General features: G+C 44.2%; 5 protein-coding genes and 1 non-coding gene across 8 annotated transcripts; 4 read left to right on the top strand and 2 right to left on the bottom strand.

The window, feature by feature from the left end:
- The first annotated feature begins 16801 nt into the window (after nt 1-16801).
- Nucleotides 16802-20957, top strand: LOC124686052. Its single transcript, XM_047220056.1, has 2 exons — nt 16802-17187; nt 20617-20957. The coding sequence occupies exons 1-2, from the start codon at nt 16933-16935 to the stop codon at nt 20851-20853; spliced, it is 492 nt and encodes a 163-aa protein (XP_047076012.1). The 5' UTR covers nt 16802-16932; the 3' UTR covers nt 20854-20957.
- A 3180-nt stretch (nt 20958-24137) lies between these two features.
- Nucleotides 24138-28626, top strand: LOC124691380 (transcription factor HBP-1a). Of its 2 annotated transcripts, none has more exons than XM_047224663.1 (13): nt 24138-24265; nt 25345-25410; nt 25529-25612; nt 25960-26043; nt 26155-26208; nt 26286-26316; nt 26397-26454; nt 26535-26586; nt 26785-26821; nt 26914-27131; nt 27562-27639; nt 27717-27842; nt 28269-28626. In XM_047224663.1, exons 1-13 carry the CDS (start codon nt 24212-24214, stop codon nt 28359-28361), a joined length of 1035 nt encoding a protein of 344 aa, XP_047080619.1. In that variant the 5' UTR covers nt 24138-24211; the 3' UTR covers nt 28362-28626. The 2 variants fall into 2 exon arrangements, with proteins under 2 accessions (XP_047080619.1, XP_047080620.1); XM_047224664.1 differs by having other exon boundaries at nt 24139-24265; nt 26986-27131.
- Nucleotides 28627-38544: 9918 nt separating this feature from the next.
- LOC124689294 (protein SENSITIVE TO UV 2-like) lies at nt 38545-45650 on the top strand. The gene is made up of 13 exons (XM_047222848.1): nt 38545-38664; nt 38908-39138; nt 39236-39280; nt 39506-39603; nt 39839-39999; nt 40150-40505; nt 41115-41183; nt 41906-41988; nt 42325-42597; nt 42688-42794; nt 43944-44098; nt 44513-44709; nt 45062-45650. The coding sequence occupies exons 1-13, from the start codon at nt 38545-38547 to the stop codon at nt 45396-45398; spliced, it is 2232 nt and encodes a 743-aa protein (XP_047078804.1). The 3' UTR covers nt 45399-45650.
- A 1678-nt stretch (nt 45651-47328) lies between these two features.
- Nucleotides 47329-51601, bottom strand: LOC124691379 (dnaJ homolog subfamily B member 1-like). Of its 2 annotated transcripts, none has more exons than XM_047224661.1 (4): nt 51569-51601; nt 51273-51442; nt 48972-49387; nt 47329-48102 (listed from the first exon to the last, which is right to left on the bottom strand). In XM_047224661.1, the coding sequence occupies exons 2-4, from the start codon at nt 51429-51431 to the stop codon at nt 47664-47666; spliced, it is 1014 nt and encodes a 337-aa protein (XP_047080617.1). In that variant the 5' UTR covers nt 51432-51442; nt 51569-51601; the 3' UTR covers nt 47329-47663. The 2 variants fall into 2 exon arrangements, with proteins under 2 accessions (XP_047080617.1, XP_047080618.1); XM_047224662.1 differs by having other exon boundaries at nt 51273-51437; nt 51569-51595.
- Nucleotides 51602-55337: 3736 nt separating this feature from the next.
- Nucleotides 55338-58798, top strand: LOC124686050 (ADP-ribosylation factor-like). Its single transcript, XM_047220055.1, has 7 exons — nt 55338-55615; nt 56438-56528; nt 56972-57087; nt 57444-57503; nt 57612-57677; nt 58027-58238; nt 58389-58798. Exons 1-6 carry the CDS (start codon nt 55559-55561, stop codon nt 58219-58221), a joined length of 585 nt encoding a protein of 194 aa, XP_047076011.1. The 5' UTR covers nt 55338-55558; the 3' UTR covers nt 58222-58238; nt 58389-58798.
- A 282-nt stretch (nt 58799-59080) lies between these two features.
- TRNAS-GCU lies at nt 59081-59162 on the bottom strand. The gene has a single exon. It is a non-coding gene; the product is annotated as a tRNA-Ser (tRNA).
- Between the last annotated feature and the right edge of the window lie 10717 nt (nt 59163-69879).

Below are 69879 nucleotides of genomic sequence, written 5' to 3'. Positions count from 1 at the left end.
CCCTCCCTCGTCGCCGCCGCCGGCGGGAGCCGCCGGGCAAAGCCCCGGGCGGTGCTGGCGGCGGCGGCCTCCCTCTCCCTCGCGCGCACAGAAGACCCGTCGGGGCGGGCTCGATCTGGCGGCGGTGGAAGGCGCCGGCTCCGGCCACGGCCGTCGCGGCTCCGGCCGCGGTTGGCCGCGCGGTGGTGGGACGTGGGGTGGCTCCTCCGCCCCTGTCCGCCGGTGCTGCTTGGCACGCTGCTGTGGGCGGCCAGATCTGGGCCGGTGATACGTCTCCGACGTATCGATAATTTCTTATGTTCCATGCCATATTATTGATGATACCTACATGTTTTATGCACACTCTATGTCATATTCGTGCATTTTCTGGAACTAACCTATTAACAAGATGCCGAAGTGCCAGTTCCTGTTTTCTGCTGTTTTTGGTTTCGTAAATCCTAGTAACGAAATATTCTCGGAATCGGACGAAATCAAGACCCGGGTTCCTATTTTCACCGGAAGCATCCGAACACCGGGAAGGACCGGAGGGGGCACCGGGCCCCCGGACCATAGGCCGGCGCGGCCCAGGCCCCGGCCGCGCCGCCATATGGTGTGGCCACCCCTTCGACCCTCCCGCGCCGCCTCTTCGCCTATATAAAGCCTCCGTCGCGAAAACCCCGATGCGAAGAACCACGATACGGAAAACCTTCCGGAGCCGCCGCCATCGCGAAGCCAAGATCCGGGGGACAGGAGTCTCTGTTCCGGCACCCTGCCGGAGCGGGGAAGTTCCCCCGGAAGGCTTCTCCATCGACACCGCTGCCATCTCCACCGCCATCTTCATCACCGCTGCTGCTCCCATGAGGAGGGAGTAGTTCTCCATCGAGGCTCGGGGCTGTACCGGTAGCTATGTGGTTCATCTCTCTCCTATGTGCTTCAATACAATAATCTCATGAGCTGCCTTACATGATTGAGATTCATATGATAATGCTTGTAATCTAGATGTCATTATGCTAGTCAAGTGAGTTTTACTTATGTGATCTCCGGAGACTCCTTGTCCCACGTGTGTAAAGGTGACAGTGTGTGCACCGTGTGGGTCTCTTAGGCTAGATTTCACAGAATACTTATTCACTGTTGAATGACACATTGAGGTGCTTATTTATATCTCTTTATGATTGCAATGTGTTTGTATCACAATTTATCTATGTGCTACTCTAGCAATGTTATTAAAGTAGTTTTATTCCTCCTGCACGTGTGCAAAGGTGACAGTGTGTGCACCGTGTTAGTACTTGGTTTATGCTATGATCATGATCTCTTGTAGATTGCGAAGTTAACTATTGCTATGATAATATTGATGTGATCTATTCCTCCTACATATGCATGAAGGTGACAGTGTGCATGCTATGCTAGTACTTGGTTTAGTCTTTTGATCTATCTTACACTAAAGGTTACTAAAATATGAGCATTATTGTGGAGCTTGTTAACTCCGGCATTGAGGGTTCGTGTAATCCTACGCAATGTGTTCATCATCCAACAAAAGTGTAGAGTATGCATTTATCTATTCTGTTATGTGATCAATGTTGAGAGTGTCCACTAGTGAAAGTCTAATCCCTAGGCCTTGTTCCTAAATACGCTATCGCTGCTTGTTTATCGTTTCTACTAGCGTTACTACTCGCTGCGTTACTACTGCTTGTTTACTCGTCCTGGGCAAAGCACTTGTTCAGGTGCCGTTGCTACTACTTATTCATACCACCTGTATTTCACTATCTCTTCGCCGAACTAGTGCACCTATTAGGTGTGTTGGGGACACAAGAGACTTCTTGCTTTGTGGTTGCAGGGTTGCATGAGAGGGATATCTTTGACCTCTTCCTCCCTGAGATCGATAAACCTTGGGTAATCCACTTAAGGGAAACTTGCTGTTGTTCTACAAACCTCTGCTCTTGGAGGCCCAACACTGTCTACAAGAATAGAAGCTCCCGTAGACATCAGCCGGCGGGCCTAGGTCTGGGCCGGGCGGGCCTAGCTGCTCCCACACAGGTGTCTTCCCCATCGGGACCTCCAGCGCGTTCCGGTGTGCTCGCACGGCGGTTGTCGATGGTGGTGTCGGCGCGGCTAGATCCGGTCTCCCGGGTTGGCCGGAGGCCGGATCTGGGCACAGTAGAGGTCCGGCCGGATCCTCTCGATGCGAGGGTGGCACGGGGTGCGCAGCTGTGTGCCCGAGTGCGCCACCTCCGCTGCCTCTCGGCTGGCTGTCTTTCGTCGGCTGTGGGCGGCGTTGCCGGTCGGCTGGGGCGGCGCCCTTGCTAGCTATCTAGGACGTGGTCCTTGGGCCGGCTCGATCCTGCGGCTACTCCGGCGGCTGCGGTCCGTTCTCCCTCCGACCAATTTGGTCGTGCTTGTGCGGGTGTGCTCGCGCGTTGGGGATGGTGCATCGTGGTGCCGCCAATCTAGGGTCTTGGACGTCTAGATCCGGGTTTGGCCGGATTCCGCCGGCCGGCACGTGTTTCCTGCGGATGAATCTAGCTGGGGCTAGCTCATAGCGCGACTTAGGTTGGTGGCGCGGTTGTGATCTCCGCCTTGTTCATTCTACGTCCTCGCGACGGCGTCCGGAATTTCTATCTAGGTTTGGACCTCGGCGATAGTTGCGCATGGCTCTGGCCTGCGCCGGTGACGGCGTCACCTGCGGGTGTCGTTCCCTTGTTGAAGGCATCCCGACGATGGCCCTCCTGATTGAAATGATGGATTTCGTCCCTCCGCCTCAGTCTGCCCCTTGGAGATCTCGCTTCGTGTAAGCTTCTCTAGCAGTGTCTTGTGGAGCACCGTGTGTCCTCTCGTTGGTGTCGCAGCCCTCTTGCAACGTCAGCTTGGCTACTTTTACACGGTTCGATGCAGTAGCTGACTTCCTTCCTAGCGCCTTGGGGGGCTCGGCTAGGTCGGCGTGCGGGTCGCAGGTCGTTGCCGGTGTGTCTATCCCAACGCCGGGGGATGATGTTGTATGTTTGGTCCGGACCTAGCCCGAGCTCCATGGGTGGTGGTTCTCGGGTGCCGGGTGAAAACTTTGCGGGTCTTCGTCTCTGCCGACGACGGTGACGCATTCTTGCGTCATTCACCTTCTTGGGGGCGTCGCCGCAAGACCCCCCTCCTTTGGTTCCTCAAGCTGCGCTAGATGGCCGGCCCGTCGTTGAGTTCCCCTTGTGTGCATTTCTTGGTGCGGTGGAGGTGCGTTGGCGTGGACACGGTCGCGATCGCTCCGGTGCAACAAACGACAAGGCTCCCTCTTCATGGATCAATGGGTGCTTCGGCTTCCCTCTCTGTGTTGTCCTTTGTTGTGATTTGTGGTGTGCGCTTGGTGCGTGTGTGTTGTAACTCTCGGTGTAACTCCTAGCCGGTTGATGGCTTTGTTAATTCAAAGCCGGGCTCATTTCGAGCCTTCCGTCTAATCATGCAGATTCTCGACGATTTTGCCCTAGTTGGGGTGGACATTGCTCGTCTAAATTATGGGATCATCTCCCTAATCCATAAAGTTAAAGGGGCAAACAATGTCAATCAGTTTAGGCCGATAGAACTCATTAATGTGATTTTGAAATATGTTAGAATGCATTACTCCTCTAGCGACATGATCGTCGACCATAGTCAAACCGCTGTTATTAGGGTAGGTTCTTACATGAAGGGGTCTTAGCACTCCACGAAATTTGCCATGAGCTTCAAGTTACAAACTTGGGGGCATACTACTCAAGTCCAACTTCGAGAAGGTGTATGGCAGGAGGAAATCCTGGGAAAGGGTTACTCGGTAGTGATCGTCCATCGTCTGATGCAGCTCGTGTTAAGGGGGCAAATAGTTGTGAATGTCAACGGTGACATCATACCATATTTTCGGAAAGCGAGGGGAGTGTGGCAAGGGTACCCGTTATCTCCCATCCTTTTTGATTTTATGGTTGAATCTTTGGCGGCTATTCTCATCAAAGCCAATGAGTCTAGACTCATGCACGGAGTTGTTTCCCACCTCATTCCCGGGGGAGTGACCCATCTGCAATATGTGGATGATACCGTGGTCCTAATTGAGCCATTGCCTATGGGGGATTGCAAACCTCAAGTTGATCCTTTTTGTGTTTCGAGAGCATGTCATGTCTGAAGATCAATTTCACTAAGAGTGAAGCAGTGCTGACTGGGTCACTCAGCTAAGAAAACTTAGGGGAGCTAATTGTTTGAGTTGCAAACTTGGAAGCCTACCTATGTCGTCTCTAGGCTTACTAATTAGTGAGAAAACAATGTTGATTGGAACTTCTTGACATACAAGGTAGGGCATAGGGTTGACTCCTGGCAGGGACTATTCTTGTGGCTGTCGGTAGACTGGCGCTGACTAACTCCTGTCTCTCGAGCCTTCCGATGTTTGATATGGTACTCTACCTGCTACACGACACTACACATGGGCGCTAAGCAAATCGTGACCCGGCTCCTTTTGGGAAGAGTGGGTGCCAAGAGGAAATACCATATGGTGGAATGAGCCACGATATGTAAGCCACGGGGAGTTTGTGGGCTGAGAATTCTTAATACAAAGTACATGAATATTTCTTGATCAAATGGGTTTGGAAACCACATCGAAACATTGAGAGTCTATGGCAAGGTTTTAAATAGCGCGCTATTTCATTTAGCGAGGACCTTCTCCAAACGCTATGCACGTTATAGCGCGCTATATCGCGTTTTGCAAAAAGACATGCAATTGTTAAGGATTTTAGCAATTAAAACCTTGTCCAACATCGTTCAAAGTAGATTCCCAGGACCAAATTAAAGACACCATATTTTAAGATATACTAATATTATGATTTAAGAGACAAGGAGGCAACAAGAGGTGAAAGCACTCAATCGAAAAGAAGAATGCATGGCTTCATCTACAAATTGGATTATAGCTTGTGCACTACCAATCTAGTCATCTACGGATCAATAGTTCAATACATCTACGCATCTACAAATCAGGATGAGGAGGAGATTCTAGTCATCTCTAACCTGGTGGATGATTTGCCTGCGGCGTCTCCGACATTCGAGCCGGAGGAAGTAGCCGACGGCACCCTGTGGGAGGAAGCAACGGACGCCGACGTCACGCTAGAAACTGCTAAACTGGGATTTAGGCTAGATTTTGCCGTATGAGGTATATGTGCTTAAGATATTTGGTGGGGAAATTGGACTTTTGGGCCGATAGGTTAGCCTGCAGTTTTGGATCTTTGTTTTTTGCAGCCAAAGGTTTTAGCGCCGCTATATGTTATGTGTTTTAGCGCGATTTAGCATGTTATTTCGTGTTTAGCGCTGTAGCGACCATTTTCTGTCAAATGTAGCATGGAGAGTCCAAATTCGCTATTGCGCGCTAAAACCGGCGAAATTGCGCGCTATTTAAAACCTTGGTCTATGGGCATGCCTTATTCGGTCCCAATATTTAGGAAATACTGACATGTTCTTCCAGGTAGTTCCGACACAGGGCTCTAAATTTTAGAATACCATATACAAAATTAAGTGGCAATTCAAAGTGGGGGAGTGCATCATGTCCACAATGGGAGAGTGACCTATTTTTTGCTTGACTGGTGGATAGGGTTGGACCCTCTCCGCGACAAGCTTGTTCGTCTACTGCGATAACCCTTTAATGACCGTTTCCTGGGTTCGAACAATGAGGGACAACGTATCCGGTTTAGACGTGCCTTTGGGTTGGCAGAGACGGTCGAATGGGACAATCTCTGTAGAATTTTTTTATCTACTCCATAGATGAAGACGTGGTCTCATGGGCCCTCGAAGTCTCGGGTGGCTACTCTACAAAATCTGTGTACCTTAGATTGTCACAAGAGGCGGCTGTCACACACTTTAAGGAAGTGTGGCGCACAAAGGTGCACCCTAAAATCAAAGTCTTTTTGTGGCACCTGATTAGGGGTAGACTTTCGTCGTGCGAACAGGCGGCCACACGGAACGCCCCCGGACGGAAGTTGTGCTCTCTAGAGATCTTGAGGATTGAAACCACATATATTTTCACTGTCACTTACGAAAATTCATATGGGAGTGTGGGAGCTCCTAAAGTGGAATTGGAACCCATTAGGGGGCTAGGGACTTTTTTATCACCGTCCTCGGGACCCCTTCGTAGAAGTGCTTGTTTCACATTTGCGGCACAAAGTTGGACGCTTTGGAGTACACATAATAAGATAACTATTGACAGGAAAGTTATCAGCATCCTAACTGACGGAATGTTCAAAATGTCTATCTATATGCAGAGCTGGAGGATACTAGTCAGATCGAGGGACAGGAAGTTGTTGGATGCGATGCTGGAAGAGGTTCAGAGTCTACATGGTAGGATAAGGGCTTAGGAGTGCACATATGCATTTTGACTACCTTGTGGGCATTTTCAGCGTTGTGCTTGGAACCTTGCAGTCTTGTATGGTTGTAGCGTGTGGAACTAGTTTTAGACCTGCTTGTACAAGATATTATCTTACCGTGTGTGAATTAATTTATATATAATTAAAACTGGACAATTGGCCTTACATATTTTTTTTAAAATTATATCTACAAGAGAATTTGTAGAAAACTTATATATGCATGTAGCAGTAGCTATGGTGAAAACGATATCATATCTATCTGGTTATTAAAAGCTTGATGGTTGAGTGTGGTTGGATGCAATATGCCACATTTCCAAGTTTCACCAACTTGCAATAGTTAACTTGGTCAAAGTTGTGGTATAGTTTGGTGAACACAAAATCTTCTCTTTCTAAATAGCTGACCCCATTTTCCTGTCCTCCTGTGAAGCCACGCCACTCCAATTAGCAATCCCTGCTCCTCCCCGCGAATCAATAAACATGGGAGCGTTGCCCCGCAATTTCTTCCGTTCCACAGAAACGGTTGTCGCCTCCGCTCCAACTTATTCCGCCGCCGCTGCCTCTCCGCCTTATCCCAGCGAGATCCGCTTCACCGCCAGCGCTCGCCTCCAGCACCGCCCGATCGATCTGCAGCACATCCCAACGTCTGCGTCGTCAACCGCCTCCTCTCCCGTCCCCGGATCCTCCAGCTCGACTTTGCCGCCCAGCTCCACCTCCGGCTTCATCCAGCAAGCAAGCGGGACGCCGCCGGCAGCTGGATCAGTTTCTGCGATGTCTTATTAATTATTGCATCCGCGGTATATCAATCCCTTTCCGCCATCAAAACAATCAACACCTCCTGGCCGGGTAAGGTATATCTTAGTATTTGTGGTCGCTGGGTTAAGTTTGTTCTCTATCCTTGCTCGATTGGTTTTCCCAGATTATTGGAGATTTTCTACAAACCCGTCCATGATGTTGTCGTTGGACGCACTCTCCCTTGATGACTACTCTGTACACGTCATTTGCTTCTTTTCTAGGGTCTACAGCGTGCAGCCAAACTCTTTGATGAAATGCGAACGAGGCCATGAGATTATGATAACTCGGTCAAATTTGGGCAGGTAAGTATAAAGTATATTTCGTTATTGCTTCTGGGATCCATCTTTTCTGGCTGTGGTTCTTCTCCCATTTATAAAATGAGGGAAATTTTTCTTCCTTTAGATCAAGAACGAAATCGTATTTTACCTTTAGTAGCCATGGTCATGGATATTTTTATGGGTCACACCGAAAACTTGCAGTATGTGCGCAAACATACAGAACCTATTGATTGCACTATGCTTCTATATATGGTCTAATTTATCAACTCCTTTTTTTCTCTTAAATGTAAAGTGTAGGGATGGAAGCTGAACCTAAGACGCGTCATGGCTATAAAGTACACCACAACTTGGATACCAATACCTATTGTGTATCCGCACCTGCTGCATGTTTGACTTCATCTACGAGCTCAATGAGGTTAGACTTTGAGCTGTGAACCTCTTCTTCGGTGGTATCTACTTCCTTTAACTGCCGAATGTCACTGGTATGTACTGTCTTCAGGTGAACCTGAAATGTTTAATGAACTGCAAGTGAAGTCCTAACTCTTGATGGTTCCATGCCACACTTTTGTTCAATACCATGCTTGATCAGGTTGAATATGCAACTCTTTAGGTGTTTTCATCAGTCATTGGTTCCAAAAAAAATTATCCATAGTTCTCTGCATTTTCCCATATGACCGGAGTTCATGTTTGGACCATATTTATGGATTTCTAAGAACACCACTCGAGGATATGCAGTATGGTGTATGGAGATAATTTAAACAACACAAAAACATGCAGTTATCGAACGATGATCGTTGTTCTCTGGAAAGGTTGTTGTTGTTGTGCTACAATTAATTCTTGCAAGTTGATGTTCATCAAATGTGAAGGTAACTGATAATTCTAATTTTATACATGATATCTTTGTAAATCATATATTCCGTTTCAGATATAAATAGCCAACGGTTGAGTATACATTGCAGATCACAAGGGTGATAACTGATTACTTGCTTAACCCATCAGCCAACATCTTAAAAAATGCATACAAAAGATGTCATGGCCCTGCCTATATAACGTTTTCTTTTCTCAAATCATGTTTTTTTCCATTCTATGCTATTTTATTCCGGGGGTTATCTTCTAACACTCTTTGATCTCTACTGGACCTAACACATAGTTTGTTATAGTACTCCTGTTCAGTTCAATGCGTACATCCAGGAAGCTTAAAATTATAAGAGTTTTTCATATACCAAAGATTGTATATGTGACCCGATCATTATACCCTTTCTATTGGTGGCATTTTTTTGTTCTATATGAAGGTTCAGACTACCCCCCTCTATCCTTTACAGTAACGTAGGTGATGTTAACATGATTTCAAATAAAGATCAAAGCATAGAGCTACCAAGCATGTTGCTACTTTTTTATTGTGTGGATCATGCTGCTACTTTTCAACATGTACAAATCGGGTGAACCTTCATATGGTTCCTATTTGTTATATAGATTATCTATAAAGAATTAAAGATGACCTTGAATGCTCAGAAATATCTGATGTCTGCCCATGACTCCTTTTTTCTATTTTCAGTTTCATGTGATTTGCATATTCGGCATTATTATTTGCAAATGGCAAAAAAATCCCGCTGCAACTACACCTGCAAGATTTTGGCTGCTGCTACCTCACGCGCTCCGGATTTCTTGGGATTTCTTTCAGGTTACTTGGGATTTCTTGCCTTCTCAGTCTGGTCGATGGGTGTTAATTTCCGTTGATTGGCTTCTCCATCTGCTGATAATCATCCACAATACATAGCGCCTTATTCGGTTGGTACGCATCCTCTAACCTCCTCTCAAATTTCCGTTGATTGCCTTAGCGCATGCACTTTCTATTTTCGCAATCATGTTATACTAATTTATTGGTTACATTCCGTCAAGAGCGCATGCACTTTTTTATTTTCGTAATAATGTTATACTAATTTATTGCTTACCTTCCGTGAAATGCATATGTTCGAACATATTATTGGCTACAGACCACAACAATAGTAGTTGTTTCTTTGCAATTTGCGTATGTCCGTTTGCAAAGATGGATAGCTTTCAGAATCCCCAACCTGGCCGGGGAATCAGATCTGGCATATATTTGTGCAAGACCTCCTAGATAGCTTCTACTATGTCGTCCCTTTAAATCCTTGGCCCTGATCTTCCTTAATATACATGAGGTAAGTGGATGCCTGAACTCATTTTTTCTCAATTACCGCTCCTAATTGGTGAATGATTGGTGCTGCTGCAACTTAAGTTGATTGATTTTGAACATAGATTATTGCTCCAACATGTCTTACTAATATTTGTTTCGATTTGATCTACAAAATTCTAATTCTCAATGTTTCATTAGATGTTGCCGAAAACTGAAGATGATGGATGTGCCCAAGTGGCAAGAGCTAGCACTAGATCAGATAAATCGCTCGGTCAGCATCTACCTACCCATCCGCTGTTTCTATTGTTGTAACTCACCAATATCTATACATTCAGGTTATTATTTTGGTATGGTTTATAGAGTTTTTTCCCCAGCCCCGTACCTTTATTACTCATGCTTCCCTCCCTGGCATATCTTCTAATGCAGGTTTGTGTTGTATTTGTGAGCAGAGAGGCGCACGATTGCACAACATGCGGGCATATATCTAGAGGAAGATCGAGGCGCACGCTTTTTGTCTGTGCTCTGCAATGGCAGTCTCTTTCTTTCAAAAACGTGAAAGTCATTTGAAATTTCGAAATCTAAAATTATAGAATATGTAACAGGTTCCCATGTAATTATCGTTATAAATTGTCTACCTTTGATTAATGTAGAATTGCTTCAGTCTAACTTTTTTTGTTTGCAAATTTGTTTTTTTTTACTGTCAGCCTTCATATCATAGTAGTTGTAAGGATACAGATAAACAATTAGCTTTGGACAAACTACTTTCCCGTGCCTTGAAATTTATATTATGTTAACTGCAATTGAATCGTACGTGTGTCTTTTCAAAATGGTTGAAACAAATTGACCAACCATTGTGTAAAATATTGCAGCCGATATAGTATTACAAACATTTTTAACATCCAATGTGGTACTATTCTTACTTGATGTGTATAAGTACCTTTCATTTGTAATGAGTTGTTTTATACTCCGCTTACAATTTTTGACATGTTCTCATCGATCATGAATTTATTGATATCATAAAATTGGTTTATTTTGAAGGTGTCGTAAATTAACTGTTTTAAAATATTTCTTATTTGTCTTTCAAATATTTTTAACCTTCAAATCCCGCCGCAACGCTCGGGGTATCATCTAGTAAAATTTATGAGTGGACCAAATAAATCGGCCCCAAACATGGAATTTGCATCAAATGCATTCATCCACCATGGTCATCATGTTTGTTACGAATTTACGATACCTTCGCCACCAAGTTTGGTTTCCAAGTTTGGCGATGCAAATAATAAACAAGTTATATGGCCTATTTGATTCACATGATTCCAAAGATGAAAATATTAGGAGAAGTATAAAAGTTAGATCTAGTGTTATGTTTGACTTACAAAAAAAAAATCAAAATTCACGAATATGCAATAGAACTTGTTTGGTTCACCATATGAGAAAATGGTGTCAACAAATTAGGCTTTGTCATAATAGTTATAGAGACATAAGAAAATTTATGTGAGGTTGGACCCAGTAAAAGAACTTCAAAATTACATGAAAAAAGTGTATATGAAAATTCTTGTGTTTTTTTTTGTAGTACACTCAAATAGGCTTGTATTATACGGCGAAACAATAATTCCCCTTGTTCCCTAGGTTCTCGTGTACAATCCAGAGCTGAAAATGATGTATGAGACAATGAGATTAATGGTGTTTTTGGTTGGTGCCTAACTTTTCCCTGCCAATTTTTGGCAGCATATGACATCTTGGGTTTTGTTAGAGTAATATGCTTGTTGTATTATCAGGGGGCCAAAAGCCACAATATATAGTACATGTACAGGTGCACATATGCAGAAAGCCCCCTAACATATGGGGAAACTACAATAGACAGATATATACATCTAACACCCCCCTCAAACTCATGGTGGATCGACAACACCGAGTTTGGAGAGTAAGAAATCATGCCGCACTCGAGTCCGTGCCTTCGTAAAGAAATCCGCCAACCGCAAATCTGAAGGCACATAATGAACCGCAACAACATCATCCCGTACCTGTGCACGTGTGTAAAAAGCATCAACACCGATATGCTTGGTCAGCTCATGCTTGACCGGATCACGTGCAATACCGATAGCACTCGTACTCGTCGTGAAAAAGTGGAGTGGGTGTCGTAACGAGACCCCAAAATCTGCAAGCAACCACCGTAACCAAGTCACCTCAGCAATCAACAAAGCCATAGCCCGCAACTCAGCCTCAACACTCGAACGGAAATCTGCGACCTGTTTCTTCGTCTTCCAAGCAACAAGCGAACCACCAAGAAACACACAAGAAGCGTAAAGCGAACGACGATCCGTAGGATCACTCGCCCATGTAGCATCCGAATAGCACCGGAGCTGGAGAGAGCCGGAACGGGGAAAGAAAAGGCGACGAGTGATCGTGCCGCGAAGATAACGAAGAACACGGAGAAGATGACTATAGTGAACAAGTGGTAGGAGCTGAGACAAACCGACTCGGAATATGAACAGGATAAGAAATATCAGGACGAGTGACAAGCAAGATAAACAAGACTCCCAACAAGATGGCGATAACGGGTGGGATCGGGAAGAGGATCACCATCGTAGGGACGAAGCTTAACATTAAGCTCCATAGGAGTATCAACCGTGCGCTCATCCCCAAGAGCAAGCACGAGCAAGAAGATCCCGAATGTACTTTTCTTGAGAGATAGAAAAACCATCGAAGTGGAGGAAACCTCAATGCCAAGAAAATAGCGAAGAGGACCAAGATCGAGTCATAAGAAACCGATCACGAAGACGAGCCTTGACAAAGGCAATATACTCGGGATCATCACCGGTAATGATCATATCATCAACATAGAGAAGAAGAAGAGTACGTCCACGAGGAGAAGTGTGAACGAAAAGTGCTGGATCATGAAGACTAGGAGAGAAACCAGCAGCAGTCACGACAGTAGGCGAAGCGCTCAAACCAGGCACGAGGGGCCCGTTTGAGACCATAGAGAGAACGTCGAAGACGACAAACCATCCCATCCGGAACAGAATACCCGGGAGGAGGCCGCATGTAAACCTCCTCACTCAACTCACCATTAAGAAAAGCATTCGAACATCAAGCCGGGAGACGGACCAGCGGCGAACGTAAGCAACAAGCAAGAAGGGTACGCACAAGTAGTCATATGAGCCACAGGGGCAAAAGTCTCATCATAGTCACGGCCGTGCTCCCGCTGAAAACCACGAGCCACAAGACGCGCTTTATAGCGCTCAAGAGATCCATCGGAGCGAGTCTTGATTTTATAGACCCACTTACACGTGATGGGACGAACACCGAAGGGGGAGAAACAAGATCCCAAGTGCCGGTGCGCTCAAGCGCAGCCGATCTCCTCGGCCATGGCAAGCTGCCATTCAGGATGACGCTCAGCATCCCGATAAGAAGTCGGCTCGGAAACAACAGAGAGACCATACCGACTAGGAGAGTAACGAATCGGGAGCACGACGCCGACGAACAGGCCGGGAAGGGGGAAGCTCATCTCGCGAAGACAAGTCATCGAAGAAGAGGAAGAAGGGACAACATCGAAGGAGCCGAAGCCGGAGAACGGGGAGTACTAGGTGGACTAGACGAACGAGAGGATGGCGCCGAAGGGGGCGCATCATAAGTAGGAGGGAGGGGAGGAGGGACAGCAGGGGGTGCATCCGGAAAAAGAAGAAAAGAGATATCATCCACCGGGTAAGTACCCGAGGTGGGGCGAGGATAGAAGGGACGCGTCTCATCAAATGTGACGTCACGAGAGATGCGCATCCGACGACCAACGGGGTCCCAACAGGCGATAGCCCTTATGCTCATCACCGTATCCGAGAAAAACACACTCAACGGACCGAGCGGTCAATTTGGTGCGTTCGCGAGGAGGCGAAGGACATAGCAGACGCAACCAAATGAACGGAGAGTCGAGTAGTCTGGAGAAACACCAGAGAGACGCTCGAGAGGAATGCCACCCTGTAGAGCAGCGGAAGGCTGAATGTTAATGAGGTGGGCCGACGTAGCGACAGCCTCAGCCCGTAAATGTGGCGGAAGAGAAGAGGCAATCATCGGAGCACGGGTGGTCTCAAGAAGATGACGATGCTTACGCTCGGCGACACCATTTTGAGCATGCGCGCCGGGACAAGAAAATCGAGCGAGGGTGCCCTCCTCGGCAAGGACACCACGAAGGTGCTCGAGAGATATACTCACCAGCAGAATCAGCACGGAACACGCGAATGGGTGAGGAATACCGAGTGCGGACCATGGCCGCAAAACGCCGATAAATAGAGAGCACCTCACTGCGAGAGTGCATGAAAAACACCCGGGTGTACCGTGAAAAATCATCAATGAATAAGATATAGTATCGATGGCCCCCTTTCGAAGCGAAGGGAGCCGGACCCCAAACATCCGAATGGACTAAATCGAACGGTCGCCGAGAGACAGACACACTAGTAGGATAGGGAAGCTGAATCTGTTTGCCTAACCTACAACCCCGACAAGTGTAATGACCCATCTCCGAGAGACGCACCCTAGAAGGCCACGATGAACCAAAGACGACAGAGCGAGAGTCACAAAGGTGACCAAGACGATGATGCCACTCGCTAAAAGAGCCGGTGACAGAGGCAACAACCGGAGGAGAACTGGCAGATGAAGTGGCAGCGGAAGGAACACAAAGCCAGTCTAACTCCCAAAGCCCCGGAGACTGACGGCTACGAGGGCCAGCTCCAACCAGGGCCTGTGTGCGACGATCCTGAACCGCACAAGACTCAGCGTCAAGAATGACGCGACAACCAGAATCGGTGAGTCGAGCTAGCGAGAGAAAAGGTTCATCCGAAGGCGAGGAACATGAGAAACATCGTGGACGAGAGAAAGAGGGAGTAGAAAGGGTGCCTCGTACTAGAAACAGGAATAGAGGTACCATCAGCCGTGACAACACGGACGGGGAGAAATAAGAGACCGAAGAGCGAGACGGAATAGAAGACTCGGAGGTCATATGAAAGGAAGCTCCGAATCCGGATACCACGGGGACGTACCTGATCGTGTAGAAAGTGGTGGTCGCGCAGTGCCGAAGAGCCGATCACGTAACCAGCAGCGCCCGGCGAGGAAGAGTCCGTAGTAGCGAGCGAGACCACGAAGACCCCCGAGAATGTCCCGATCGAGAGAGTGCAACCGCAGAAGATCTCGAAGAGCCAGCCTGGCGACGATCCTGGAACCGGCCGACGTAAGCCGGGATCCCGCGTCCGGCAGGTGGAGGAAGTGTGGACAACCTTGCCACAGTAGGTGCAATGAGGACGAGGGCGGAGACTCGAACCGCGAGGCTGGCCGACGTAAACCGGAATCCCAAGCATCAAGCACGCGGTGAAGCTGCGCTATCTCATGCGCGAGAGAGGCGCGACTGGAGAGGTCGACGTACAATCAGGTGCCGACGAGGAGCTATCACCCACACGCACAGAGGCCACCAAAGGGGGCGACGGAGAGCAACACGCCGATGAAGAAAGAATCGGCAAAGCGCGATCATAACCACGTGAAGGGGCCGCGAAAGTCGATGAAGAGCGGCAGGCCGACATAGACGAAGTCGGCGAAGCGCGGGCAGAGCCGCGTGAAGAGGCCGCGAAAGTCGATGTAGAGCGGCAGGCCGACATAGACGAAGTCGGCGAAGCGCGGACAGAGTCGCGTGAAGAGGCCGCAAAAGTCGATGTATAGCGGCAGGCCGACATAGACGAAGTCGGCGAAGCGCGGGCAGAGCCGCGTGAAGAGGCCGCAAAAGTCGATGTAGAGCGGCAGGCCGAGGGAGACAAAGTCGGCGAAGCACGGCCAGAGCCGCGGGAAGAGACCGCGAAAGTCGGTATAGAGCGGCGAGCCGACGTAGACGGAGTCGGTGAAGCGCGGGCGCAGCCGCGTGAAGAGGCCGCAAACGGCGACGAAGAATGGGTAGCCGTCATACACGGAGGCGGCGGACAAATACCAAGTACCGAAGGAGCTGGGCGAGGACGAGGACGATCAGCGGAAGAAGACATCGGGTAACAACAGCTTTTTTTTTTTTTTTGATTTTTTTTTGATTTTTTTTTTTTTTTTTTTTTTGGAACTAAGTCAACTGCAGACGGAACAAATCAGGCCAAAGAGCAGAGCAGGCGGGCGGCGCCTGGGCGGATCGAAGCACAGGGAGAGCAGAGCGGGCCAAAGAGCAGAGCGGGCGGGCAGGCTCCCAGCGAATTCCAAGTAGACCGAAGAGCAGAGCGTCCTGGCGGATCGAAGCACAGAAGAAGTCGGGCGGCTTGGGCGGATCGAAGCGCAGCTAAGTCGGGCGGGATCCCGGCGAAGTCCTGGCGCTGAAGGGCAAATCGGGAGAGATCGAGGAGATCGAGGCGAATCGGCGCAGAGGTGAATCGGCGCACCGAGCGGGGACGAGGCGGGCCGCGAATCGGGGCGAATCGGCGCACCGAGCAGAGGAGATCAACCAGATCAACCAGATCGGGCGAGCAGACCACGGAGGAGATCGGCCAGAGGACGGACGACGGACAAGCAACGTCGGGCCGGGACTAGAGAATCAATTTTGCTCTGATACCATGTTAGAGTAATATGCTTGTTGTATTATCAGGGGGCCAAAAGCCACAATATATAGTACATGTACAGGTGCACATATGCAGAAAGCCCCCTAACATATGGGGAAACTACAATAGACAGATATATACATCTAACAGGTTTTACTTTGGTTGGTTGCTCTAAAATTTTGGTTGTATGTGGATCTTGGCAACTTTTCTCACAATCTCTTTAAGAAACATACCAACTTTTTGGCCAAGGAATTTCTGCCAACGGTTTCCAAATTTTGGTAGGACCTACCATGCCATGAACCAAATGTACCCTAAATTTGAATACCATGAGATTTTGGTAGCCAATATTTGAAACTAGGTTCAAGGCCAGTACCGTCGAATGAGAAAGGAGGCGACGAGAAATTACAATGAAATAAAATACTCCCTCCGGTTCATATTAATTGACTCTAATATAGATGTATCTAGACACATTTTAGTTCTAGATACATCCATATTGAAGTCAATTAATATGAATCGGAGGGAGTATAGACATTGAAAAGTGAGATGTGGAAGCAGGCAAACCATTAAAGCATAATAGAACAAGAAGATGTTTTTTTTCATCTACTGTACAGAAGAAAAAGCAGTTTCTTGTGAACTTGTCGAACAAGAAGAGAAAAAGTTGCTTCCCCACGTGGTGAGCGAAGAGTCCCAAACTTGCGAGCAGCAAAAGGAGGCATATCCCCATCTTCCACCGACCCAAGCCCAGCCATTGACATTCTTGCCCGGCCGCCGTCGGATCAACCGCTCGCCCTCCCCTCCCCCGCCCCTTGCTCTCCTCCGAGGGGATCCCGCCCCCGATGGGGTTCTTCCGCCGGATCGCCGGCATCTTCGGCGGCTCCAGGGACGACGCCGACCATCCCGACGCCGGCGGCGGCTATAGCGGCGGCGGCGGCGACGTTCCGCACGAAAAGGTGGCCGCTGCGGCGGCGGCGGCGGCCGCCGCCGGCCACGCCACGAGGCGCGGTTTCAGCGTCCAGGTGCCCGTCCCCGTCGACCGGCCGGCGCCCGGGCCCGTGCTCGTGCCCTGCCATCCGGGGGACGGCGGCGTCCAGGTAATCCGATTGCTTCTCACCTCTATACACAGTCAGTGATGTGTGTGCTGCAGCTGTAGTGTCGCTTCTCCTTCTAGGTTCTTAGATTCACTAGCGAGTGAGATCTTGGGAGAAGCTCTCACTCCTAGTTCGCTTGTACTGTTTTACTTCCTGAAATGTCCTGATCCTGGTGTAATTGCTCACTGGATTGAGATGTATGGTTCGAGGAATGGAGATTTCAGCCCCACTGAGGGAGGATCTTGACCATCACAGTGTCACATACGCTGCGATTGGATGGTCGTGCCGTTAGTGAATCTAGTCGAACACTGAGTTAGTTTCGCACATTGATGCTGTTAGAGCAATAGAGGGAAGCTGCAACAGAGTAGGAAAGAATGCTCCACCTAGTGCATTGCTAGGTGGAGAATGGGAGTTACTACCATATATCGGTGAACTCTGTTCCTAACAGTTATGAAGGGTGGGATAGGAGCTCTCCTCAACAGTAAGCCATGTGTTAGAACTTATATGATTTTCATTTTGGACCATGTAGTGTGTTCGATAGATTATTCATGGGTTTTATCACCAAGATTTTATAAAGTAGGAACCATAGGATATTGTGCCCTTGATGGATGGGTGAGGAGGTCTATGGCCTCGTCACTGGAAAATAAATTAGTTGAGATGCGGATAGTTCATACTACCTCCGTTTCAATGAATAAGGCACACACACATTTCAAGATGAACTTTGTCCTAACAAATTGAGCAAAAAAATCTTAATTGTATTGTACGTAATTGATATCGTTGGATTCATATTGAAAAACACTTCATAATGATGCTAATTTTAAACCAAAAATATTTGTATATTTAGAGTAATTTTTAGTCAAAGAAAAAACACGCAAAACGAGGGTGCCTTATTCTCTGAAACGGAGGAAGTAACATACTAAGGCACCATCTATTTCTTTATAATGAAAATTCATTTGATTGACAAAGAATAGTTTGCACCATCTAATTCTCATTGTTATTTCTTCATTGTGTACCCACTCTCTTACATGTTTTAAGAACCTGAATCTTGATGTGCTGAGTACTGTCGAAATTCGTTGGATTCGTAGCCATTCAGAATTACCAGCTCCATGTGCTATTTTGTTGAAAATGCTCACTTGGCGGTGCCTGTTGGCTTGTTTCTTTAGGCATTCTTCTTGTCTCTGTAGGTATTATGTTATTGTTATTGCACATATACTTTGTGGAGTAATTAAGTCATGATTGGTTTACTATTGTCATTTTTAGTATTGGTGCGGGTTTGCCAAGAAGCACATTAAAGTTTGCTGCATGTGTAAATTTTTGCTGTCTATTCAGGATTCCCTCCGTTCACAATTACTTTGCGATCTTGGCCTAGTCAAAGTCAAACTTTGATCAAATATTTACGAAAAAATATCGACATCTACAATACAAAGGGAAATACTTTTGTACTTACACGTATGGGTGTGGGTGTTTCTGTCACCGTCCGTTTTGTTTTGAGATTCAGATAAAAGGAGAGAGAAAGGAATCTTTCCATCTACCAAGACATTAAATCTATTTTATTCATGGTTTTAAAGGCGTCGCCTAAGGGTCGCCTTAGCGACGCCTAAGCATCCAAGCGCCCCCCCTTCGCCTTAGAAAAACGCCCGCCTTAGGCGTCCAAGGCGTCGCCTAAGCGTCGGAGCGCCCCCCCCCCCTCGCCTTAGGACGCCTTGGCGCCTTTAAAGCCATGATTTTATTAGAATCTTCATAAGTATATCTTTATATTAGAAGTATTTGGTATCAAGGATATTGATATTTTTTTTATTCTTGGTCAAATTTTGCAAAGTTTGACTTTGACTAAACCCAAAACGCGAAGTAAATAAAAACGGAGGGAGTATGTATTGGTTCTACTTTATCTTTGAAGAGTCACTTCGGGATGCAAATCCTTTTAGTCTTATTAAATCTAGTATCATCACTTAGCCTACTCTATCATTAATAAGAGCTTGTTTTTATCATTGTTCGGGAATTCGGCCGATTCACCGATTAAATGGGCAGTTAATCGCTACTCAGAGGCTTACTGAAGCGTATTCGGTGAATTAACTGGTCACCCTGACTAACTGGCAGTTAATCGGCTGTCAGACGAGCAAGACCATTTAACTGAAAGGGTATGGGCGAGGCCAATATCTGGCCCGTGACCCCCGCCCAGTACCTCCCACTAGACACTCCCAAATCTCAAGGGTTTGGGGCTCTCCTCCCGCCCCTTACGTTGCCCCTGGTGGCTTGCATCTCCAGCCACCGCCAGCCATCTCCGGCAGCTCCAGCCACCGCCACCCTCCCTTCTCCCTTCCCATTCCCTCCCATTCAGCTGCTCCCCGTCGCCCTCCATCCCCGACCTGCCGCCCAGACCTGCAGCAGCCCCGATCTGGGCCTCTACCTACAGCGGCCCTGTTTTCTCAACCGATGAATTTGAAGACCTAGCACTAGGCCTGGATAGTGCACTCCTATTGTACCACACTCCAGGGAAATCTGGCCTGGATATTTGTGTAATGTACATAATTTCGAAACGCATTACAGACAGTGCCTGGACACCTCTCCGAAGTTTGATGCATAGTAGAGTTTGCAGCATGGACACCTCTCCAAAGTTTGATGCATAGTAGAGTTTGCATATCTGGCATCTGCCTGCTATTTCTGCTGTTGATTGTTAATAATGCCTGCAAATATGAGTTTTAACATGAATGCATCATATGTTCATTTGGGTGATTATTGCATTTTAGGCGTACAGGTGATATTTGATTTATTAGTTTAATATCTGCCCAGTTCAGAGTACAGTGTTTCTAATACCTTAATTTTGTGAGTTGCATAAAACATCTGGTATTGAATGTCAGCAGTTTGAAGATAGCATTTAGGGACTACTGATCACCAAACCTGTTGTATGTAGGCAATATAATTCTCACCATTGCCTTCACGGTGTTTATGGGTAACCCAGTTGACCTCTGTTGTAGACTTGCAGGGCATCAGACTAGCATTTTTTCTCTGTGTGTGCAGGAAGATTTTTATGAAAAATGAATGGGCGTGGAGCATTATTGTGTTATACTTAATACCACCATAGAGGTTTTATTAGGTCTGTTTAGCTGCAATATTTGGTGTCATTTTCACATGCCTACTCTTTACAAGCAGATGGCATCCACATTGGCTTTTTCTGTAATGGAACAACAATGCGGGAGACTCTTTTATTCCATTGATTAGCATTTCTAGATCTTGCATCTATCCAGAACAGTCTGTTACCCATCTATTGTTCTTTTTATTGAATGGTTATGTCCTCAACACGTCAAAATGTTTCTTTTGCACTGTTGATAAAATGAATTCCTTTTGTTGGGAAATGGAAAATGCTTGAGATTTTGCTGCTTCCATCCATATTGTTTGAACACAAACTTATCCTTGTCCTATCTGTTCAACCAGGGTTTTCGATGGTACACAAGGAGGCTGAGGATCGACGAAGACGGTGACGTCGCCGACGAGTTCTTGGATGAGGTTCTCCCGGAAAACTTTGCCAATAGCGACGTAGCTCCGGTCGGAAGGTTTCAAGTGAAATACAATACGAGACCAACCGCTCTAGCGATGAGAAAGCAGACGGTCGCCGTCGATGGTGACATCCGCCATAGCCTGGAGCACCAAGGGAAGCTCCAGTGGGTGTGAGGGGTGCAACGTGAGACTGAGTTCTAGCGCCGAATCAAGAACGGCCGTCCGTGCCCTGCTGGCCCTAGGAGCAGAGTGTAACCTCCACCCCTTGCTGTCCGGAGGCTGGGAGGAGTGGGTCTAGAGTTCAGGGCTATTGCATTGCACCGTTCTCGGTTCAGCGTGTCGGGATCTTGGCCGGTTATTGTTGACCAGATCCCTTTGTACCAGTAGTAGTAGTTGTACATTGCTGGGGTGTGACGGAGGGAAAAGAGCTGCTGGAACTGTTGAATGGGGAATGTTATTATGTACTTGCAAATAGAGGCAGCGCTGGTTGTTTGAACCGACAGAATGATGATTTCTGTGTGGGATTCCTTATGTTCTCTGATGGTTTTCGGTCTGCTTAATTTCCTGAACTTTGCACGTGCGTGCTGCTCATTTTTTGGCCATCTAGGCTGCGTTTGGCGTCATGGTGGATTATTGTGATAATTCTGTTTACCTAATCAACTTAATACTCCCACTATTTTGAATTGGTTTGTCTATTAGTTTTGGTCAAAGTTGGCCAAAGTTTAGTCGAACATATAGATCACACCTCGTGTGCCGAGTAATGTGAAATTGAGGGTGTATGATGATCCGATTTATAATTGATTTTTTTTTAACGGAATTGTTTGTTTTATTGTTTGACTGCCTTGTACTTGTCTCTCTTGAGTTCACTGACAACACTCTTTCTTTATTGTTTGACTCCTTGCATTTGTCTCCCTTGAGTCCATTGACACAAACCGTGCTTAGGAACATATAGACCACACCTCGTGTGCCGAGTAATGTGAAATTCAGGGTGTACGATGATCCGATTTACAATTGATTGTTTTATTGTTTTTTTAATGGAATTGTTTGTTTTATTGTTTGACTCCTTTGTACTTGTCTCCCCTTAGTCCACTGACAACACTCTATTGTTTGACTCTTTGCATTTGTCTCCCCTGAATCCATTGACACAAACCGTGCTTAGAGCATCTGCAATAGCCCTCCCATTCGGCTATTGGGCGCACTGAACGCACTGAACGGTGAACTGTGCTTTGTAATGACCCCAATGGCATCACTATGGCGCTCCTAGGCTAACCTGGACCCATATAGTGTTCCTTGGGAGTGATGGATGCAAGTGGTCGCCACCACGTCGGATGCGACATGCGGGCAAGTCCTGGAAGTGCACAGTCCAAACCCTCACTTTCAGTCCCCCTCCCTCTCATTTTATTTCTCCCACATGTTGCTCTTGTTCAGTGGCGGAGCTTGCTGGAAGTTGCTGGGGGGCAAAATGAAATACATGAGTTCATGGGGGGCAAAATACACAGAAATCCACAATTTAGGATCTCCCAAAAAAATCTTCAATGCATATGCAAATCATGGGGGGGGGGGGGCGGTGGCCCCCCCTGACATGCACTAAGCTACGCCACTGCTCTTGTTCCCGCCAATCTCTTGTTGTCGATGCATTGCCCATCCCATTTTTTCGTCGCCGATGCACCCTGTTCTCGCCCATCCCATATCGTCGCCATGCCACCAAAGGCAATGAAGGCGATGCCCTTCGTGAAGCCTCATCACAAGCCTTGCGGAAGCTGGATAGGATGTCGGATTATGCTCGGGAGAGGGACTGTATTCCTCGGATGGCAAACACAGATGACTGGTGGTGCAATGTTCATGAGATGAAAAATTCATGTGAATGTAGTACTAAACCATAAACCCTACATTTTTTTTAAAAAAAACTGGCCATTCTATTGTTTTCGTATACCCACTGCCAATGGATCGACAATTTACATCAAGAAACAAGATTGGAAAGCTTGCTCGATGCAAATAAAACATGTAAAGGATCCTAAATCTCAAATTCATGAATTCCTCGTGTTCAGTTTATAAGAATCAAACAAACCATGGCACTACGGTCCACAGTGCTTTTGCTTCCTTTATTTAAAATACATTTTAAACATAGTAAAAAATATCAAAACAAAATGTTGCGTGTACATTTCAATGAAGTCGTTTCAGGAAACATGAATTGTTACGTGGCTTGTGCAAAAAAGATAAAAATCGATGCTACAATAAGGCTTTTTACTAGGCATTTCTTTGCCTTTTTTGCACATGCCACAAAAATTATCATTTTAGTATGAAACTACAAGCGATGACATAGAATGTAAAAATATACGTGCTAAATTTTTTCTCCAAATTTTTTAGTATTTTGAAATTCATATTTTGGGTAAAGGAGCATATGCACCTAGTAGGATCAAAAGTGCATTTCGGTGACACTACCACGGATTTACTTTTTTCCTTTAGCTTCCACGCTTTTATGACCCTCGCCCATTACGCAAGTTGCTTCTAAGAAATCAACATTATTGCCCATCCTTTGCATTATTAAAGATCGATACTAATTGGCAATGACATGGCCTCACAAGAAAAGAAACAATTAACTAACTACTGGTACCAGTACCGGAGAAGATATGGCCAGCATGGCGCCGGCGCCGGCGCCGGTTGTTGCAGCCATCCAAGTGGGCCACCCGGCTAGCCCTATCCATCCATCCATCCATCGAAGCCTTCCGGCTCACGCCATACGCGCCCGCTGGATGGACCAGGCCCACCAATAGCTGCCCCGTAGACCCAGGGCCCCACCATCCCCGAGCTCTCGATCTCGAGCCCGCAGTCCACCGTGAGCCAGGTCCACGCCAATCCCCCCCACCTCCGAGCTCCATCTCTCTTCTTCCTCCTCGATCCCTCCCTCCAATCCTCCTGCCCCCTCCACCACAGCCTTCCCCTTCTCCGCCGCCGCCGCCGCCGCCGCATTTCCTGGGTTCGGCCGGAGCTGCTTCTCTGCTTGGTGCCCTCGTTGCGCCGCCGGCGGGGATTCGCCCGCCCCACTCGTGCCGCGAGCCTGAGCCCGGTGAGCTTGCTAATTCGCGGGATTACGTGGGCTATCGCTCGCATTGGGCGAGAAACACCCGCGGATTTCTGGTTTCTGCGGGGGTTCGAAATCGCGGTGCCAGATGGAGGAGGATGGCTGTGGTTATTATGTGTCCAAATTAATTAGGGTTAGGGTGCATTAATTAATGCTTCTAGTTCTAAAATTCTTCAAGTTTAGTGGGGTTATTTTTAATCGCCGTAACTTACTGCCCAATTTTGGACACACCAGGGAATCAAACTAAGCGAAATATCAACTTTCTCGCAAAGCTCTGAAACATTTTGCTGCTATCATGAAAACCTGTTCTTACCTCCCTGATAAAATACTTGGTTCCCTTTTTTGTTGCAGCAGTAGGTCTTTCGGCTGCCCCTAGTTATTATTGGCATTCTGGTTGTAATGGAGTGACTGGGAAGACCGGGCCGCCCGGAAGATTTGTTGGTGGATCCGATGGGGAGCACTGATCCTAGCACGCCGTCCAAGGCTTCAAAGTCGTCGGAACAGGTGCTTGGCTGCACGGCATCTTTACCTTTCCAAATGTTTATCTTGTGCTGCACTGGTGCTTAGTTTGGTGCTCATCATCTGCTTAAAAGGATAAATGGAATTGTTCTGTAGTGCTCCTCCCCCGTGTTGCTCTGTATAATTGGATGTGTGCCAAGCTCGTTGTGATACTTAGAGTGGTTATCTTTTAAACTTTGGTAACCATGTTAACTCCTAATTACAGGAACTTTAGTAACTATTGTACTACCTCCGTCCAAAAATAAGTGTCTATAAGTTTTGTATAGATACGTATCTAGACACAACTTAGTTGTAGATACATCCATATCTAGAAAAAGACGAGACACTTAATTTTGGACGGAGGGAAGTACGATTTAAAATGTAGTAGAAGCGCACATTCATTTACTCAGACTATCATAATTTGGCAGTTCCCAGGTGGCAAGGAGATATAAATTAATGGAGTTAGGGTTAGGGTTATACAAATTTGGGATTTGCAAGAGGATAAACGGGAATTTTGGATGGAATTGGTGCTGCAAAAGGCTCTATTTCGATTGATTAGTTAATTTTGGCAGAAAATTTGCGGTTGGATTTTGTGCTTGATAGGCTGTATTTTTGGCAGGATGTGTGGGAGTGGACATGTGGGCCATGCCTGTTAGTTTTCGCGATTAATTTGATAAAAAAAGATATTCTAGGGTGTGTGATACATCTTGCCCCAGAACAGCCCTTATGTGATAAAACTTCAAATAAATTGGTTTTTGTGTGACTTGCGCTCCAAAGTTTGTGATTCCTTCATATTTACTCTTGACATTTTTAGAAGTGGCTGGAGGTTCAGCTCATTCAAACACTTCATGTCTGTGAAAAACTGACCCCACAGCTTGCCAGTCTAATCACCATTGTTTTCAAGCAACATTTAACAGCATGGACTGCATTACCGAAATATTTCTTGGCTACTTCTGTTCTGGTTTCCCAGTCTAGTAGCAGAAGGAAATACCCCTGTTGGATCACAATACAATTTCATGTTTCTGTTTTAATAAACATTCTCTTTTTGCTAACCCCATTCTGGGTTCTTACTTTCCTATTCTCAGGAGCAACCTCCAGCCACTACCTCTGGAACTACAGCTCCAGTTTACCCTGAATGGCCCGGCTTTCAGGTTATCTATCTATGATTTAATGACCAATGAAGCTGGACAATGCAGTTTTCGTTACTGAATCAATCATTTTATTTAATGTTATCATTGACTCTATCTCTGGTTCTGTAAATCTTGGTAGGGATACTCAGCGATGCCACCACATGGGTTTTTCCCCCCTCCTGTTGCTGCAGGCCAGGCTCATCCATACATGTGGGGAGCTCAGGTGCTCCCTATAGGAAACTTCATCCCTTTTACCTCATTTACACTATTCAGCTTAAAGAACTAGCAAAGTAGGAATTTGCTCTGTTTGGAATCTTAGTCTCTGTTATTGAAATGAGCCTACCTTGGTTGAGGGAGGGGGTTAGTGTCAGCCTGGGCTTGAACATGTTGTTAATTGAACATGTTGTTCCTACATATCTTGCTATTATTTCAGAAAGGTCCCTCCAATTTTATTTACTCAATGATACTATGTATTCTGTCAGGGGAACAGAGGGATCAAAGTTAGGGAGTGGCAGTTTGCTTATGTTTTTTTTTGTATGTAAACCTAAACTATCAACCCTTTAATTGCAGCATATGGTACCACCTTACGGGACGCCACCACCACCTTATATGATGTATCCACCAGGAACAGTATATGCCCATCCCTCCACTCCTGTATGAACTTTTGCACCTGACAAGTGTAATCCATTATGTTATCTTTCGATTCGCACACCTTGTCTCCAATTTTACTGGCATGCTTGTACAAATCAATAACTAATTGTGCAGGGTGTGCATCCATTTCATTATCCTATGGCAACAAATGGAAATGTGGAACCTGCTGTAAGTGATAATCTCTTTTTTCTGTCTTTATCTTTTGGTTGTCACTACTTCATGTAACTGTGAAATATGTCTTTCAGGGAGCTGCTCCAGGTGCTCCAGAAGTGAATGGTAAGCCTTGTCAAAGGTCAATATCAAGGTTATTTTAAGTTTGGGAATTATTTTTATGTTTCTTCTGATCATAATTTCAGGGAAAAATGAGCCCGGCAGAACATCTGGTCCATCTGCCAACGGGGTTACATCGAACAGGTTTTTTGTTAGCCTTGTGTGGTAAATACGAGTTTCTTTAGTTCCAAAACAAGTAATTGTATGGTACCTTCAACCTGCAGTGAAAGTGGAAGTGATAGTGAGAGTGAAGGAAGTGATGCCAATTCTCAAAATGTAAGTTCGATATCGATAATACTTTCCATATCATATATCTTTTTTGGTTGAAGTTTAATAGTCAGATTCCTTATCAACCTTGTACAATAGTTAATTACGATTGTAAACAATAGTTTGTCAGCCTTGTGTCTTTAATTTGACAAACAATTTTTCCTGATGTCCTTTCTCTTGACTCATGGACTAAATTTGCTGTGGCAGGATTCACATTCAAAGGAGAATGATGTAAATGAAAATGGTAGGCATTTGGCGGCTTATTGTAGTTTTACAATAGATAAATGAACTTGCACATTTGTTTGCATAAGATGGAGGGTGCATTCGGTCATGCAGGCAGTGCTCAGAATGGTGTATCTCATTCATCTTCGCATGGCGTATTTAATGAAACCATGCCGTTGGTTCCAGTACAATCAGGTGCAGTGATAGGGGGAGTTGCTGGTCCTGCGACAAACTTGAATATAGGAATGGACTACTGGGGTGCTACTGGTTCTTCACCTGTTCCTGCAATGCGCAGCAAAGTAGCGTCTGGTTCAGCTCGAGGAGAGCAATGGGTATGCACATGCTTGCCTTACTTTCAGAATAAACATTGGACTAAGATATTAAGTTTGAAAATTGACATGCCTTGCTTTGTTACCACAATGTTTCTCTGTGAGTAGGGCAACTAGTTTGCTATGTAAGCTTGCTTGTTTTCTAGTGCCTGACCATACATTTGCATTAATAGAGTCCACTGGAACAAAGCTGATTGTCACATTGCTTATACTGTAATTCTTGGCCATACATTAAGTACCTTTTGACGACCTTTTGTTTCACTTCAAACTTCAGCTGAAATTTATCTTTCACTGTTCAGTGTGAACTCAGTTTACAATGTTATGCTGTTGTGTTCATAGTTTAGTTCTTGATAGTACATATTTATCGTCTTCGGTGATTTTCTCCATAAATCAATGTAGGAAAGGTCATAACTGTACCCTTGCCAATATTCAGGATGAAAGGGAACTGAAGAAGCAGAAAAGGAAGCTGTCTAATCGGGAATCAGCACGCAGGTCCCGTCTGCGCAAGCAGGTATGATGTACTAAAACACATGCCGTACTCACCATTCACTTGAACGCACTAGCTAAGCATGATACTGTTTGTTCCAGGCCGAGTGTGAAGAGCTTGGCCAACGCGCTGAAGCTTTGAAGGCAGAGAACTCGTCTCTTAGGGTCGAGCTTGAACGGATCAAAAAGGAGTACGAGGAACTTCTTTTAAAGAATACTTCTCTAAAGGTAGCTAAATTCGCAGTCCTTGAAGAATAAATTGTCTATATACCATCTGTGGGTATCCCCTTTTCTTTGGTTAGCTGGGGTTCATGAACATTACTCCACTGTGTTCCGGCAAAGATCTGAAGTTCTAAAAAATTGACAAAGTCCACCTATTTCTATTATAATATATTTTTAAAACTTATCATAATTGTATATCATGAAAGCACATTTTGAGAAATTCACACATGATTTTAACAACTATGTGATCTAATAACTATTTAAAAAGCTTTGACTACACCCATTGTCAAAACATCAAGTTTCAACAACAACGGCAGCTTGTAACTGAAACTGAGCATTTATTCACTGCTGTTGGTCTACTCCTTACTTATACACAAGTACACATACTATTATTTTGGCACAGACATTTACCTAGATTTTTTGTACCTGCAGGAGAAGCTAGGGGAGACTGGCGGCGATGCGGTACCCGACATGAACGAGCGGAACGACACCAACGGCAGCCACCACGAGCAGAAGGAAGCCTGACCAGTGCAACACGGACTCCGCTACTTACTTAGCTCCAATGACGACGATTCTTGTAATAGATCAACTGCAAATTTGCTACGCAATGATTTTATTTTAGTTATCAAAGCGTCCTCTGTGCCAATCCCAGGTTCTGAGAATGGCATGGCAAGCTGTTGCTACCTGCAGCACTACTTACTCCTTACACCTTGTTCTTCTCATGCTATTGTCGAAAATAGAAATCATTTGTGCACTCCTACTTTTATACAGAGAATACTCATTTTAAGTTTTGTTCATATTTTTTCATCAAACATTGCACCAAAAATACTTGTTCCATCGGTGTTTTGGCCAGTTTTCTTTGTTAGGAGGCCAGTTGTTATTCTTGTGTATGTAAATGGAAAAGGCAGAGTTCCTATTCAGTCAGAGGAGGTTGGTGCTCACATTTACACACATGTCGGCGCATCTCGCTAATTTAGTTTGTTTTTTCGGGTTACTGCTGTTCAATTCAATTTGAGAGGGATATGTATCAGGGTTTGCTGCTGGCCACATCCAGCTAGCGAGTGAAGCAGGACACATCACCAAAAGCCCACCTCTCTTCTGTTCTAATCTTAGTCCCTGATCTTCTCCATGAGCCCCCCCCCCCCCCCCCCCCCCCCACACACACACACACACACAGCGCGGTGGTAGCGCTGAACCGTGGTGGGACTAGATCTCCTACATCCGCCGCCACGTTGAACATGACCTCTCCTGCATCCCCACCACCGCCGACGTCATGGGCGCGCACGTTGACCACACCCTCTCCCGCATCCCCGCAACCGCCTACATCCCCGGAGCGTCACATGCCTCCACCGCTTTTGCTGCTCCCCTCTCCAGCCGCCACGACCACTCTAGTCACCCTATACGTCCCCGCAGCCGGCACCCAGTCACCCCTCTCTCCTGAACAGAGAATAGCCAACAACAAAAACCACACACTCTTAGTCCCCGCCTCTATCGACTAGGCAAAGCATAGGCATTTGTGTCTTTCTTTGAGGAAGTTAGTCTCAGTTAGTCACTAGTGGTATTTTGACACTTCGGTTTCTACTAGTGGTATTTTAGCTAGTTTGGTTTTGACTAGTGGTGTTTTGGCTGTTCTCTCTTCAATATTCAGTTGGAGATCGAGATATCAGGGTTTGTTGTTTGCTTGCCAGCAAAATCCCATGCACTTACCTCTCTCTCTACCAGTGGTATTTTGGTTAGGGAAGTGGAACCTAGCCACCAGATTCAAGTTCTTAGGACGCATATTCAGGTTCTTATTACTGTAGGGGCTTCCCCTACCGTATTTCTTTTAAAAAATTACTATAATGGTATTTTGGCAAGTTTGGTTTTAAGATTTTAACTATAGACGCGGATAATTCCGGATCGACCTGGTTTTATGTGTAATTCACGGGCAAAAGATATGCAATTGCACATGCATGTCTAATTATAAATTCATGTGTAATTCTCGTATGCACGAATCACGATGCAAATCTAACGGTCGCAGAGCTGATCAAGCTCTAACTTAGTTCCAGGGTAACCAGGAGTTAGCAATCGGGTTTAAGGGCATCTCCAACCCGGCGACCCAAACGGACGCGCTGGGCGTCCGTTTTGGGCCGTTTGGATGGCCGCGCGGACACCCGGACAGCGTCCCGCATCCGCGTGTCCGTTTGGGTCGCACGCTGCGTCCAACGCGCGGACGCAGCGCATATTCGAAGAAATAGAAAAACAAAATTTAAAATGCAAATTTAAACGAAATTTGATTAAGCATATGCCCTATTTTGGGCAAATTTGTACATAGCCCTATTTTGGGCAAATAACTAACAAAAGATGCCCTCTATATGGGCTTTAAAATTTAAACTAAAAAACCCTATGCTAGGGTTTGGTCGACGGTGCGGTGGCCGCCGGTGCGCCGCCTAGCCCCTGTGGGCGTCGTCGGCCTCGTCGTCGGCGTCGACAACGTCCCCGGGCGGCGAGGCACTGTTGTGGCTCGAGCGTGATACGTCCCCGACGTATCCATAATTTCTGTCGTTCCATGCTTGTTTTATGACAATACTTACATGTTTTGCTTGCACTTTATGATGATTTCATGCATTTTCCGGAACTAACCTATTAACAAGATGCCACAGTGCCGGTTCCTGTTTTCTGCTCGTTTTTGGTTCCGTGAAAGGCTGTTCGGGCAATATTCTCGGAATTCGACGAAACGAAGACCAAACCTCCTATTTTTCCCGGAAGCATCCAGAACACCGAAGAAGAGTCGGAGAGGGGCCTGAGGGCCACCACACCATAAGGCGGCGTGGCCTGGCTCGGGCCCGCGCCGGCTCGTGGTGTGGCGCCCCGAGTGCCCCCTGCGCCGCCTCTTCGCCTATAAAACCCCTTTCGACCTAAAAACACCGTACCACTTGACGAAACTCCGAGAAAGACTCCGGGGCGCCGCCGCCATCGCGAAACTCCAATTCGGGGACAGAACTCTCTGTTCCGGCACCTGCCGGAGCGGGGAAGTGCCCCGGAAGCCATCTCCATCAACGCCACCGCCTCCATCATGCTCCGTGAGTAGTTCCCCCATGGACTACGGGTTCTAGCTGTAGCTAGTTGGTATTCTCTCCCCCATGTACTTCAATACAATGATCTCATGAGCTGCCTTACATGATTGAGATTCATCCGATGTAATCGGTGTTGTGTTTGTCGGGATCCGATGGATTGTTACATTATGATTGTCTATCTACAAAGTTTATGAAGTTATTGTTGCTGCAATCTTGTTATGCTTAATGCTTGTCACTAGGGCCCGAGTGCCATGATCTTAGATTTGAGCTTTATACTTATTGCTTAGATTGTATCTACAAGTTGTATGCACATGTCATTGTCCGGAACCAAAGGCCCCGAAGTGACAGAAATCGGGACAACCGGAGGGGATGGCGGTGATGTGAGGGACACATGTTTTCACGGAGTGTTAATGCTTTGCTCCGGTGCTCTATTAAAAGGAGTACCTTAATATCCAGTAGTTTTCCTTGAGGCCGGCTGCCACCGGCTGGTAGGACAAAAGATGTTGTGCAAGTTTCTCATTGCGAGCACGTACGACTATAATTGGAAAACATGCCTACATGATTAATGATCTTGATATTCTGTCTTAATGCTATTTCAATCCTATCAATTGCCCGACTGTAATTTGTTCACCCAACACTTGTTATTGGAGAGTTACCACTAGTGTAGATAGCTGGGAACCCCGGTCCATCTTTCATCATCATATACTTGTTCTACATGTCAATCTGTTTTCCGGTGCTATTGCTCTCATATCACTATTACTGCTGCTGTGTTACTATTACTATTGCTTTCATACCACTTGCTACTTTCACATCACCCTCGTTGCTAGTGCTTTTCCAGGTACAGCTGAATTGACAACTCGGTTGTTAAGGCTTATAAGTATTCTTTACCTCCCCTTGTGTCGAATCAATAAATTTGGGTTTTACTTCCCTCGAAGACCATTGCGATCCCCTATACTTGTGGGTCATCAAGACTATTTTCCGGCGCCGTTGCCGGGAGGCATAGCTCTACTCATAAGTTCACCGGGGAGTACACTCTACCTCTCTCTCTACTTTTATTTTATTTTGTTTTTCTAGTTTACTTTTGTCTAGTTTATTTGTGCTTAGTTTATTTCTGTCTAGTATTAGTTTGCTTAGTTTACTTTTGTCTAGTTTATTTCAGTTTTGTTTTACTTTCCTCATATACCCAAAAATCCATAAAAATTTGAAAAATCGAAAAATTAAAAACTGCTGTTATGGGAGAACCAACAACCTACTTGGAGCTTATAGAATGCTATAATAATTATAGAGAATCAAGAACTGGTAAAATAATGAGTGCTATGATAGAAAAATTGAATACAATTGCTAAAATCTTGCTTGAATGCCATGATATAAACTGTTGCTCTCAACAGGATACTAAACATCTTAAATTTCAATGTGGCTTTAGTGAGGAATTTTTTATTAAGAACTATAATCGGAATTGCTATATTCATTATGGGTTCGAAGAGGTAGAACAATTTGTCTTATTTATGGGAGCCTCCGAGATAGAATCCTTCATGGTTGAGAATTATGAAACTTGTGTTGTTTGTAAGGGCCTTAAAGATTATGTCTCTACTATCCTTAATTCTTGCATAGAATGCTACAGTAGGAATCTTTATATCCTTGATTATAAAGAGAGACACATTAATGCACAAGAATGCACTCACAATTTGCAGGAACCGATGGAAGAAGAAATTGATGAACCCGAAAGCTCATTGGATGAAAAAGAGGAGGAAATTGATGAACCTGAAAGCTCATTGGATGAAAAAGAAGAGGAGAGCGACGAACAAAAGGAGGAAGAATGGATTAGCTACCCATGTCAACCTTCTAATGAGAGTAACTCTTTATCTCTTACACTATTTGATTGTCCTCCATGCTTACCGGAAGAGGTTAAATGTTATGTTCCTGTGGATTCTCTTGAAATAGTACCTATGAGTAATACTTGTGAGAATGATTATGCTACTGTTATCTATGATAATTCATGCTACTTTGATAAATCTTATGATAATGCTTTGTTTGTGCCTGATGTCGAAATGCATGGTACTAAAGAATTTTGCTTGGCAAATGTTTATGATAAAGCTCTAGATGATGGTCCTATGTTACTTGATAATATTAATTGTGCTACTAATGAAAATGAGATTGGAGAGTTCTTGACTTATTCTATGAGTCCCATATCTATTGAGATTGATCAACTACCTTGTTATATTATTAATAAAAGTAAGTTTGAAAGTTTTAATTCCACTATTCTTGAACTTGATAAAAATTATGTGTTTGAAAATCATGAAAAGTATGCTGCATATGATAGTTATATTGTTGAGTTTGTTCATGAAGCTACTGAAAATTATTATGAGAGAGGAAAATATGGTGGTAGAAATTTTCATGGTACTAATACACCTCTCTGTGTGCTTAAATTTTTTAAGTTACACTTGTTCTATCTTCCTATGCTTGTTACTTTGCTTTTCATGAATTTATTTGTGTACAAGATTCCTATGCATAGGAAGCATGTGAGACTTAAACTTGTTTTGGATTTGCCTCTTGATGCTCTCTTTTGCTTCAAATACTATTTTCTGCGAGTGCATCATTAAAACTGCTGAGCCCATCTTAACGGCTATAAAGAAAGCAACTTCTTGGGAGATAACCCATGTGTTATTTTGCTACAGTACTTTGTTTTATATTTGTGTCTTGGAAGTTGTTTACTACTGTAGAAACCTCTTCTTATCTTAGTTTTGTGTTTTGTTGTGCCAAATGAAGCCTCTAATCGAAGGTTGATACTAGATTTGGATTTCTGCGCAGAAACAGATTTCTATCTGTCACGAATCTGGGCTGTTTTCCCTGTAGGTAACTCAGAAAAATATGCCAATTTACGTGCGTGTTCCTCAGATATGTACGAAACTTTCATTAGTTTTGAGTTTTCTGATTTGAGCAACGGAAGTATTTTATTAAAATTCGTCTTTACTGGCTGTTTTGTTTTGGCAGATTCTGTCTCTGTTTTTTGCATTGTCTCTTGTGGACTTTAAGCGAGGTTTTCTAGACGTAGAGGGCTGTAGCTAATGTTTTATTGAGTTCTTGCAATGTGCCACTACAGGACCAAGGTGGATTCAAATTTTTTGAGTACTAACCCCTCTAATGAAGTTTATGAGAAGTTTGGTGTGAAGGAAGTTTTCAAGGGTCAAGAGAGGGGATGATATATGATCAAGAAGAGTGAAAAGTCTAAGCTTGGGGATGCCCCGTGGTTCATCCCTGCATATTTCAAGAAGACTCAAGCGTCTAAGCTTGGGGATGCCCAAGGCATCCCCTTCTTCATCAACTTATCGAGTTCCTCCCACGAAACTATATTTTTATTCGGTCACATCATATGTGTTTTACTTGGAGCGTCTGTGTGCTTTTATTTTTGTTTATGTTTGAATAAATTCGGATCCTAGCAATCTTTGTGTGGGAGAGATACACGCTCCGCTTTTTCATATGAACACTCGTGTTTTTCGTTTTACTTTTAATGTTCAATGATAAAAGTTGGAAGCTATTGCACTTATTTATATTTGGTTGAAAACAGAAAATGCCTCATCATGTCTTGGGTAATTTGACACTTGGCAATTGTTTTGAGCTCTCAAGTAGATCATGATTAAGTTTTTTCATGTAGTCTAAGCCTATTAGTGGAGAACTACTGTAGAGCTTGTTGAAATTGGTTTGCATGATTGATCTCTCTTAAGGTCTAGATATTTTCTAGTAAAAGTGTTTGAGCAACAAGGAAGACAGATGTAGAGTATTATAATGCTTGCAATATGTTCTTATGTAAGTTTTGTCTGTACCAGTTCATACTTGTGTTTGCTTCAAACAACCTTGCTATCCTAAGCCTTGTACTCGAGAGGGAATACTTCTCGTGCATCCAAAACCTTGAGCCAAAAACTATGCCATCTGTGTCCACCATACCTACCTACTATGTGGTATTTCCTGCCATTCCAAAGTAAATTGCTTGAGTGCTACCTTTAAACAATTCAAAATTTATCATCTCTGATTTGTGTCAATGTTTTATAGCTCATGAGAAAGTATGTGGTGTTTATCTTTCAATCTTGTTGGGCAACTTTCACCAATGGACTAGTGGCTTCATCCGCTTATCCAATAATTTTGCAAAAAGAGCCGGCAATGGGATTCCCAGTCCCAAATTAATTAACCAAAATAGACACTCCTCCATGGTATGTGATTGTTGGACGGCACCCGAGGATTCGGTTAGCCATGGCTTGTGTAAGCAAAGGTTGGGGGGAGTGTCATCATCATAATAAAACTAAAATAAAAGGGCACTCCTTCATGGTATGAGATTGTTGGCGGTGCACCCGAGGATTCGGTTAGCCATGGTTTGTGAAAGAAAGGTTGGCAGGAGTGCTACCCAAAAATAAAAATAATTCATGGGAGCCGCTCTTGAAGGTTTGTCTGGCGAGGGGGTTAGAGTGCCCACTACCATTCGTTGACAACAACAAACACCTCTCAAAACTTTACCTTTATGCTCTCTATATGTTTTCAAAACCAAAGCTCTAGCACAAATACAGCAATCAATGCTTCCCTCTGCAAAGGGCCATTCTTTTACTTTATGTTGAGTCAGTTTACCTACTTCCTTCCATCTTAGAAGCAAACACTTGTGTCAACTGTGCATTGATTCTTACATACTTGCATATTTGCATTCATCATATTACTTTGTGTTGACAATTATCCATGAGATATGCATGTTACAAGTTGAAAGCAACCGCTGAAACTTATATCTTCCTTTGTGTTGCTTCGATGCCTTTACTTTGAACTTATTGCTTTATGAGTTAACTCTTGCGCAAGACTTTTGATACTTGTCTTGAAAGTACTCTTCATGAAAAGTTTTGCTATATGTTATCTACTTGTTAGCAACTATAGATCATTGCTTTGAGTCACTTCATTCATTTCATATGCTTTGTAATAGTATGATCAAGGTTATGTAAGTAGCATGTCACTACGTAAATTATTCTTTTTATCGTTTACCTGCTCGGGACGAGCAGGAACTAAGCTTGGGGATGCCGATACGTCCCCGACGTATCCATAATTTCTGTCGTTCCATGCTTGTTTTATGACAATACTTACATGTTTTGCTTGCACTTTATGATGATTTCATGCATTTTCCGGAACTAACCTATTAACAAGATGCCACGGTGCCGGTTCTCGTTTTCTGTCGTTTTTGGTTCCGGAAAGGCTGTTCGGGCAATATTCTCGAATTCGACGAAACGAAGACCAAACCTCCTATTTTTCCCGGAAGCATCCAGAATACCGAAGAAGAGTCGGAGAGGGGCCGCAGGGCCACCACACCATAAGGCGGCGCGGCCTGGCCCGGGCCCGCGCCGGCCGTGGTGTGGCGCCCCGTGTGCCCCCTCGCGCCGCCTCTTCGCCTATAAAACCCCTTTCGACCTAAAAACACCGTACCACTTGACGAAACTCCGGAAAGACTCCGGGGCGCCGCCGCCATCGCGAAACTCCAATTCGGGGGACGAACCTCTGCTCCGGCACCCTGCCGGAGCGGGGAAGTGCCCCGAAGCCATCTCCATCAACGCCACCGCCTCCATCATGCTCCGTGAGTAGTTCCCCCATGGACTACGGGTTCTAGCTGTAGCTAGTTGGTATTCTCTCCCCCATGTACTTCAATACAATGATCTCATGAGCTGCCTTACATGATTGAGATTCATCCGATGTAATCGGTGTTGTGTTTGTCGGGATCCGATGGATTGTTACATTATGATTGTCTATCTACAAAGTTTATGAAGTTATTGTTGCTGCAATCTTGTTATGCTTAATGCTTGTCACTAGGGCCCGAGTGCCATGATCTTAGATTTGAGCTTTATACTTATTGCTTAGATTGTATCTACAAGTTGTATGCACATGTCACTGTCCGGAACCAAAGGCCCCGAAGTGACAGAAATCGGGACAACCGGAGGGGATGGCGGTGATGTGAGGGACACATGTTTTCACGGAGTGTTAATGCTTTGCTCCGGTGCTCTATTAAAAGGAGTACCTTAATATCCAAGTAGTTTCCCTTGAGGCCCGTGCTGCCACCTGCTGGTAGGACAAAAGATGTTGTGCAAGTTTCTCATTGCGAGCACGTACGACTATAATTGGAAAACATGCCTACATGATTAATGATCTTGATATTCTGTCTTAATGCTATTTCAATCCTATCAATTGCCCGACCGTAATTTGTTCACCCAACACTTGTTATTGGAGAGTTACCACTAGTGTAGATAGCTGGGAACCCCGGTCCATCTTTCATCATCATATACTTGTTCTACATGTCAACTGTTTTCACGGTGCTATTGCTCTCATATCACTATTACCGCTGCCGTGTTACTATTACTATTGCTCTCATACCACTCGCTACTTTCACATCACCCGTGTTGCTAGTGCTTTTCCAGTACAACTGAATTGACAACTCAGTTGTTAAGGCTTATAAGTATTCTTTACCTCCCCTTGTGTCGAATCAATAAATTTGGGTTTTACTTCCCTCGAAGACTGTTGCGATCCCCTATACTTGTGGGTCATCAGAGCGCGCCGGGGACTCCGGCCACGGAGACCACAGGGCCTCCTCCCAGGCGGAGTGGGGGTCCGGAGCCACCCGAGGAAGTGGCGGCGCACGGAGCAGCGCCTCCTCCCTGAGGCGCTGCTCCCTCTCCGCGCGGCGCGGCGCGGCGCCCGGCCTTCGGCGCCGCTCTTCCTCCGCGCGGCGCCGGCCTCTCCGCCGCCGCCGCTCCTCGCGCCGCTCCTCCTCCGCGCGGCGCCTGGCCTCCTCCCGCCGCGCCGCTTCCTCCTCCTCCCGTCGCACCTGGCGGGCCTGGGCGTACAACTCCTAGGCCTCGGCTTCCTCCACCGCCTGCCGGGCCGCTTCCTCCATCTCGGAGGTGCGAATGTCCGCATGGAGGTGCGGCCATTTCGCGTCCTCCTCCGCCGCCGAGATGAGCAGCGCGTCGCGGAGGTCGGGGTCCTCCTCCAAGGACTCGGGCTTCGGCTCGAGCAGCAGCGGAGGCAGTTGCGGCAATGTCGCGCCGCCGCGGGCGGCCTCTCCGATGTGGAGGCCGCCTCGGTTTCCTCCGGATGGCCGCAGCGCCGGCGGAGGACGGCGGGCCGTCGCTCGTCTCCTCGTCGTTGGCTCCGGGAGCGAACCGTCGCTTCGGGGTCATGGCGGCGGTTTCGCTCGGGGAGTGGAGTGGGGACTGGACTGGAGGGACAGATCCCCTCCAGTCCACATTTAATAGCCTCCCCGGTCACCGACGGGTGGGCCCAAGGGAGACGAGGCGACAACCGCCCGGACGCGACCGGACACCGCGTGCCATCCGCGGCCACGCAAACCTAGCCCAGATTTGAGCCGGGTTTGCGTCGTCCCGGACGCCGCGGCCATCCGCATTTGCGGTGCGTCCCCGCGTTGTGCCGATTTTTTGTCTGGTCGCCCCGTTGGAGATGCCCTAACTAGCGGTATTTTGGGTGTTCTCTCTTTAATATTCAGTTGGAGAGCCAGATACAGTATCAGGGTTTGCTGCTAGCAAAACCCCACGCACTTGCACTTGCCTCTCTCTCTTCCCCACCACCACCAGCCCCCGCCGCGCCCTCCCCATCCCGCTTCCGCCGCCGGCGAGCCGGGGATGGCCGACTTCGACGACGACTGGTTCGATGACAACGCGCAGTTGCTTGACGCGATCTGCCGCGACGCCGAGGAGGCCTCCGCCTCCCGCAACCCTAGCGCCACTCCTGCTCCAGCTCCGGTCACCCACTACCTCCCCGCCGCCGCCGTCGCCGCCGCCGCATCGTGGCCCCCTTCCTCCTCCTCCACCACCACCACCGCCACCACCTCTTCCGCCCCCCTCTCCCGCGTCCCCGCCGCGCCCCATGCCTCCGCCACTCCCCTCCCCCGCATCCCCACCTCTCCTTTCCCCCTCCCCCGCGCCCCCGCGGCGGCCCGCGCGCCCGCCCCCGATTTCTTCTCCCCTCCGCGCGAGCTCTCCCAGCGCGCGGCGGCCAGCGGCGGCGGCTTCTCCCCTCCGCGCGAGCTCTCCCAGCGCCCGGCGGCGGAGGAGGACAGCGAGTGCCAGATCATCGAGGCGATGGGCCCCGCGACCTCGAGTACCGGCCGGGCCAGGACCGTGCTGCCGACGGCGGCGAGCCAGGCCCGCGCCAAGAGCTTGCCCAGGGGGAGGCAAGCTAGGGCGGCGGAGAGCAAGTCGGCCGAGGAGATCAAGGTGAGATTGCCATTTTGCTGATACTCACAACCTTGCTAGTATGCCTGTGCTTTCTTGGTTTTCTGACGCGCGTGGTCTCGGTCGCTGGGTGGTGCAGATGCAGAGGGAGCTGGAGCGTGTCTTGAAGCAGATGAACGACATGGTGCGCGTCTCACTGGCTGCCCTGCTATTGGTATTCGATAATGTAGTAGTAGTTGTACTAGTTTTTTTGATCATTTGTCAGTGCCCGTGCTGCGAAAATGGTTCGAGCTTAGTGCATTATGCTCTTGTTTGATCCTAGTTTGGGATGTGCACTGGTGTATGTTCATGGCAGCTAAGGCTAGTATTGAAGTTGGCTCTCGTTTTAAGTTGCGAATTGATCTTGCAGAAAAACGAGAACACTGAGCTGAAGAAAGGCATGAAAAATAAAGACCTCGAAATCGAGGCTAAAGAAGCAGAGATTCATATTTTGAAGAAGGCGAATCTGTAAGTGCTATTCTCTTTAATAATTTATTTATGCCCTTGGCACATCACGATGCTGATGTAACATGTTTTTATGTGAAGAATCAATTTTTTTTAAATAACCTTAAACCAGCTTGGATAGTAGGGAGTGGCTTTTTAAAACAGTAGTTGGTTCACATGTCTTTCTGTACTGCATTTGAGTGCTTGCTGGATACTGTATTAACATTGTTTTCTTTTGTGTATTCCGGGGCTGTTTCAGCAAAGATATTTGCAGTACAAGGATGGATATTGATCATGCCCCTGCAGATGAGGCTTTGCAAGCTGGGGGTTCTTGTCGCACATCCACAAGGAGAGCAGACAAGTTGAATGGAAAAAATAAGGACCTCTGTTCTTCCCGAGATGGTTTGTGTTTCAGCGAGCGTATTTGATTGATGCATCTGACTTCTTGGAACTGAAACACCAAAGAACTATTAATAGTAGCACTAAGATTTATAAACCTTTTTGAAGCTGAGAGTGTTTTCTTATCTCCTGACTTCTAATATAATAAACAAGTGATTTCTTAATGATCAGGAACAAGTACCTCAGGAGCATATTTGGAGGAAAATGCACACCTTGAATTAAAAAGCAACAAATGCACGGACAATAAGACTAAAGGAGTCCAAACAGATCTTCCAGTGAATGATGAACATCTTGAGCACAAGAAAGTACCAATAAATAACATCTCTAGCAGCCTCTGTGCAATCTGGGGTAGGCCAGCTAACAGTATGCTGGGGAGGAGTCTGATCTCGAAGATCCTTGCTTCTTGCTCGGAAGAAATGTTGACACTTCTCCAGTCTACGAGATCGCCAGACAAGTGTGAAAACTCTTCTGAAGGGAGCTCCTCAATGCATAATGCTATATCAGAAGTATATGATATTATCATCAAGGTGATGGTCATGCAAAAGCACCTATTCTCTTTGCTATTGCAGCTCGCACTATATGTGCTTTTCAAGGGAGAAATGCTACTTTGCTTTTGAACTTTATTTTAATGCCAAAACCTGTCATACAATGCTTTGCAATTTGGCTGCTCTGTGATATAATGATAAGAGTGGTACAAGATTTGCTTTCACCAGAATAATGTCACGTTTGAATAGGGAATACTATGTCCACCCATTTGTTGTTTTTGTAGTACCTAGTGTAAGAAATGTGTATATTTCTTTTATATTAGCTGTGTAGTATCATTGTTGTATAAAGGGTTTACACAACATCTGTATGTATATATCAATGCTACTACTAGCCTTTTCTTCTAAATTCTTATCAAGTTAGTCCCTCCCTAAAACAGAGGGGCCATTTTTTGTAATGTCTTGTTCGCAAATGTAGGGTTTATTTTGGTCGATGTAAAATAAGTGTGTTCTCCCCTATACCCAACACATATGCAGTTTTACTTTTTATTACTGCATACATACATTGTATATAGCATACCCTATATTTTGATTGATGGAAGTACATATTCATTTGAAATAACATCTCATATTTTTTCTGTTTTGTTCCTGCAGGTGAATAGTGACGCAGTACCTGTACAAACTCTTCTTGAAGCATTGCTAAATCTGTGTGTTGTTGGTAATGTGAGAACCTATTATCTCACTTTATTTCCATAGCAAGGTTGCTTATTTTTTCCATGACCATCCATTGTGCCTCTTCACTGGCATACAAAAAATAGCTTTAGCACTCTATACAACCTAATACTAATGAGGTTATTAGTGATTTTTAACATAGTTGGTTACACTGACAGCATGAATAATTGGAATGCAGTTCTCTGTTTTATTTGTAGTCACTTTGGGGAAGGAAATGGTTGATTTTAAGTAATTGTCGATGGACACTGAGTTACCTTTGAGGCTTTGACTGGTTTCCATCTTAGACATTTTTGACGTAAAAAATCTAGCTGGACCAGAACCGGCAGGAATAAATAAGAACCATCACAATAGTTGTTTTCCAAACCAAGTTCTGAGCACAGGTTTCCTCATACTCCTAGGTTGTTGTTTATTGAACAATAGAAGTCTCACCACACCAGTTGACACTATGTAGACTCTGGAAAATGCTAGTTTTAATAGCTGCAGTTTGCCCATGCAACAACGCAACTGTAGGTTGACTTTGTTAGGATTGGATACACAGTTGCTACTGAGTTGAAGAATTAGTAATTAAAAGATATATATTTTAATAGCTGCAGTTAAGCTGTCTTGGCTTTTCCTGTCGATGTTGAAGTGAGACAGTCATCTTTTTAACTACTCCGAGTCTTGAATTTAACTGGCCAGCTCATTTATGCATGTATTTTACCTGCTCCTTTCAGGTCGTTGTTGTTGGTAGGGCCCTGCGGATATTGTATAGCATCTTGCAAAACTTGCTAACCCATGGAGTCAAGTCTAACCAAAGGTATGCTTTGCCTCATTGGATATATTTCTGGTATCCAGGATAGCTGCTATGTGATTAACAATTTGTGGTGGTGAGTGTAGGAAAAATCACCAACTAAATATTAAAATAAAGTAGTAGTGTATAAGACAAGGTGAATGTCGAACAGCTGTTTTACTGGATTCTGTATGAATGTCATGTCTAATGATCCATTGGCCTTTTCCTTGTTGGCGTGGTTGCCTTTTTGTTTGTCAAATATCCTTTTCCTTGTTGGTACTTTGTTAGTTTATTTTACTTCTTTATAATCATAGGCTCCTATGCTTATGAACTTTAATACGATTTTCCTCAGTGTAAACTTAGGAACAATGTTATTATTGGGACGAATGTTAACAGTAACATGGAAATGGAGAGTACCAATAGGTTGCTTAATGCACCTGGCATGAAGAATCTAGTAAGAAGTGAAGATGGACTTCGCATTGGAAATATGTTTCTTCCTTCTACATTCTGGCCTTCATTCTTCACTGCTGTGCTACAAATTGCGCTAAAGTATTCAGAAGAGAGTATTCGTGTTGATGCACTATCCATAGTTATTCTTGTTGTAAGGACAAGTGATCCCAAAGTGGAACGTGAAAAGTAAGCAATCATGAGCAATATATCTTTTCTTAAATCGGTCAAACATTTTTATGCTACTATTGCCCAATGATATTCTGCTACTACTTTCAGATTTGGATTTACTTCTGTAATGGAAAGCTTACATCCATTGTTGCAGAAAGAAAATGGATTGCTCGTAAAGAAGCATTCTGTGCATCTACTTTTTTTGCTTTTGAACTGTAAGTTCTTGTGGTTAGATATTCCGTTTCTCGTATTATCTTTAGAACCTAAGATGTTTTATAGAAAGTACTGTTTTGCCAGTTGAATGCACCACTGTGCATTCTGCAGAGTAGCTAGTTATTTGACACCATTTCATGGAACCCTTAGCTATTTAAGGGAGTATGGGTAGCAAGTTGTAACAAATTAACTATTTGGGTGATAAATTCTTTGAGTTAACTTGATTTTTCATGAGAAAGAAATTGACATGTCAAAGTTTGAAGCTGTATTCTTCTTGCAAGTGATCCTGCGGGAACAAGTGTTGCTAAATTTCCCCCTTCATCCATTTCATATGTGACTGCCAGGTGAATGGAAATGAAATACTTCTCCTTCCTCTTTTCCATGGAACATACACCCAATCCCCACCATCCCTCTATAATTCCTTCAACTTCTTAGATTTTTTTTCTTCTTTCTGGTGGTACCAAACAGCCACCTAATATCTAGTAAAAACCTAAAACTGAGGGTTTTAGTTCATATATTGAGAAACAATTGTCAAGAGATGACAGTACATGTACCTTCAAATTTAGATATGGTGCTTATACGGACATGGTGTTTTGGCTTCATAGGTCTTATTATGAAAAATGCATTTCAAAATATTAAAAAATTCTTTAAAAAAACCAGGTACCATCCTGACATTCTATGTCCGCACACAAAGTTTTGCGGAAAAACGACATTTTTGTGGCCTGCGTAAAAAAGACAAAAACACCGAAAATGGTCTTTTCTACACAGGCCACAAAAAATGACTTATTTTTCGTGAAACATTGTGTGAGAACATAGAATGTCTGGATGTGCACCCGAATATATTTTTGGATTTTTTAGACATTTTGAAATATGTCTTTTGATTTGAACAGTGGGTGCATCTAGAGTTCTACACCTACGAGCCAAAGTGGATTTCCATGCTCATACGGCTTTTAGTATTCTGTTGGCTCTGAAGCTCTGTTAAACAACTACGTGCTGGAAGAAGAATTGTTATTCTAGCTATTTTTGTTCAATCTCAGTGGTGTTTCATTCTGAAGAAATCTTTAACATGATGTTAATATTTTCTTTCCTGTTATTTGGCTTTCCCTGTGCCAGTAACTGCAATCTAATTCCTGTTGCTGCCTTAATTGTAGGCCCAACGATGTTGAAGCTTCTGTGCAATCGAGGTACAGATGGCCCTGAGGTGATGGAAGCTGTTGGATCTGAAAATGATAGATCACAACAAGCTATAAGCGCAGTACTTCAGGACTTGTCTGAATGTTTGACCTGTGAGGCAACATCTTCTCTGGTGTGTTCCTTGGTTCTTTAGTGATTCAGTCAGGACTATGCATAAACACATTTAGCTTTAACTTTTTGTTTGAGCTCCCTCCATCCACAAAAGAATGTCTCAACTTTGTCAAAATATGCATGGTGTTTTAGTGTGTAGATATATGCAAATTTAGAAAAAGTTGAGACATCCTTTTGTGGATGGAGGGAGTAGCATTTATAGGTTGAAAACTTTTTCACCTAATTAAGATTCTAGCCTGCATGGATTGAACGGAGTAATGGGTTCTTTCCCTTACCATCCTAACAAAAATTGTGGCATTTGCTACCTTCAAATTTTTAAGCTCGATTGCAACAATAGGAGTTCATCACAGCTAAGTGTCTAAGTGTTGCATTTGTTTCCATTGTTTTACAACTAAAGCAAGCTGATATTTTTCAGGAGCTCAAGCTTTGTCGTCTAGTTGTCAATCTATTAGCATACATAGCATCTAGTGGCAAGTTGGGATATCAAGTGCTTCTAGATTCAGTGACTGCCAATGGTTCCAGCTTTTTGGAGTTGATCATGGAAGTCCTTGCTTCCCAGATGGAACAGGAGGTTGATTTTTCAACTGAGGCACACGAGCTATTGAAAGAAAGGTAAATTGTAAAAATTCTCCGTACTAAACTATGCATTTCTACCAGTCTGTCGCATGTTTGTATGAATGTTCCGTGTACTCTGTTTATTGCCAACTGAAGCTACTGTGTTGGCACGCTCAAAGTTTCAAAATATTCTAAAATAGTTCCACAATTAAGAGATTCTATCACAAGTAAATGACAGGTTAAGTCTGAGACGGTGTCACAAAATTGTTGTCATTTATCGTACCTTACAACTGTGGATGCTTTTGTGTTGATTGTAGTTTACAACTGTGGACGTTTTTTTGTTGTTTAAATATGAGAGTTCTCTGTGCTGTATTATTTGTATTTCATGTAACATAAATGTTTCCTGTAGGTATTTGCTGATGAGAGAAGCCCTGATCCTTCTGAACCGATTAGCTTCACACGCTATGTTTTCGAAGCCAACTCTGGAAGTGTTGGTAGGCAGTGGTAACCAGTGCGCAAGCTTGACAATTGATACTGCGAACCGGCTTCCCCAGAGGAGCAAGTACCCCTTGAGGCACCTTACCGAGCTGAATCCCCAGATGGCGAACGACCTCGCAGAGCTGGCCCAGAAGTTCCGTTCGCGAGTGTACGGTTTCCTGGAAGAGCAACAGCATTCAAAGGCTGACCGTTCCAGTTCAAGTGGTCTGGCCAAGAGTCTGCGGCTGCCTCCTAGAGTTCCAAGATAGTTGGGTCTATCTTAGCTTACTGGAGATTGTTTTCTTGATTTTTTTTTCTTTTGGGCTAACCGTAGTAGGGTCTTTCTGGGTAGGGCGAGTAGGTAGGTTTTGGCTGGTGGTGTACAGTGGGGCGTGATTCCTCGCCATTTTGGGGCTGTGTAAGTTTGAAAACTCGAGGGAATGTGTTGTTAGAATTGTACTGAGAAATTGGCATACGGCACAACAGCAGTTCGTGGCAAGATAGTCATCTTTCCTTTTGTATTTCATTGATTTTTTTGGGCGATTTCCTATGACAATGTAAGGAAACTAAGTTCTGCCATGTGGCTAAATCTCAAATTTTCTTAAATAACAAGCATTTCCCATTTAAGAATAATTATACTCCCTCCAATCTATAATACGTGTCGAGGGTTTAGTTCAAACTTCAGCCTCCGATCAATAATTAGTGTTGAAGTTTTAGCTCAAATTTAAACTAAACGCTCCAAACTCATTATGTATTGGAAGGAGTAGCTTTTATCACTAGTTAAACAGTTAGTTGAATATTTTCTGAACAAGCGTTGTTTTTAATTAGCAAAAAAGCAAAAGAAATTTTGCAAGAAGAACACAGCCAAAGGTAGGATCAGTGCACGAGCTAAGTTTTGCGGGAAGGAAGGAGGAGGGCACAACGATAGGGTGTGCTTTTTGTGGGGTTCAGAAACAGCGATGGGCGTCGTTGCGGTGCGTGCGTACGGTCCGTTTCAATTTGGGAAAGTTTTTCATGTGATTAAGGGACTCTAACTAGGGTTGCTCGAACGTGTTTATCCGTGACAATATTATCTTATTTGACACCCTAAACAGTATTTCCTCCGATTCATAATAAGTTTTATGATGTTAGTTTAAATTTACAGATTTGCTAGGCGTCTGATTTTTATTATGTCCTAGTCTACTTCTTAGTCATTAGGTTAGCCTCGTGATTTGTACTGATAGTTGTAAATATGTTGCAACTGATTGAGATTTTACTAGTTGCAAGTGGATTGCAACTAAGACTTCCCCCACTTGCGAGTGGGTTGTAACTTGTAACTGAGAAAATATCCACACCATTGAATTTGTTTCAAAATTCATGCTGGGTTATGAGTTGCATTAGTTGCAATTAGGTTGTAGTTGAGACTAGATGACATAAGGTGATTGAGATTCCCCTTATTTTTAAAAATAAATTGAAATTACAACAGTTATTATAAGCCGAAGGGAGTAGATTTAATTAAAACATCTACAAATTTAATTGTATTATATTAGTTTAGAGTGAATGATTCTTGTCCGACTTAAAATTGAGCTTAGAAAATCCATTATTCAGATTTTTCCAAGTTTTCATGCATAGTATTTCTTATTAGAGTTCTAAGGACTGTATAGACGTTAATTTTATTTAGAGCGTGCGCAATGGTAGAGAATGCATGTCTTCCCTTACCTCGCCACATCAACTAGAGAAGTCAATAGATAGAAGTCATACAATACGTTATATTTTATAGCCATTTCTAGCAATTAATATTAATAATTAGAATTTGGTTAAAAATTTGTGGCTCAGGAAGACTACGGTGGAGAAAATAGTCATCTCTTACTTCCTAAGAGATGATTCTCTTTCTTCATTCTTTCTTCTCCAACTAATCAAAAAATTCGACATGGTACCTCTAAGAAAATGGACACCCGGCACCTCCAGGTCGCCTACAAGCCACACCAAATTTAGGCCTTTCACAATAGATTGTATCTTAGCGCGCTATCTCAAAATGACAACCAGCATCTGAGAGCTTTTTAGCAGTTGGGTTAACCATTAGACATTGACATATGGTAATAGCAAGAACAACTTTTCATCGCAGATAATCATGTTACATCTGTGTAGAAATATTATATTTTGGACGGGGGTAGATTTATTTGTACATCGCAGGTAATCAACTTTTTTTGCCAGGTCTTCTGATCTTTAAAATAACAATGATGTTCATTCATCTAACTATATATCTTATCAGTAGCTTAAACCATCCGCATGGTTACTTCCAATTATTTGAAGAACTACCACCAATAACAGAGCTTTCAAAATGGATCAGTTCAACATGACCAAAATTAGCATCATTTCTAATGATGAGCAAAATCACAAAAAACCATCTAACTTCCCAAACAACAGCACCGACAAGATAGAATCAGTGCCACAACTGCTGCTACCGGACCTACAATCGCTAGATGAACTATCTAATCAGCTCAACCTGCCCCCACACTAGCCAGTTCTTTTTCTTTCTTTATATGCATCCCAGGTTAGCTCCCCATGATCCGCCTGATGGCAGCTCGCTGCGACGACGATAGCCTCGTCGGGAAGGTCACATCGAACCTGATCCTCAGGCTCCCCTTCTTCCCTGGCTCCTTCCGGATCGGCCACCCTTCGTTCTCGATCACGATCTCATGCCCAGGGCGGACCACTTCGTCCACACTGACAGGAAGGCTCCTGCCATCAAGGGTCTTGAGGTTTATGGTCGTCCCGGCAAGAGCATCCACCAAAGCTATCTCCTGGCTTACTAGGAGGTTGTTCCCTTCTAGAGTGTAGGTGTCATGAGGCTTCACGTCGATCACGAAGGTAAGGTCCTGTGGTAGATAGCCATGCAGCGTGTCTCCTTTGTTGTCAAATGTCACCTTTGTCCCCCTTTTCCAGCCTGGCAGCACCTCGACCTGCAAGACCTCTGTCTCGACCTCTAGCTTTCTGCAGAAGATGACATGAAGATGGAGAATCAGATACCCAATATCGAACTGAAAACATCTCACGCCAATTGTGCTGCCATGTAATGCAGCAAAACTAAGAGGAAGGACTTTAACCAATTGGGACTCAGTCCTTCCCATTGTCTACATGATACTCCTCACGATGTCTACATGATACTCCTCACGATGAAGAATTAAAGAGACCAAAAGAAATAGACATGTACGGAGTAGAACTGAACCAAGATATGTAGTAGGACGGCAGGTAGGATGTCAATCACAGTATTATTTTCACATTCACATCAATTACAAAAAACACATTGTACATTTACCAGCCACCTGCTCATCAGGGTTAAGTTTTAAGAACACTCAGAATCCAGGCAAACAGTAGCCACACCCTTGCCACCAAACTCCTTAATTTAACTTCCAACAATTCTACTTTGGATTTGTCGGGTCATTTAACTGGAGATAACAAGATTATAAAAAGAGTAGGGGCTTCTATCTGAGACAACATTGCAGCAAAGATATCGTCGAATAAGAAAATCTGATGTGTGTTTACGGATGTTTAAAATTAAATACCACAAAGATGCACTCAAGTTAAGCTTTTGACAAGCATTTCAAATCCACACAACTTGCAAAAAATCAGACTAGGTAATATGCAATATTAACACAATATTGTCTCTAAACAAACACAATATTGCAGTTAAAATATTTATCCCATGAAAGTGCAATAGAGAACACAAACCAAGCTTTTTACAATCAAAAATTGCAAAGTTAATCTCAGTACAGGCTTACATTTCAAGTTTCATATTTGTCTTCCCAGCATTAAATAAAACTTTTAAAACATGTGTGTATATGGTAAAAGTAGATACATACCCATCAGGTTTTGCAACATTCCTAGTGATCTTCATCTTCTTTTTTGTTCCATTAAACAACTCTTCAAGAGAACACATTAATGTTTTTTCCACAGGCGGGGGCTTTTCTAGCTGTCTTGTGCTAGTACTGGGTTCCTTCTGAGAACTGGAAGAAGCCGCACTTTGACTATTCCTTGCTGAGGTCCGGTGTGTTGGTTGAAAGCGCCTTCGGTCTTGGTCAAAGGTGTATGTCTTGTTGCTCGCCATGAACTCGTTAAAGAAATCATCTGGGTCACTAGGATTGTAACGGAAATTACTTGGACCACTTGGGCCTGCAGTTGTGGAGGTACGGCTATACGAACCAGGTGGAGGCATCCCCTTTAAACCTTCTTCACCATATTGGTCATATACTGCACGCTTTTCTGGATCACTTAGTACCTGGCAAAATCATACAAAGTTGGTGAGAAGAGCAAATAAGTATAACAACTCATGAACTAAATATTTCAGTCATTAAGGAAATTGGAAAAAAGTACACTACATCGCATACTACATGCCTACAACCATGTATAACTGTGAAGGCAATGCAGTACAACTCTTAATGCCTTGAGGGGTAATGAAGTCATATGCATGTGATGTTTACCAGAGATGAAATCAGCTGCAACTTCTTTTGTAATTGCACATAAACTTTTAAGCAAAGGAAACTGAAGTGAGTAAGTGACTCAATCTTGCATCACAGCTACCATGCAGTATTACTATATGGCCTCACCATACTAAATGCAGAAGTTGCAAGCAGACTGAGCAAAGGTACCTTTCAACGTACTAAAAATGTATTATCAGAGAAGCCCCAGTTTCACCATTCAAAACAATGTTAAATGTAATTTATAGTTACAGGTTACAAATTTAACTTCTCAGATGCCAAATAGTATAGCTATTTTTCAAACAGCATACAAAAGTGAAGCTTCTTTTGCAAGATAACTCTGTTAGAGTAATCCTTGCTTTAGAGTTAAGCTAGTACCTTCTAGTAGGACTGGTAGGTTCTAGTATGTTGTAGTGGTACATTTCATATGTAAGCACTAGGCAGTAGCTAACTCTGGTTAGCAGTAGAAACCTGTAGAAGGTTAGGATAACAGTAGAAAGCTCTAGAAGGCTTTAGAAATCTACATGTTGTACCTAGCTTGTATCCTATAAATAGCACTATGCAATACAAGCTGCAGCAAGCTATTGGAAGCATCACACATAGACCACTTCCTACACACTGCCTGTGAACTAACAAGACTAACAAACTCCACCAGGAATTCGCATAATCAAATTGACTTTTTTTTCAGCCAATTTTGAAATGTTAAAATTCAAATGGATGATGAAACAATGCTCTCATTATGAATACGGAAATACTCCCTTCATCCCATGAAAATTGTCCGAAATATGTCTAGATTGGGATGTACCTAGACACTAAATAGCATCTAGATACATCCAAATTTTGATAAAACTCAGACAAGTTCAATGGGATGGGGGGGGGGGAGTACTATAGGAAAAGAGTAAATGCACAACAGGTACTCGAACTATATGTTGCTCCTTGTAGATCGGAGTAGAGATTCCAGTTTCCAGATGGGGCACCGGAGCAAAACTTGGAAACCCAGCTAAGTACAAACCTGAGCTAAAAAGCTTAAGTAGATTGCTCTCAGCGCAACAAAGAGATGCTTGTGGTATGGTATTACAAGCCCCATAATCATGATATAATACTGAACACATGAATCAAGCAATAATTTCTTATAAGCATGGAACAAAAGGATAAATCTGACAATTATTCATACTAAACTCTCTCCACAGGAATAGCTATCACCTTATTTAAAACTGGCAAAGAATCAAACATGTACCCAGTAACAATGTCTACGATATGTTATAGGAAAGGAGTAAATACACAACACACACATAATCCCGAAGAAGAAAAATAAGAATTATATGTTGCTCCTTTAGATCCAAGTAGATTGAACATTCAAATTTCCAAATGGGGCAACCGGAGAACAACTTGGCGGACCAGGTACAAAGCTGAGCTAAAAAGCTTCTGTAGCATGTTCTCGGCACGGCAAAGAGATGTTCATGATTTGGTATTACAACTAAGTGGTCAATCCTCATAATCAAGATATACAACTGAACACATGCATTAAGCAACCAACTTTTAAACAAAAGGATAAATCTTACTAACATTTAATAAAACTAAAATCTCCTCACAGGAATAGCTATCATTTAATTTCAAACTGGCAAAGAATCAAACCATGTACTCAGCAACGGATACTGCGAGAAAATAAATGCACAGTTCACTTGCCTCATAGGCCTCAGTTATCTGTTTGAACTTGGCCTCAGCCTCGGCGCCAGCTGTCGGGTTCTTGTCGGGGTGCCACGTCCTTGCGAGCCGACGGTACGACTTCTTCAGGTCCTCCAAGGTGGCATTGCGATTCACCTTGAGGATGTTGTAGTAGTCCATCGCCTTCTTGTCTTGCCAAACAATCACAAAAGGGTAATCAAAACCTAACCCTAGATCACCATGCCCCCGAACTCCAAGTCAGCATGGAGCCCATCGAATCCAGATAAATTCGGGAATTTGAATGGTCCAGATCCTACCTTTCGCCTCCCGCAACCAATTTCACGCCGGATCACCAGGAAATGGATGAAATCCGCGCAAGAAACGCGGTGGAGGTGCCCAGCCTCTCACCTCCGCACGCGACCTCTTATCCTCAGATGAGCGGCAAGAATCTGCCCGAGTTCGCAGCGGCAAGATCACGCCTTGCGACTACCTACAGCCAAACCACGCCGGATCACCGCTCTGGATAGCCCGAAAATGCGCAGGATAGAGGTGAAGATGAGGCGACCTGATAAAACAATACTGCTGCTACCTGAGACTTCGAAACGCCGCCGTAAATCTCACAGGAAAATGGCTCCGCCGCCTCAGAAAAATCGCACCTTCCCGGCTCCGGCAGAGAATTGGCGACGGAGCCGCCTGATCTCGCCGGGCGGTGCGCTGAATGATTTTGGGATGGAGACGTTTGGGATTTGGTCTCTCTTTTTCTTTTCCGCTCCCTGATTTCCTTGTTTTCTTTGGGGATATACGGATTTATTACTATATGTATTCGGTATTTTAAAGGATGGAAAGGAGTGGGATACTCCGTACCGTTTTTTGGTATGGTCTGGGTTTGAAATTGTGTGAGACGGATATTCATGTGTTGATCGGAAATTTTGCACCAGTTTGTATTCACTCGCTTCCGAGCTCCAGTGCTCTCGCTATGTTAAAAGAAAATTAAAAACATTTTTACAAGTTATAAAAATTATGAAAATAATTCTGAAGAATGTCATTGATACATCCCACAATCATGCAAAATCCTAATCCGAAATTATTTTTATTTTGAGCTAGAAAAAATGACAAAATCTGATATGTTTTTGAGATTTGAAAATAACTACTTAGATCTACAATTTTGTCATTTTTGTGTAGCTCAAAATATTAAGTATTTGAAATTGATTTTTTGCACGTTTGTGGGATACATCATTGTTTATGTGTGGATTTTTTTCCAGATTTTTTTAAAATTCAAAAATATGATTTTTTATTTATTTTTTAAACGAGATCACTGGTGCTCATGTGCACCAAATATCTGTCCAACACCCACCTAATTTTGAAAACTATCTGTAATATCTAAGTACTACTCCATCGGGTTTAAAATAGGTGTCTTATTTTTATCTATATATGAATGTATCTAGATGCATTTTAGTTAGAGATATATCCAAATCTAGATAAAGTTGAGACACTTATTTTTAGATGAAAGGAGTACTAAAAACATATCCTATCAAAACTTCTTCCCTCTATGAACATTCCAACAAGACCAACATGAGTCTTGTCCATCATATGCCTTCTCCGGCCATTATATGCCTTCTCATGCAAAAATAAATTGTCTTGATTTTCCTTCTTGTGATGTTGTCTTGATGCTATTTACTTCTTCTTTGTTGATTGTCCTTTTAGATAAAAATTTCAAAAGTTGGTATGAAGCCATCTACTTCTTCTTGGTGGCGTCACTTGGCAATAAAGTGTGTCAAGTGTTGAATTCAGCCAAGGTTGTATAAAGTGTGGCCATGTGTGTAGTCTTGGTTGGAACAATTGTCTTTGTTGATTCATGCCCTTCCTTCTCAGGGTGTTGTCTTGAAGCCATTTACTTCTTCTTTATTAATTTCCCTTTCGGATAGACAATTAAGAAGTCACTATGAAGACATTTACTTCTTAGTGGCAACAATTGGCAATATCCTACTTAGTTCAAGTGTTGAATTTAACCAAGGTTGTATGAAGTGTGTGGCCAACTTAAAATATTTGTTTCCCAACAAAAATATGTCGGGGGGGGGGGGTGGTCCCCCGGTATGCCAAAGACAAGGAATAACCAAGAAGAAGGCTGACCTCGCTCTAAGCCCGGCATGGGCCGGCTTAGTCGCTGCCACTGGCCAGGAAGGCCATCTGCCGACTCCCGCTTGGAGGCCGGCTGTCGGCGCTGGAAGTCTACGCTCCTCGCACATTCTGCTTTGTCACCCTCCACGTCCCCAATATGGTGGACAATGGAGCAAACCATGCTGATGACCATGGGGCTAAGAGGCTACATTGGCGCTACGGGCATGTAATGTCAACACCATGTCCAGTCGCTAACGATAGGGGGACAAGACGGAGCAGCCGACAGGCCCCGCCAGCAGGCCTAGGAAGTACCGGAGGACATGAACCTCTTCCCCTTGGATTTTCCTGTGTAACTTGGACGCCTGGTATAAGGCACTCCAGGAGCCCCTTCCGAAGGGATCGTAAGGAAGATTTGATTTTGCCAGAATACCCGAGCTTCGATTTTATCTTAAGAGAAAGTAGCAACGCATTGTATGATATAGGGGGACTAAGACAATGAAAATCAAGAGAATTAATTGTTCAAGTCAAAGTGAGATATATGGCAGTCATACATGATTAATGTTCAATGGCATAACTAGAAAATGAATACTCTAAAAAAACACAATAACAATAGTAGTATAACCGGAAGACATAGCTAGCTACTTGACATATATTCCTAGTACACAACTTGAGGTGAGAAGAAAGACGCACACAAAGATCCTGGGCACATGCTAGCATATACATTTAGAGACGCCGTCAGCTGGCAGTGTTAACCTGCCGACCAGCCCCTCACTTGAACCATAACCAGAGCATGTGGCGGCCAATGTGGCTGATGTCAAGGAGAGAAGCAGGAGAGCAGAAGCATCACAACCTAGTAGCTAAGGAGAAGAAGAGGTGTCGCGTCTGCAGACTGCTTCTGATGATGGTGCTGGCGTGATTAGAGACGAAGCAGTTGATTGCGGCAGCCAAAGTTTTCGAGGCGTAGGGTGTATGAGATGAGCGTGTGGAGACCCCTAGTGAAATCGAGACCAACTTTTATAAAGGCTAATCTCTGCGTCGGTTATTTTTGTTTGGAGAATATGAAAAAGCAGGGACAAATTGGCTTTTGAGTTATTGTGTGGGTGGGGAAACATTAATAAAGGAGGATTTGAAGATAAAAATCCATCTAACGCTCTAGCTCACATGTCAATAGAAAAGAAGAATAACGATTGGACAGATCGGTTAGCGTCAACGCAGTTGCAATAATGGATTGTAGGTGGTCAGCTCCGCGGCTATGTACTCAAACAAAAAAAATTCCTTTGCATTAGGTGGCAAGCTAATATTGCTTAGAGATGGTTATGAGTTCGATACCTTGCGTGTTGAGATAATTTCTTTAATGGAAAGTAGAAGATATGTAAGACTAATCATAAGGGGAAGTATCATAAATTAGTAATGCAAATGATACTAGTTTATAATACCACCCCTATAATGCATAGTATTATAAACTAGTATCATGTGTCATGCAAATGATACTAGTTTATAATACCACCCCTATAATGCATAGTATCATAAGGTAGTATTGTAGTTTCATTAAATTTAATGTTTTGTAAAATCTCAATACAAATTTATAATTTATGTACATGATGCATTTGCTATCAAGTTTTCTAGTTTTACGTGTCATGATATCGTAACCTATAATACCATTTTTACCTGTCTCCTCGTTAATTATTTTACCATATTAAATTTTTGCCAACATGATATGCACGAGTACTACCTATGGTATCCCACTGTGGCTAGTCTAAGCACCAATGTTTTAAAAAACTGTTTTATTATTTTTAAATGTCTCTCTAACCACCTTTAATTGTACACGCTGTTCAAAGTAGGAATAGCTGGATCCGAATCAAAGCTTAGATGTTGGATTGCTCAGTTTATTAATTAGTACTAGTACTGATTTTTTTTGTTGAGAATTGGAGGTGTCATAGCACACTCAAGCAAACAAAAACCTCGCCGTGAAGGAACTGAGCAACTGCAGAGAAAGCAAGACGAGTATTCCAACCCTGGGCGCTGCCCTTTCTTCCTCGCGAACCCTCCTCTCACCAACCTAATCAGGCCCCTGAACTGGACCCCCGCAGCGAGCAACAGCTGCCCAAGAATCCACCCCACTCACTTCTCACTCACTCAAGAGAGAGAGAGAGAGAGGGGAGGGAGAAGTAGGAAGCGGGAGCAAGAAGATGGGGCAGGCGCTGCGCAGGCTCTTCGACAACTTCTTCTCCACCAAAGAGATGCGGGTAAAAATCTACCCATGATCTCTCTCCTCCCCCTCAATCTCCCTCGCTTCGGGGGCGCTCGATCTTGCAGGTTCTTGGAGCTTTCTCGATGCGGCGCAGTTCTTTGGATCAATTAAATTTCTCGATGTGCCTGCTCTAATCGAACCAGCCCTCCCGGAGCCTGGGGCTTGCTTGAATCCCGACCAGACTTCGAGTTACTGTGCCAATCTGAACCCGTGTGTGCTAGTTTGTCTGACGTTCCATGGCCAGGGTGAGCCGCCGATCCGAGTTCTTGGGTGGGTCCTGTCACTCATCGTGGTGTGGCCTGGGATTCTTAATTTAGGGGTTTCTTTGCTGAGGTTGGAATCGTCAACTGCACGCCGCAGGTCTGACGAATCCAGTGTTCTCTGGTCGGATTTGTCCCTGCGGGGAAGTGAGCAATTTGTGGCCAAACGGTTTGGGATGGCACTCTAGCAGTGTGCAGTTGCAATTAATGGGTGTATACTGAATCTCAGTTCAGTTCCCTCGCAAAAAAAAAAAAAAAAAAAAAGAATCTCAGTTCAGTTAATTTTGCGTAGGACGAAATAGTATGACAGTTGGCGAATCTAGCTAGTGGCCTAGTTAAATGTAGATGTACATTGATTCTGCAGTTCTTCACAATACTACTTTTTTCTTACGAAATTCAGAAGATCTCAACCATTTCATCTGACTTAACTCAACAGTTTGTGGTGGCTAGGCGGAAGTGTTTCGCTAAGTCTTGCTCTATCTGTTCATTTCAAATCGTTCTGCAAAGTACATTCTTTGGTGATTTTTTTTCTGCTGATGGTGAATAACCTTTTGAAGGTTGTGATGCTTGGTTTGGATGCAGCTGGCAAAACAACAATATTGTATAGGCTGCACATGGGGGAGGTTCTTTCAACAGTCCCAACAGTAGGTAGGAGACTGTTATATCATATACTATCGTTTCTGTATTTGTTTATGTTGCCCTACTGTACCATGCTAAAAATGCAGGTGGTAATAACGAATAAGCTGGTACTTATCCTCATTGTGTGTGGCTTCTATATGACTATGAGATCATGCCATGAAGATGCTGTTCTTTCATTTTATTACTTATACAAAAATTGGTTTTGTATTGTTAAAATTGAGTCTCCTTGTTATTGGAGTGGTTAACATTGTCTTCTACCAGATTATGTTTCTTAGAACAACTCATCATGAAGAAAAATTAGGGAGTAGCAAAAATTTGGGAGCTTACACAACTTTATCTAGTTTCTGACAATAAATTGAACCAGATGGCATGTTGGGCTTTACAGCAGCCCTCAATTTCCCCATTCATTGGTCTTATATCTAATTCTTTCGGATATGATTTTTCCTCTGCAGGTTTTAACGTCGAGAAGGTTCAGTACAAAAATGTGGCATTTACAGTCTGGGATGTTGGTGGACAAGAAAAGCTCAGACCATTATGGAAGATGTACCTCAGCAATTCCGATGCATTGGTAATAATTAGAAAAATATCGGAATTTAGCATATCGTTCTACCATTTTAGCTGTTCTTTAGTACCTACAATGTTAAATCATTGCTTTATCTCATGTGTTCCAACTGCAGCCTCAAATCTTAGGGCTTCTTAAATTTTTTGGACATGTTGTTTCATTTCCTATTCTATTAGCTGTTGGGTGAGTAGATTGATGTGCATTATATACCTGAAGATCATTTAGACTTCTTGATAAGGATAGCTGTTTAGTTGATTCGCTGTTGATTGAGTTCATTGACAGCTTGAATTGTTGTACGGATCATATACAAATCTTTGGCTGCCAATGCTAAGGATGTGTTTCCACTTTTTGATTTGGTGTAGATCTACGTTGTTGATTCTTTGGACAGAGAAAGGATAGGAGATGCCCGACAAGAATTCCAGGTAACATATTTCATACTATCTCTGTAGTTATAGGACTTCCAATTGCCTTAAACTACATTTGTCGAGAACGTGAGATCATGCTAACTTGCATTCCCTTACCACTTTCAGACCATTATCAAGGACCCTTTGATGGCAAACAGCATAATCTTAATATTAGCAAACAAACAGGACTTGGTAAGTTAAATTAACTGCTACTGCATAATTTCCTACCTGTTCATGACAACCTTATTTTTTGCCTGCGTCGCCATACATATCTTGATAAGGATAGCTGTTTAGCATAATCTTAATAATTGCTCTCCGATTAGAAGCATGTTAGCTGTTTAGCATAATCTTAATAATTGCCGTCCGATTAGAATCATGTTATCACAAACAAAAAATCTTTACCAGCATGTCTGTTTGGGCATCAAATTTTATGTTGATTACCGACATAATCAGATATGACCTTTCAGCCTGCATATATTAGAGAATGCACGTGGATACTTTCAGCCAATCTAGACTCACTATGTTTTCCATCTTCACATAGAGAGGTTCGATGAGCCCGGCGGAGGTGAGCGAAGGAATGGGCCTGCATGATCTCAAGAACAGAATATGGCATATACAGGGGACATGTGCACTTCGTGGCGAGGGCCTCTATGACGGGCTGGACTGGCTCGCATCCACCCTGAAGCAGTTGCAGGAGACGGGCCATGCTACTTCAGTCGCTGGACCTTCAATCTAACTTACACCGACAGAAAGGTCCTACACGATTCCAAACCCACCTCGCTCCATTTAATTCCAACCCTTATAACATCAACAATAGTTGCCTTTAGTATTATTGCCTTACCCACCGACCAATTTGGTCCCATTTTTCTGCTCAAGTCTGAAACTGGTGTTCTGTTTGCGCAGTGACCTTGCAACGACAGTCATGCCCATCCGCCGATCTGTTCATCCCACAAGAATATGATCCACATCACGCTTTATATTCCCGTGTGGCGGGTTGTCGCACAGGATGACACTCATCTGATAGGAACTTGCAGTGTATCCTCTTCGTCCTGGGATGCTTGCTGTATGAATGGGTGAATGATAAACAGCACCTGTTATGGTTGTATGTGTGTATACTTGAGGGGAGCCACTTGTGCACGTGATTGCTTTCCGCCATTCCTATTGATGAAAAGAAAGAAAAAAGCTTACGACTGTATGACTGTCTGTACGTGGTGAACTGGCTGTATGATCGCTCATGACTTCACGGATGCTTTGTGTTGATGTTCAGTGTTAAGAGACAAATAAAGAGAGCCTGAATAATAAGCTGTTAAACATGGAAGGTGTACATTTAGATCTATAATCTAGTTCAGCAATATATATTTAGGAAAATGGTGAAGCCCAATTAATGGAATTTGCTGCTCCAGCTCGATGCAGTTTGTAGAAGGAACATTGACTGTTAATAAGTAGGAGGACAAGAAATGGACTTTTGTAACCATCAAGACAAACAAGAGATTTGTGTGCGAGAGACAAGAAAGGAAAAATGAAAATAAAGAGCAGCTGGAAATGGTTGAAATTGTTGCATCTTTGAGAGAGACGGAGAAAAAAAAAAAAAAACACGACGCCTGAGAGATTCGAACTCTCGCGGGGAAACCCCATGTACTTAGCAGGCACACGCCTTAACCACTCGGCCAAAGCGTCGGTTGTTGAAAGACTGGGCCGGAGACGTTACTTACCCTAGTTCCCTGCCTCTTGGAGAGTGCACCTACCATCCGCAGTCAGACGGGTCAGGCCCGTAAAGATACAGAATGCTAAAAGGAGGGAATAGTCACGAAAACATCAAATGGAGGTTGAGCTACATGGCCTTTTATTAAAAAAAAATTGAATTTCAAAAAATACCGAAAAAAGTTTAGATATAGTCAAAGTGTACCCTACAAACATGCAAATTTCAGCACAAACTACTTTATATGGTAGGCTATTCTAAGTCTATTAAGTAGTGCATATTTCAAAACTATAAATTTGTTGGATTATATATTTTTGTGTTCCTTAGAATATAAAGAATTTTGCAAGCTTGTGGGACACATCATTGACTACACCCAAACATCCATTTGAATTTTTTTGAAACTTATAAATATGATATTCAAATTTTCAATAATGAAAATCTACATGTAGCTCAACCTCCATTTTGTTCACATTGGGAAACTTATGTGTAGCCTCGATATACATGCACACCCCAATTTTCTCAAAACATATATACATCAAGTAACAATCCTCCACATGACTAGAACAAAATAATGACCATGGTTAACAACAACTGAAGTGTTATATCCCAAAGTATAATTGGATTGAGTTGACATGATTCACCGAAATATAACATAATTTTGTGATCGAGTAGTGGAAGAATCAGATATTGGGAATACAATTAGAAAATCACGAGGTGTGGAACAAGATGAACTTGTGGCGGAAGAAAGAGATTGCATCGATTCAAATTCTGAAATAATCTCTAGAAAAATACCGATATTTATGAAGTTTTGTTTGTTTTCTCTCTAATTACGAAATGTGACGCATGACATGTTTAATAAGTGTCACAATGGTAGAGTTTTAGTGCAATTTCTTCTACAGCGCGGGTGTGGGGAGGTTGTACGAGCATTTATTTTCGAGATTCAAAATTTCAAAATGAAATATTTTATGATCGTTTGTCTGAATTGATGATTTTTTACTTCTAAAACTATACATTGGACTCTAGTTTTTATTGTACTTGTACTTTGATTTATGTGTACTTGTACTCTAATTTTAGTGTACCGTTCTTTTTACGCATGGATGGTTATGCTCTCGACGTGACACGTGGCGCGATTAGGGAGGTTGGTGGGAGAACCCCGTAGCTAACTTTACCCTGGCCACCTACTCTCACTACCTCCTTATCACCCACACCTTATCCTCCACATCTTGTTCCTCCCCACTTCTCTTCCTCCTCCCTCTCTTTCTCACACCCGAGTTGGCCGACCGATCTGCGACCTCATCCTCTTCTCACCTGTGTGACTGCCGCCTGCCTTGGCCCCGCCGGCCTAAGGATCCTCCTCTCCTCCTGTCCTACGCGACGGCCTAGGGGCCTCCCACTCTCCCCACCGATCTCCGCCTCCACCTCCACGCGCCCTGCCCCGGCGACCTTCGCCTCCACGCGCCCTGCCTCGGCGACCTCGGCCTCCGCCTCTGCCTTCACGCACCCTATCCCAGCGACCTCTGCTTCCACACACCTTACCCCGGCGACATCCTCCTCCACCCACCATACCCCGGCCATGGATCCAAAATGGGAGCAAAACGAACGAGCAAAAATTATTAATTCGAGAAAAAGCAAAAAAAAAAAAACGAAAAAATCAAATTTCAAAAATTTATCCGTGATGCTGTTGACTGCCAAAACCCACCGGCGGGCAGCGGCCTTGTCAACACCGTAGAGCCGGGAAGAGCCTAGAGCTGCGGCTGGCTGAGACCCCTCCGAGCGACGGCCCGCAATGCTCTTCTGGTCACACGCGGCGATGCGAAGTGCAAGGGCGTGCCACCCGACCTATACCCGGTCGGGAAGGTGATGGGGATGCCTCGCTTAGTTTCCGCAGGGCATACATGTAAACGTTAAATACGAGCCTCGATCGGCTCTCGGGTTATCCTGTGAATCGGCTCAAAGAGCCGATCCACCCATGATTCGTACGGGGTGCACGAATACTTGGTGGTCCTGCTTGATCAAGATAAAGCTAATTAGATCTACGACGATTTAGGGTTTTCACCGCATAATCGGATCATTCTACTCCGAGTTGGGCCTCGCGGCCACGCACGGTGCTCGTAAGCCGATCCTAAACAAGGCCTAAAAACCAACATGAAGTTGATCCTCGGAACATCCTGTTTAGGACTTGCGAACGCCACCCTACGTGCCACCGGATCCTCCCCCTTTGTAAGGCCTAACTATTGCAGATATTAAACTAATCCTTGTAGAACAAGGAGCAATCGTAACGGATCAGATCTACTAAATAATGATCAAGCGGGGTGCCGCCCCCACGCCCGAGATAGGCGTGAGGGCGGCTAGATATGCAAGGGTTGCACTACGTAAGCATGCTTAAACGAAGAACAATGCTAACCCTAACACATCTATGATAACTACGTTGCTCGCCATCAAAAGCGCTTCGATGACGAGCAACGCATGAACAACGTGGGGCTTGTGCTGCCTAGATCGCAAGATGCGATCTAGGCAGCATGTCGCTTACTCGATAGAAACCCTCGAGACGAAGGAGTTGGCGATGCGCCGAGATTGGTTTGTTTTGGGGTTGAACGTGAGTTGTTGTTTATTCCATAAACCCTAGGTACATATTTATAGTCCGAGGGACTTTCTAATGTGGGCGTGCACCAACCGTGCACGAGTAAGATTCTACTTTCTAAACTAAGATGCAATCTAATATTTTACGGATACAAGGGCAATGAAGCCCAACTTAGCATAACAGCCGATTCACATAATTCTCCATGTATACTTCCTTTAAGCCCATCTTGATTGCGGCCCACCTCTCGACTCGGTTAAATTCTGGTGATAACACATGCCCCCCTGGTTTTGGAATTGGTAATTCCAAAATCACTCGCTTTCCTTCGTCGGGTCATGTCGTGGCAGAACCGTCGCAGTATCCCTCATGATGATGCCTTGCCTTCTCAACTTCTCCGCGTGACGTGGCAGTTTTTTTTTTCTTTTTTAGGCACCACTTCCTCGGAAACCGCTGTGGCATTGAATTTCCACTATATCCTCCTTCGATTTAACCGCTCTGAACAGTTCTCCTCTGTATCTCCTTCACATTAGCACTCCAAAAGCCCTCCCAGCCACCATGTCTTCTTCCTCCTCTGCCCCATCGGATCTTTCCAGCCAGTCCTCCATGTCCCGCGAGCCGACGCCGGAGCACAACCCGGCGGCGGTCCATGCGGCCAACACCCGTCGCGCCATTGCGGCGGGGGAGGAGTCAGACCACGACTTCTCCATCTGGTCCGAGGACGACCAGTCCTCGACGGACGGGGAGAGCGACCTACGTTTCCTCGCCGACGGGGAATCGGAGGAGGAGAGCGATGACGATCGCTTCTCCTGGGACGACTTCACCTCCTCCGAGGGGGTGGGGGAGGAGAAAGAGGAGGAGGAGGACGACGACGACTCCCTCGAGGGCTATGATACGTCTCCAACGTATCGATAATTTCTTGTGTTCCATGCCACATTATTGATGTTATCTACATGTTTTATGCACACTTTATGTCATATTCGTGCATTTTCTGGAACTAACCTATTAACAAGATGCCGAAGTGCCGATTCTGTTGTTTTACTGCTGTTTTTGGTTTCAGAAATCCTAGTAAAGAAATATTCTCGGAATTGGACGAAATAAAAGCCCGGAGGCCTATTTTCTCACGAAGCTTCCGGAAGTCCGAAGGAGAGACGAAGAGGGGCCACGGGGGCGCCAAACCCTAGGGCGGCGCGGCCCCCCTTGGCCGCGCCGGCCTGTGGTGTGGGCCCCCTGTGCCGCCTCTTGACCTGCCCTTCCGCCTACAAATAGCCTCCGTGACGAAGCCCCCGGTACCGAGAGCCACGATACGGAAAACATTGCTGAGACGCCGTCGCCGCCGATCCCATCTCGGGGGATCCTGGAGATCGCCTCCGGCACCCTGCCGGAGAGGGGAATCATCTCCCGGAGGACTCTACGCCGCCATGGTCGCCTCCGGAGTGATGAGTGAGTAGTCTACCCCTGGACTATGGGTCCATAGCAGTAGCTAGATGGTTGTCTTCTCCCCATTGTGCTATCATTGTCGGATCTTGTGAGCTGCCTATCATGATCAAGATCATCTATATGTAATTCTATATGTTGCGTTTGTTGGGATCCGATGAATAGAGAATACTTGTTATGTTGATTATCAAAGTTATGCTTATGTGTTGTTTATGATCTTGCATGCTCTCCGTTATTAGTAGATGCTCTGGCCAAGTAGATGCTTTTAACTCCAAGAGGGAGTACTTATGCTCGATAGTGGGTTCATGCCGCATTGACACCAGGACGAGTGACAGAAAGTTCTAAGGTTGTGTTGTGCTTGTTGCCACTAGGGATAAAACATTGATGCTATGTCTAAGGATGTAGTTGTTGATTACATTACGCACCATACTTAATGCAATTGTCTGTTGCTTTGCAACTTAATACTTGGAGGGGGTTCGGATGATAACCTCGAAGGTGGACTTTTTAGGCATAGATGCGAGTTGGATGGCGGTCTATGTACTTTGTCGTAATGCCCAATTAAATCTCACTATACTCATCATGATATGTATGTGCATTGTCATGCTCTCTTTATTTGTCAATTGCCCAACTGTAATTTGTTCACCCAACATGCTCGTTCGTCTTATGGGAGAGACACCTCTAGTGAGCTGTGGACCCCGGTCCAATTCTCTTTACTGAAATACAATCTACTTGCAATACTTGTTCTACTTGTTTTCTCTGCAAACAATCATATTCCACACAATACGGTTAATCCTTTGTTACGAGCAAGCCGGTGAGATTGACAACCTCACTCTGTTTCGTTGGGGCAAAGTAGCTTGGTTGTGTTGTGCGGGTTCCACGTTGGCGCCGGAATCTCCGGTGTTGCGCCGCACTACATCTCGCCGCCATCAACCTTCAACGTGCTTCTTGGCTCCTCCTGGTTCGATAAACCTTGGTTTCTTTCCGAGGGAAAACTTGCTTGCTGTGCTCATCATACCTTCCTCTTGGGGTTGCCCAACGAACGTGTGAAATACACGCCATCAAGCATATTTTTCGGCGCCGTTGCCGGGGAGATCAAGACACGCTGCAAGGGAGTCTCCACTTCTCAATCTCTTTACTTTGTTTTTGTCTTGCTTTATTTTATTTACTACTTTGTTTGCTGCACTATATCAAAATACAAAAAAATTAGTTGCTAGTTTTACTTTATTTGCTATCTTGTTTGCTATATCGAAAACACAAAAAAATTAGTTTACTTGCATTTACTTTACTTATTTCATCATGTTTCCTTTTGATTTTACCACAAAGAACATACCGGTAGGACGTGGGTCTATAGTTGGGAGAAATAATATAGAAGAATTCTTCAACCATGTTAGTACCATTGAAAATTTTGAAGATAGACACTTGGTAGATCTTGCACCTACTTATGAAATTGCTGCCGCACATTTAGTTCGCTTGTTGGAAACTAAATTTGTTAATCTTAATCCTATAATCCAACACATGTTTTTCACGCTTGGTGATATGGAAGAAGGGGAAAAGAAAGATTTTGTATTAGAAACCCTTCTTAGAGAATTTGGTGGTCTAGCAAGAGAAGCTAGAAAGGTGTTTGCTAAATTTAATATGCTTGGTTCTCCTACTAATTTTGTTAGTCTCCTTGAAAAGATGGATATGGATAGAATAAGATACACTAATAATATTGATGATGGAGGGGAGATCAAAGCACCAATACCATGTAAGCTCCTAGCTATGAATGATGCACTAGAAAATAACTATGCTTGGCTTGTTCCTGAAAATTTGTTTGATGAGAGTAGCACGCCTAAGACTAATGAAAAGGGAGATGCTAAAACTTATGTATCTAATATAATATGCCTAGTTGAGAAAACTCCACACCTCGCTGAGAATGCACCACCCTTCGATAATACTTGATACACACTTTCTGCGCCTAGCTGAAAGGCGTTAAAGAAAGCGCTTATGGGAGACAACCCATGTTTTTACCTACAGTACTTTGTTTTTATTTTGTGTCTTGGAAGTTGTTTACTACTGTAGCAACCTCTCCTTATCTTAGTTTTGAGTTTTGTTGTGCCAAGTTAAGCCGTTGATAGAAAAGTAAGTACTAGATTTGGATTACTGCGCAGTTCCAGATTTCTTTGCTGTCACGAATCTGAGCCCACTGCCCTGCAGGAAGCTCAGAAAATTATGCCAATTTACGTGCATGATCCTCAGATATGTACGCAACTTTCATTCAATTTGAGCATTTTCATTTGAGCAAGTCTGGTGCCATTTTAAAATTCGTCAATACGAACTGTTCTGTTTTGACAGATTCTGCCTTTTATTTCGCATTGCCTCTTTCGCTATGTTGGATGAATTTCTTTGATCCACTAATGTCCAGTAGCATTATGCAATGTCCAGAAGTGTTAAGAATGATTGTGTCACCTCTGAATATGTCAATTTATATTGTGCACTAACCCTCTAATGAGTTGTTTCGAGTTTGGTGTGGAGGAAGTTTTCAAGGATCAAGAGAGGAGTATGATGCAACATGATCAAGGAGAGTGAAAAGCTCTAAGCTTGGGGATGCACCCGGTGGTTCACCCCTGCATATATCAAGAAGACTCAAGCGTCTAAGCTTGGGGATGCCCAAGGCATCCCCTTCTTCATCAACAAATTATCAGGTTCCTCCCCTGAAACTACATTTTTATTCGGTCACATCTTATGTGCTTTTTCTTGGAGCGTCGTTTTGTTTTTGTTTTTGTTTTGTTTGAATAAAATGGATCCTAGCATTCACTTCATGGGAGAGATACACACTCCGCTGTAGCATATGGACAAATATGTCCTTGGTTTCTACTCATAGTATTCATGGCGAAGTTTCTCCTTCGTTAAATTGTTATATGGTTGGAATTGGAAAATGATACATGTAGTAATTGCTATAAATGTTTTGGGTAATGTGATACTTGGCAATTGTTGTGCTCATGTTTAAGCTCTTGCATCATATGCTTTGCACCCATTAATGAAGAAATACATAGAGCATGCTAAAATTTGGTTTGCATATTTGGTTTCTCTAAGGTCTAGATAATTTCTAGTTTTGAGTTTGAACAACAAGGAAGACGGTATAGAGTATTATAATGCTTTCAATATGTCTTTTATGTGAGTTTTGCTGTACTAGTTCATCCTTGTGTTTGCCTCAAATAACCTTGCTAGCCTAAACCTTGTATCGAGAGGGAATACTTCTCATGCATCCAAAATACTTGAGCCAACCACTATGCCATTTGTGTCCACCATACCTACCTACTACATGGTATTTTCCAGCCATTCCAAAGTAAATTGCTTGAGTGCTACCTTTAAAATTCCATCATTCACCTTTGCAATATATAGCTCATGGGACAAATAGCTTAAAAACTATTGTGATATTGAATATGTAATTATGCACTTTATCTCTTATTAAGTTGCTTGTTGTGCGATAACCATGTTTGTCGGGAACGCCATCAACTCGTTGTTGAATTTCATGTGAGTTGCTATGCATGTTCGTCGTGTCGGAAGTAAGGGCGATCTACACTGAGTTGAATGGTTTGAGCATGCATATTGTGAGAGAAGAACATTGGGCCGCTAACTAAAGCCATGTTCCATGGTGGAAGTTTCAGTTTTGGACAAACATCCTCAAATCTCTAATGAGAAAAGAATTAATTGTTGTTGAATGCTTAAAGCATTAAAAGAGGAGTCCATTATCTGTTGTCTATGTTGTCCCGGTATGGATGTCTAAGTTGAGAATAATCAAAAGCGAGAAATCCAAATGCGAGCTTTCTCCTTAGACCTTTGTACGAGGCGGCATAGAGGTACCCCTTTGTGATACTTGGTTAAAGCATATGTATTGCGGTGATAATCCAGGTAGTCCAAGCTAATTAGGACAAGGTGCGAGCACTATTAGTACACTATGCATGAGGCTTGCAACTTATAAGATATAATTTACATGATGCATATGCTCTATTACTACCGTTGACAAAATTGTTTCATGTTTTCAAAATCAAAGCTCTAGCACAAATATAGCAATCGATGCTTTTCCTCTATGAGGACCATTCTTTTTACTTTTATGTTGAGTCAGTTCACCTATTTCTCTCCACCTCAAGAAGCAAACACTTGTGTGAACTGTGCATTGATTCTTACATACTTGCTTATTGCACTTATTATATTACTCTATGTTGACAATATCCATGAGATATACATGTTACAAGTTGAAAGCAACCGCTGAAACTTAATCTTCTTTTGTGTTGCTTCAATACCTTTACTTTGAATTATTGCTTTATGAGTTAACTCTTATGCAAGACTTATTGATGCTTGTCTTGAAATGCTATTCATGAAAAGTCTTTGCTTTATGATTCACTTGTTTACTCATGTCATACACATTGTTTTGATCGCTGCATTCTCTACATATGCTTTACAAATAGTATGATCAAGTTTATGATGGCATGTCACTCCGGAAATTATCTTTGTTATCGTTTTACCCGCTCGGGACGAGCGAGAACTAAGCTTGGGGATGCTGATACGTCTCCAACGTATCGATAATTTCTTGTGTTCCATGCCACATTATTGATGTTATCTACATGTTTTATGCACACTTTATGTCATATTCGTGCATTTTACGGAACTAACCTATTAACAAGATGCCGAAGTGCCGATTCTTGTTTTCTCGCTGTTTTTGGTTTCGAAATCCTAGTAAAGAAATATTCTCGGAATTGGACGAAATAAAAGCCCGAGAGGCCTATTTTCTCACGAAGCTTCCGGAAGTCCGAAGGAGAGACGAAGAGGGGCCACGGGGCGCCAAACCCTAGGGCGGCGCGGCCCCCTTGGCCGCGCCGGCCTGTGGTGTGGGCCCCCTGTGCCGCCTCTTGACCTGCCCTTCCGCCTACAAATAGCCTCCGTGACGAAACCCCCGGTACCGAGAGCCACGATACGGAAAACATTGCGAGACGCCGTCGCCGCCGATCCCATCTCGGGGGATCCCGGAGATCGCCTCCGGCACCTGCCGGAGAGGGGAATCATCTCCCGGAGGACTCTACGCCGCCATGGTCGCCTCCGGAGTGATGAGTGAGTAGTCTACCCCTGGACTATGGGTCCATAGCGGTAGCTAGATGGTTGTCTTCTCCCCATTGTGCTATCATTGTCGGATCTTGTGAGCTGCCTATCATGATCAAGATCATCTATATGTAATTCTATATGTTGCGTTTGTTGGGATCCGATGAATAGAGAATACTTGTTATGTTGATTATCAAAGTTATGCTTATGTGTTGTTTATGATCTTGCATGCTCTCCGTTATTAGTAGATGCTCTGGCCAAGTAGATGCTTTTAACTCCAAGAGGGAGTACTTATGCTCGATAGTGGGTTCATGCCTGCATTGACACACGGGACGATGACGAGAAAGTTCTAAGGTTGTGTTGTCTTTGTTGCCACTAGGGATAAAACATTGATGCTATGTCTAAGGATGTAGTTGTTGATTACATTACGCACCATACTTAATGCAATTGTCCGTTGCTTTGCAACTTAATACTTGGAGGGGTTCGGATGATAACTCTGAAGGTGGACTTTTTAGGCATAGATGCGGTTGGATGGCGGTCTATGTACTTTGTCGTAATGCCCAATTAAATCTCACTATACTCATCATGATATGTATGTGCATTGTCATGCTCTCTTTATTTGTCAATTGCCCAAGCTGTAATTTGTTCACCCAACATGCTTGTTCGTCTTATGGGAGAGACACCTCTAGTGAGCTGTGGACCCCGGTCCAATTCTCTTTCTTGAAATACAATCTCATTGCAATACTTGTTCTACTCGTTTTCTCTGCAAACAATCATATTCCACACAATACGGTTAATCCTTTGTTACGGCAAGCCGGTGAGATTGACAACCTCAGCTGTTTCGTTGGGGCAAAGTAGCTTGGTTGTGTTGTGCGGGTTCCACGTTGGCGCCGGAATCTCCGGTGTTGCGCCGCACTACATCTCGCCGCCATCAACCTTCAACGTGCTTCTTGGCTCCTCCTGGTTCGATAAACCTTGGTTTCTTTCGAGGGAAAACTTGCTGCTTGTGCTCATCATACCTTCCTCTTGGGGTTGCCCAACGAACGTGTGAAATACACGCCATCGGGCTACCCGCCGGCGAAGCGCCTCCGCATGTGGTGGGACGACGACAGCAGCGACGACGAAGACGGGGATGAAGCCCCCGTGGAGGGCTACGGGAGTAGCGACGAGGAGCCCATCGGCAGCAGTGCCGATGAGAGCTCTGAGGATGACGACGAGGGCAGTGACGGCCCGTAGATAGGACCTCTAGCATAGGGCCAGTAGTAGTAGATGGGGCAATGTATCCCCTAATATTTCCTTCTGGGAGCAATCAGCTCTTTGATGTAAGAAATCCCGCCTATTAATGAAGAACTTTTTCCTCAATTCGATTTTGCTGATTTCCTTTTGAGCTTGATTTAGCCGATCCTCTCTTATGCTGACCCTGCCGATTCGCCCCCTTTGCCAATGCGCAATGAGCCGATAGCAACGCATCGGTCCTTTGACATTCACCCTTCCATCCTTCAACTGATGATTCTCTTTCCAGTAGATACTGTGGGACTTCCAAGAGAGCCCCTAATTCTCTCACCAGTTCCAGAGATTCTCCTTAGCGAGCGCATCGTTTTGTG

This window comes from Lolium rigidum, chromosome 2 (genome assembly GCF_022539505.1).
Source record: "Lolium rigidum isolate FL_2022 chromosome 2, APGP_CSIRO_Lrig_0.1, whole genome shotgun sequence".
Classification (NCBI taxonomy): Eukaryota; Viridiplantae; Streptophyta; class Magnoliopsida; order Poales; family Poaceae; genus Lolium; species Lolium rigidum.
The sequence above is the reverse complement of the archived record's forward strand: the minus strand, read 5'-3'. Positions and strand labels throughout refer to the sequence as shown.

Excerpts from the sequence above, each read along its gene's own strand:
- LOC124686050 (XM_047220055.1), top strand. The coding sequence starts at position 55,559 with ATGGGGCAGGCGCTGCGCAGGCTCTTCGACAACTTCTTCTCCACCAAA. Across the intron at positions 56,529-56,971 it reads TTCAACAGTCCCAACAGTAG|GTTTTAACGTCGAGAAGGTT; the intron begins GTAGGAGACTGT and ends TTTCCTCTGCAG. Across the intron at positions 57,088-57,443 it reads TCAGCAATTCCGATGCATTG|ATCTACGTTGTTGATTCTTT; the intron begins GTAATAATTAGA and ends GATTTGGTGTAG.
- LOC124691379 (XM_047224661.1), bottom strand. The coding sequence starts at position 51,431 with ATGGACTACTACAACATCCTCAAGGTGAATCGCAATGCCACCTTGGAG. Across the intron at positions 49,388-51,272 it reads AGATAACTGAGGCCTATGAG|GTACTAAGTGATCCAGAAAA; the intron begins GCAAGTGAACTG and ends TGATTTTGCCAG. Across the intron at positions 48,103-48,971 it reads AATGTTGCAAAACCTGATGG|AAAGCTAGAGGTCGAGACAG; the intron begins GTATGTATCTAC and ends CATCTTCTGCAG.
- LOC124689294 (XM_047222848.1), top strand. The coding sequence starts at position 38,545 with ATGGCCGACTTCGACGACGACTGGTTCGATGACAACGCGCAGTTGCTT. Across the intron at positions 38,665-38,907 it reads CCACTCCTGCTCCAGCTCCG|CGCGCGGCGGCCAGCGGCGG; the intron begins GTCACCCACTAC and ends GAGCTCTCCCAG. Across the intron at positions 41,989-42,324 it reads GGAGTCAAGTCTAACCAAAG|GAACAATGTTATTATTGGGA; the intron begins GTATGCTTTGCC and ends GTGTAAACTTAG.
- LOC124686052 (XM_047220056.1), top strand. The coding sequence starts at position 16,933 with ATGGGGTTCTTCCGCCGGATCGCCGGCATCTTCGGCGGCTCCAGGGAC. Across the intron at positions 17,188-20,616 it reads CGGGGGACGGCGGCGTCCAG|GGTTTTCGATGGTACACAAG; the intron begins GTAATCCGATTG and ends CTGTTCAACCAG.
- LOC124691380 (XM_047224663.1), top strand. The coding sequence starts at position 24,212 with ATGGGGAGCACTGATCCTAGCACGCCGTCCAAGGCTTCAAAGTCGTCG. Across the intron at positions 26,317-26,396 it reads AGGTGCTCCAGAAGTGAATG|GGAAAAATGAGCCCGGCAGA; the intron begins GTAAGCCTTGTC and ends TCATAATTTCAG. Across the intron at positions 27,640-27,716 it reads GGTCCCGTCTGCGCAAGCAG|GCCGAGTGTGAAGAGCTTGG; the intron begins GTATGATGTACT and ends TGTTTGTTCCAG.